Genomic DNA, 72,089 nt, shown 5'->3' with positions numbered 1-72,089 from the left:
CCAGATACCTCTCCAAGGAGACACAGACATGGTTTGAGGTACGGTTATCCACTTCATCACCAGCAGCTTCTACTTATTTCATGCATGTAGAGTGACTCTACCACAAACCCTCCACATCTTAATCCCCTGAATCTGTGACAGCATTATATTAAATGACAAGGGAAGATTTATGTTGCAGATTGAATTAAGGTTGTTAATAATCTGATCTTAAAATAGATTATCTTGAATTTTCTGGATGGGCCTAATATAATATCAGGTTCCTGATAAGTAGAAAAGGGAGGCAGGAGAACCACAGAGATAGAAGCATGAGACAGATTTGATGTAATGCACACTTTGAAGGTGGAAGATGACACCTATGAGCCAAGGAATGCTGTAGCCTCCAGGACTTGGAAAAGGCAGAAACAGATTCTCCTCTAGAGCCTCCAGAGGGAATGTAGCTCTGCCGACCTTCTGATTTTCAGCTAGTGAGACCCATGTAGGACTTCTGACCTCCAAAGATAATAACATAATCAATTTGTGTTATTTTATACCATTCAGTTTATGGCAATTTGTTATAGAAGCAATAGGAAACTAATGTGTATTGCCATGTAAAACAATGTTATGATTAGATGTACTGCCTTTGGTAGGACAAGTCTACCTGTAAAATGGTCACACAATAGATATAAGAGGGGAAGCAGCAGCTTCGCACTCAGAAAGCTAGAACAACTTGAGCAATGCTAATATATATTTTTAATATTAATCTTCATTAAAATAATTTGATCAAATAAGACACTTGTGTAAAGTACCAAACAGTAGTTTTTATCAATAAATATTATCTGTGTTTAGTTTGTTTTTATCACTAGTTATTATTCTTTTTTTTTAATTTTTTTTAAAGATTTATTTATTTATTTATACAAGCACTAGGTACAGTCAGAAGCACGGGAGGGTGAGAGAATTCACCAGAGTCAGAGCAGGGAGCAGAACAGGCAGAAGGACCGAAGTACACTGCTGAGGGGAGCAGAGGGTGGCAGGAGAGGTCTGCGCGCCAAGGGACCCTCCGGGGAGCAGCCAGGGCTCGAACCAGTGCTGCAGGGGCCGCGGGCAGCTTCACAACCCAGCGCTCAACCGCTGCGCCACCGGGGAGGCCCACTAGTTATTATTCTTTAGTACCTATAGCACTTGTATAACTTCTCTCTAACAACTTTGCAAGGTCAATATTACCTTCATCTTAGACACAGAGAAAATGAACATTTAAGAAGATAAAGAAATTTACCAAAATCTACCCATATCCTAATTCAATTTGGAAACTACTGTATTATTCCTAAATATGATTCTAGGAAAAGTTAAAATTCACTTGACTGTGCCAATTTTAGCATGTTTGTTTTAAGAAATATGAGTCACATATTTACCCGATTTCAAAGTATTCAAACTATCAAGTGGACCTATTTTCTGAATCATCAAAAAGAGATCACAGAAGTGAAAACCCACAAATTTGCCTTCTGGTCTCAGCACTAAACCCACCTCACTAAAATCTTGGACAAGTCTCTGAATCTGAATTTCCTTCTCTGGAAAAATAAACAAGGGAATTAAAACTACACTATGGTCTCTCACAGCACTTACATTCACACTTTAAGATAAGTAACTTCCTCAAGGTACTAGTGCCAGAAGTATCAGTAATTTACTTATAATGAAATCCAGCACTCACTTCTCCATTCCATTTCTCTAAACTGCTTCCCTGCTTCCATCATGCTTACACTTTCAGCCTTGGTCTTCAGGGTAGTAGATGATGATTTTTCTTTCCCCTTCCACATCCCCACTGATTTCCTTTCTAACTTTTCATGTGTCATATCCCTCCTCAGTCTTTGGAATGATTGTGATTTCTACATCCCTACTCTGGGAGAAGAAATTAAGAATTTAAAACTAGGGACTCAATATATGTTGGTAAAGTTTTTGTGCTAGGAATAAAAATATCTAGTAGATATTTTCAACAGACAAATTTTTGAAAACCATATTTTTATAAAGAAAAATATTGAGATTTATACCTCTTTAAGCCCTTATTCTCTTCTTGTATTTCACTGTCTTGTGGACATAAACTAAAACATACATACACGCACACAGATCCAAAGACCATCTTTATTAAAACCCTATCGTTTCCAGAAAAGAATACTTTGTGTGATGTGAATCATTGACTTTTAGGGTCCCTTCGCTGTATTTTATTAATGTCTATCATCAACATATGATATAACAAAAATTACATTTGTTTATCATCAATAAAAATTCCCCCAGTTTTACAGCCCTAGAGCAAAATATCAAAATGGTCAGCAAAAGAAAATGCTGAAATATCAAAATTATCCTTCATTGCCTAAGGAGTTCTTTGTTCCCATCAGATGTCAATTCCATCCTACACAAAACTCTTACAAAGACACCTTTTTATACAAACATAGAATATCAAAATAAAAATGTATATCTGCAGAAAAGATGATCATATTTTATACTATACATTGCAATTTTAATTAAAGTTGGCATTTTTCTGCTGCTATGATTTAAAAGATTAACTAAGTCGGACAAGGTCTCAGATCTTTAACTACACCCAACCTGTTTGCAATTTTTGGCACTCTGCACATTAGGTGTGTTATGAAGATGACAATGTGCCAGTCATCCAAGCTGTCAAATGCCTGCTAAAGTCTGTTCAGAGCCAAACTCATTTGCACTCGGATGAACACCTCCCAAGAAGCAATCACTGAAATACCTACAGTTTCAGGTGTCACTCATAGCTAATAAAACAAACTTTAAATCAAGTCCAGGATGATATTTTTCCCAAAGTGCTGAAGTAAGTCCATATAATAAACCAAAGTAAGAATTATGGGAGTTATTTTTACCATAATTACAATATAGCAAACATTCATAGATTAAAACATTGGGGCTGGACATGAATGAAATTATAGTTTGAATATTTTTCTGATACAATTTAAATAACAATATTTTGAAAGACAATATAAAAAATATCTCCTCCACTCGATCAATTTCCACACACTTTTAGTGGCAATTTATATGAGTACAAATTTCTAACAAATAGTTCAAAGATATGCATTATCATGTTTAATGTTTCCATAATTAGATGAGCTAATCACAGAGACAGGGCTTACCCAGGTTAAGAAAGGGGGTGAGGGTAGTTAAAGAGTTTTCCAGGCAGGGGAATTTCATGTGCAAGGTATGAAGTGACAGAAAGTATGAAGATCTTTTCCAGAACAGTTAATAAAGGAAGTCACTGGCACTTGGCAATTTAATCTTAACAATCTGGGTTCCTCCAAGCAGCCACGAAGGTGACGTGCAATGGTGTGTTTTCTTGCTGAGCTATGACTGTGTCTGAGTGACTGTGGGTTTTAAGAAATCTCTTTACCGGGCCTCCCCGGTGGCGCAGCGGTTGAGCGCTGGGTTGCGAAGCTGCGCGGGGCCTCTGCGGCGCCGGTTCGATCCCCGGCTGCTCCCTGGCCACCTGAGGAGGGTCCCACATGGCGTGCAGACTTCTCCTGCCGCCCGCTGCTCCCCTCAGCAGTGTACCTCAGTCCTTCTGCCTGCTCTGCTCCCCGCTCTAGCTCTGGTGAATTCTCTCACCCTCCCGCGCTTCTGACTGTACCCAGTGCATGTATAAACAAAACAAACAAACAAACCAGCAAACAAATAAATAAAGCATGCCTCTAAAAAAAAAAAAAGAAATCTCTTTACCAATGAGTGTGCTAAAAATTGTCTTTCAAGCAGCAATCCTCATTAGGGATTTGTGTAGCTATTTATATTTTCAATTTTACAGTGCTGTAATTTTATGGGGGAACATGATACTATTGATATTTTGAAACATGGGGGTCCATGGTGGTCTTTAGGAATGGTGAAGGTTAAGAGCAGCACTCATAGCAGGAATCTAGAGAACTTAAATAAGGGACCAGGAAAATGAATATAAGAAAGTGAAAATCAAAATCAACAGAAAACTATGAACCAGAGACACTTTTTGGGGGGTGGGGGGGCGGGAGGGGAAGGATTGGGGTCAGAATGGGGCGTTTGCAATTGTATGGGGGAATATAAAAATAAAATTTATTATTTAAAAAAAAATAAAATAAATAAATTAAAAAAAAAAAGAGCAGCTGCTATGAAGAATGGGAGAAAAGAATAGTTCTTGGTAAGAATTGCCAAACATCACTGTTGGTCAATATGAGGTAAGAGCAAGAATTGATTCTGAATTCCAGATTTTGACCTGCCTTTATAAGCTCCCAAGGTAAGAATTTCACATTTGCCCGATACTGTACAAAGAAAAAAAGAGATGAGATGACATTTTAAATATACTAAGCCAGCATGCTGCATTTCTTCTATAAAACAGCCACCATGGCTAAAGTCACTGAACTGAATGTAAAGTAGTGAACATGAAGTTGGGAGGGAATACACAGTGGGTTCTCAGGAAGCTATAAGCACCAGCTCTAGTACACCACATCACCAGGAGTGAACAGCATTTCAAGAAGAAAGAAGATGTGATCTTAAAAAGCTATAACCATATAGAAATGGAGATGAAAGTGAAGGTTGAAATCAATATTATATTCAGAATATGATCACATATTCAGGAAGACAAACTATCATACAAGGAGCTTTTGCGGATAGTAGACACACGTTAGCCCCTCATTGTTTTTTTTTTTAAGATTTATTTATTTATTCATACAAGCACTGGGTATAGTCAGAAGCATGAGAGGGCGAGAGAATCCACTAGAGTCAGAGTGGAGAGCAGAGCTGGCAGACTGACGAAATACACTGCTGAGGGGAGCAGCGGACATGGCAGGAGAGGTCTGTCACGCCATGTGGGACCCTCGCCGGCTGGCCGGGTTCAAACCCACGCTGCAGAGGCTGCGGACAGCTTCACAGCGCTGTGCTCAACCCCCTGTGCAACCAGGGGAGGCCCATTAGTCAGACCTCTTATTCCCTCTCCTGTAAGATTATATCTACTTGTCTCTACCATGTGACCTTCAGAGCCACTCTGCACTGTCTCCATGGGCAGACTTGACCATGTAACTTTTTTTTAAAGATACTGCCTTTTTTTTTTTAAGATTTATTTATTTATTTATACAAGCACTGGGTACAGTCAGAAGCGTGGAAGGGTGAGAGAATTCACCAGAGCCAGAGCGGGAAGCACAACAGGCAGAAGGACCTAAATACACTGCTGAGGGAAGCAGTGGGTGGAAGGAAAGGTCTGCATGCCAAGTGGGAGGATCGAACCAGCGCTGCAGAGGCTGTAGCCAGCCTCGCAACCTAGTGCTCAACCTCTGCGCCACTGGGAAGGCCCGCCTCTCATTGTTTTAAGGAATATATGGATTAAGTACAGTGTTATCAGGATTGTGCATAGAATTTGGAACTGACACTTAAATTTCCAAATCAAGTACTAAAAGGCTCCGACCTTCCATGTCAAGTTGCTAAATAAAAATACATGTTGACATAAGGGAAGGAAAGAGAAGAAACCTTTTAACATTTTCTTAGAGGAAACCTCCTTCTCAATCCATGAAATAGCAAAACAAAGGTATAATTGAATGATATCACGTCTGTCCCATTTGAGTAATTAATAGAAAAAAATTAGCCAAAAAATCAAAATTGTGTGTTTATGTTTGTTTATCATGAAGTTCAATGTGCTTGCATGAAGAAAGGAAGGAAGGAAGGAAGGAAGGAAGGAAGGAAGGAAGGAAGGAAGGAAGGAAGGAAGGAAGGAAGGAAGGAAGGAAGGAAGGAAGGAAGGAAGGAAGGAAGGAAGGAAGGAAGGAAGGAAGGAAGGAAGGAAGGAAGGAAGGAAGGAAGGAAGGAAGGAAGGAAGGAAGGAAGGAAGGAAGGAAGGAAGGAAGGAAGGAAGGAAGGAAGGAAGGAAGGAAGGAAGGAAGGAAGGAAGGAAGGAAGGAACCAGCACATGAAGCACCAACATATGAATTTCAATGTGCTTGGATGTTAAAAAATAAATAAATAAATAGAAAGCACCACCACTCCTTCAGATCTTTTTGACAGGAAGGAATAAAAAACTCCTTAAACAGTAAGGAAATTATATAAGTTAAGATCCTATCAAGAAATAAACAAATAACACACTCAAGTTAAAACAATTGTAATTTGAAGAGAAGGAACCTCAGAGGATCATGCAGAAATCTAGGGCTAGAGACAAGAAAGTTGTAACTCTTCCTAGACCCTAGTAGAAAAAGGAATAAAGGGTAAAGGAAATGAAATAATAGAGAACTGACCAGCAAATGTGATTTTGGGAGGCTGCGATAAGCAAAGTGTGTCCTGTCTATAAAAACCTATGGGAAAGTTTTCAGGATCCAGGGGGGCGGGAGGAACAAACCAAAAAGCAAAATAGAAAAGGAATCCATCTAGGGCTCACTACATAGAAGCTGATGTGATACAGAGCTTGAGGGGTAGCACCATGGCATTACTGTAACAAAAGGCACATCATAATTTGTGGAAAGAAATAGCTGTGTGAACATTCAAAACCATGCACCACAAACCTTTGAGTCCCAAGGGTCTTCTCTAATTTTACCAAACCAAAAATAGTAACATTAAAAACTGAGACAGATGTGTTATTTCTGGGAGGTCTCCAAATAACTTTTGATCTGCTGCTTTAAATTCACAAGGAAGAAATAGTGTGATATAACCACTGCCAGGAACACAATAAGCCTCATTTTGACATCATTAGAAGCAAAATTTATAAAATAAGAACAAAAGGCAGCAGTGACATAGTGCTTCCTTTGAAAATAGATTAAAGAAAATCCATAATAATAATCAGGATGATATAAGTTACCAACAGACACAGCTTTAGAAATGCTGTATTCAAAAGTAAATGTAAATTTCCTGGTTTTGATCATTACACTGAGTTTATCTATGAATATGTCCTTGTTTTTAAAAATTCACACTGAAATAATTAGAGCTAAAAGAGCATATGTTTACAACTTCCTCTCAGATTGTTCAAAAATAAAATTTGTAGATAGATACATAGATAGATGGATGATAAGGCAACCATGGCAAAATGTTAACATTTAAGGAATCTGGGTGATAAATATATGGGGAAAATTTGCACTATTTTGTTTTTTGCCGTAAGCCTGAAATCATTTCAAAGTAAAATATTAACATATAATGTATAAAATTTCAAGGGATAAATTCTTAGAGAATGAATACCTCTTTTTTTTTATAAGACTGAGTTGAAAGTTTCTTTTTTATATTTTTCTTTTCTTTTTTCTTTTTATTTTGTTCTTTTTCTTTTTTCTTTTTTTTAATTTTATTTTTATATTCCCCATACAATTGCAACCCCCTTATTTTGACGCCAATCCCTCCTTTCCCCCCCTCCCCCATAGTGTGTCTCTGGTTCATAGTTGTTTGTTGATTTTGATTTTTTCTTTCTTATAGTTTGAATACTTCTTAATGAGGAAATGACAGCTACAGAAGAAATTATTGACGGTGGCATTGTTGGGGCAAAGGTAGATAATGAAAATTATTTATCATCAACTAGTTATTGAATATTCTGCACCTTACCAAAAGTAGGCATTTTTCAGTTCACTGAAAGCACATCACCATTTTACATGTGAAAGACACACTTAGTACATATATGACACACTATGATGTAGAGTCTACTCTACCTGACCATCTAATGAACTAAGCCACTGAAGAAAGTGAAAGAGCAATTGAAATAACTGAGATGATGGTACCAGATTTGTAAATGGATTCAGGTATAAGTCATCAATGAACATGAACAGAGAAGATTAAAAGCAAACTACATGATAATATATTTGTCATTGAAGGCCAAGTTATATAGTTGCTTTTCTCTTCTGATAAAAACGTAATACTTAGGCATGAAAAAGGCATGAAATATACATATATATTCAATAATAAAATAGAAAACAGTGATTCCTTTATGATCCAAAATAATTATTTACTACAAAAATTTAAAACCATATGCTCTCAGTCATGTACTGAACATTAACAAATTTTTGAAGGCCATCTGATATGTATCAGGCACAGCTTTGGGGGTTGGGGATAGGACAAAATCCATAATTCTTTGTGCTTACATTGTAGTGAAGGTAACAAAAAATAAACAATATAAAAAAGTAAAGCATAGTGTCATTGAAAGTTTTAAGGTAATATAAAATGAAGAGTAGAAGAAATGAAAAATGTTCAGAGAGGGGGAGTGAAATTTTGAGACAGAGTTGCCAGGGAAGTAGTCAAGAAAAAAGCCTTTTGAATAAAGCCGTGAAGTAAATGGGAAAATAAGCTATGAGACACCTCAAGGAAAAGCATTCCAGAGGGGGAACACCTAATGCAGGCTGACAAACAGCAGCTGGTCCTTTGGTTGGAGCAGAGAGAAGCAAAAGAAAGATAGCAGATGAGGTGAGAAAAATATCTAGAATTAGATCATATGAAGCCTTACAAAAGTAATAACTGGGGTTTTCTAATTTGAGTGAGATAGAAAGTATAATATAATCTGTCATATATTTTTCAGGACCTCCCTGGCTTCTGTAATGATCTGTAGGGGAGCAAAGTCAAAAGCAGGAAAAAAAAAAAAAAAGGTAAGGAATTTTAGCAATAATCAAAGTATGAGGTGATGGTCTAGATCAGAGTGGTAACAATCATGTCAATTCAATTTTTTTTAATATCGCAGCAGTCTTTGCTTTGAACAGACTGCATAAATGTGAATATATCCATGCACACCATAAACATGCATCTTAATAAATAATAATCAACTTTATCAATCATTGTGAAAAATTACAATTATTCCACAACTTTAGAACTTTTTCTCAAAACATTAAAAACTCTTGTCCATTATATAGGGAAAAGAAAAAGTAGTAGAACTGTATTTATTTAGGACAACATAACTTAAAACATTAGAAGCACTAAGAATTAGTATTTCTTTATTAAAAAAAAAAAACTTATCTAGAGTTATTTAAACAGAGCTTGCCTTTTTCTTCTTGGGTAACTTGCAGTAACAAGCAAGCATCTTTCCTATAATTTGTGGAATCATAGTCCTTTCTAAATTTGGGTAAGCTTCCAACATTTTATCTTTTGCATCTTCCACATCTTGAAATACTTCTGAGAGTTCATATACTGTGAAGTCATAATGTCCCTGAGCATCTTTATCCTTTATGTCACAACCATCTTCCTCATTTATGTTGGTACTTTGAACCTTAACCAAGCATCTGTGGCTACAAATCTAGGGTCTCTTGAAGTATAGTTGTGTCAAACTCCCAAAAGACATGCATGTCTTTATCATTCCATTTACATTCTATCTGAATTTCACTTCCATCATTATCACCTTGCATTTCTTTGGCTGAATTTTCATCTTTGTGGGACAATTCTTACTTCTGATTATTCATTTTTGCAAAATGTTATGTGGGTTTATCACTAAGAGACAAGGAAGTAACATAATTACAAACATGTTGCTGTTTGGGCATGAACTTAGCATCAAATGTTCAGTGATCAATCGTCCACAGACTTTATAAGAAGTGATATAATTGGTTACTAAATATGAAGTGCATCTTTTATTTATATATTATGTATGTGGACTGAAGAGTTGGAAGAGAAGTTTGTACTGTGTATAATTACTCATAGTTAATATACTGAGGTAGTTGAAATTTGAGCTATGTTGGTGAATTGGGCATTATTTAAATGATAGTAACTGAAATCCTTGTCTCTCAGACCCACAAAATAAGGACTGGCTGTACTTTGAAGGCAGAGATGGAATTTTTTTTTGGGGGGTGGGGCAGGGAAGGGATGTGGGAAATGAAAAAGTCTTTCCTTAGCACACATGTCTCAGATGCAATTTTAATTTTGTTAATAATTTTCATTATCTAGTTGCTGACTGTCCCTCCTGACAGCCAGCTCTACCAGGGCAAGGATCACACTTGTTTTTGTTTACTATGACACAATTGAGAACTGCACTTTTTTAAATAGCATTTAAGCCTTACAGCAACCTTATGATGGAGGTATCACAAATCTCATTTTGCAGATAAGAAAACTGAAGCTCAGAGAAGTTAAGTGACAGACCTGGATTCAACTTCACATCTTCTGAATTCAAGGTGAGTATTTTTTCCTTTGAAACACTTTGTCCTCCAAAATAGAGCTAAGCAACACAGCACCATGTTTTCTTTGCCTAGTGAATTACCTTGTGGAATTTATAGAAACAAGCAAGCAGAAATAAAACTAGCATGACTTCCTTGTCAGTGTAAGTGTCTTATAAGTGTCTACTTAAATCCTGGTCTTAACCTCCATAACAAAGACTTATAAAACATTTAAGGACTTCTTTGTAATCACAACAGCAGCACCTACTTCACCTTCTCCCCATTTCTAATTGATAAAATACTTATGAAAACCCATAAAAAAAAAAACAGGCAACTACAATGACTGAAGGCAAAATAATATCCCTCAGTTTCAGAGAAATTTCTACTACCTATAAACAGTAAGAAAGAACTGAGAAATTTATTCCAGAAATGCTTAAAACCTAAATTATGAATCAAAGTATTAAAGACAGATACTTGGCAGGTAGCAAAAGTTTTGACTCTCATCTCTGACCACACCTAACTCAAATGTGTCTCATTGAATTTATCAGAAACTCACCTCTCTTCCCATTCAAAATTGCCTTCTAATTCAGCACATCTCTCCTCCTTCACTGCTTCTAAAGCTTCTCTTTTTCCAGTTACATTCAGGTGCCATTTCTCTCAGGATGCAACACTACAAGGAATCAACAGGTGAGTGTAACTTGAGGCAGACTTTCTGATCCCAATATAATGACCAAACAGACTAGTGGCTTGGCTGCTTTAACATCTAAAGTAGTCTGCCCTTACAGCCCGCGTCCTGGACCTGAGGGCTTTGGAACTGAGACCCTGGGCACAAAATTCAGGGCTTGGGTTCTCCACGACGGTGGGGCACAAGGCAGACACAGACCCAAAGCCATTGAGGTTTACCCTACCATTCCCGCTCTGTTCCCTGTCCCACGGGGTGGGGGTGGGGCGAAAAACAGCCCCCCAAGGACAATAGGAGAGATCTCTGGCGCCACCTAGCGACCATAAAAAGGCACTAACACCCCATAGAACAGGGAAATTACTGCTTGAAAAGGGCAGAAGGCTCCCGGAGGAGACAGTGGCCAGCTGGGAAGTTAGCCCACGCCAGGCCCCTTCCCACCAGCAGTCTGAGCCCACAGAGGGAACAGGCACCCACGGCTGGGGCAGACCGGGTGTGCAGAAGAGTGTGCCTGAGACCGGAAGCACAGGGACTGAGTCCGGCGTCGCCATTTTAGAACAGGGGCATTTCTTCAGTAAAGACTGCCTGAAACCAGCAGAAAGCTCCCTCAGAAGCCAGAGATGGCTCCTGGAGGAGCCAGAGGGGAGCAGAGAAGTTCACCCAAGATGCTGGCCAGTCCAAGCAACACAGTGTCCCAATGCATACAACAAATTAGAAAACGGACAGTAGGGAGTAGAAGAACCACACGCAACCTAACAACTCCTCAGGAAAGAAGCACACCACAAAAAGAAAACCACCCTCCAGATTACAACGACAGTAACTTGGAAGAACTTCTGAGACTTCCAGAAAGAGAATTTAAAATTGCTGTGATTAAAAAACTGACAGAAGTCATAAAGGAAAACAATGATATGAGAAAAATAATCAACGATCAGAAGAATGAAATTGAGTCCGTAAAGAGGGAAGCAAAAGAAACGCAGGAGATCAAAGAATTAATGGAGGAACTAAAGAACTCTGGGAAAAGCAATGAAAGCAGAATAGATGAAATGGAAGAACAAATAAGTACTCATGAAGAAACAGAAATAAAAAGAACCAAAACAGAAAAGGAAAGAGAAGAATGAAGAAAGACTTCGGGAACTATCTGACTCCATGAGGAGAGGAAGTATAAGAGTTATAGGAATTCCAGAAGGAGAGGAGAGAGATGTAGGAACAGAGAAAATATTCCAGGAGATAATTGAAGAGAACTTCCCAAATGTGAAGAAGGAGCTGAAAATTGATATACAAGAAGCAAGAAAAACACCAAACATCCACGACGAAAGGAAAAATACAGCAAGACACATAATAGTAAAGCTCCCAAGAATCCAGGACAAGGAAAAAATAATGAAGCTGACAAGAGGGAAGAAACAGATAACATTCAAAGGAAAACCAATCAGGCTGACATCGGACTTCTCTGAAGAAACACTACAGGCAAGGAGAGAGTGGAGGGACATAGTCAACAGACTCCAAGAAAACAGATGCCAACCAAGAATACTCTATCCCGCAAAGCTCTCCTTCCTATGAAGAAAGAATAAGGACCTTCCCAGACAAAGAGAAACTCTGGAATTTCATTATGACTAAACCCCCACTCCAAAAAATACTACAAGGAATCCTAAAGCCAGAAACTCAGAGGGACGAATAACAACGAAAGAAGGCCAAAAAAAAAAAGTTATTAAAAGAATAAATAAATAAAATCAAAGGAAAGACAAACACAATGGCAAATACAAATGCTAACATATCAATATTAACTCTAACTGTAAATGGATTAAACTCTTCAATAAAAAGACACAGAGTTGCAGCCTGGATTAAGAAACAAAACCCAACCTTTTGCTGTCTCCAGGAAACACATTTAGCTACAAAAGATAAAAATAGGCTCAAAGTTAAAGGATGGAAAACAATCCTACAAGCAAATGGACCAAAAAAGAAAGCAGGAACAGCTATACTTATATCAGATAAAACAGACTTCAAATTCAAAAAAATAAAAAGAAACCCCAATGGCCACTACATTATGATCAAGGGGACAATACTTCAAGAAGAAATAACACTCATTAACATATACTCACCAAACGAAGGAGCACCAAAATATATCAGACAACTGTTGTCCTCTCTGAAAACAGACATCAGAGAAAACACATACATGGTGGGAGACTTCAACACACCACTATCAACAATGGATAGATCAACAAGACAAAAAATAAGTAAAGAAACTAAAGCTTTAAATAAGGACCTAGAGCATTTGGGCTTAACAGACATCTATAGAACACTAAACCCCCAAAAAACGGAGTACACATTTTTCTCAAGCACACATGGATCATTCTCCAGGATTGATCACATACTGGGGCACAAGACAAACATCAACAGATACACAAAGATTGAAATCATACCAACCATCTTTTCTGAACATGAAGGCATCAAACTAGAAATAAACCATAAAAAGAAGGCAAGGAACTTTCCTACCTCATGGAGATTAAAAACCACACTACTGGAAGACCACTGGACTAATGAGGAGATCAAAGAAGAAATTAAAAAATTCTTTGAATTGAATGACAAGGAGGACACCAATATCCAAAATGTATGGGATGCAGCAAAAGCAGTAATAAGAGGAAAATATATAGCAATAGAAGCTCACATCAAGAAACAAGAAAGAACTCAAAGAAACAACCTAATCTCGAAGCTCAAAGATCTAGAAAAAGAACAACAAAAAAAAAACCCAAAACCAGTAGAAGAAAAGAAATAAAAAAAACCAAAGCAGAAATAAATGAAATTGAAACTAAAAATACAATCCAAAAGATCAATGAAACCAAGAGCTGGTTCTTTGGAAAAATCAATAAAATAGACAAACCCCTAGCCAGGCTCACAAAGGAAAAAAGGGAGAAAGCACAAATAAACAGGATCACAAATGAAAGAGGAGAAATCACAACGGACACAGCAGAAATCAAAAGAATAATCAGTAACTACTATGAACAGTTATATGGAAACAAGTTCAACAATCTAGAGGAGATGGACAAATTCCTACAACTCTACAATCACCCAAAGCTAGATAAAGAAGAAATAGAACACCTAAACAGACCAATTACAAGCAGCGAAATTGAAATGGTAATCAAAAACCTCCCCAAAAACAAAAGCCCAGGACCTGATGGATTTACAAATGAATTCTACCAAACATTCAGAGATGAATTAGTGCCTATCCTTCACAAACTCTTCCAAAAAATTGAGAAGGAAGGGACAATACCAAACACGTTCTATGAAGCCAACATTACACTAATACCAAAACCAAACAAAGACAACACAAAAAAGGAAAACTACAGGCCAATCTCCCTAATGAACACTGATGCAAAAATCCTCAATAAAATTTTAGCTATCAGAATACAACAATGTATCCGTAAGATAATTCACCACGACCAAGTAGGGTTCATTCCAGGGACACAAGGATGGTTTAACATCCGAAAATCAATCAACGTTATCCAACACATCAACAAAAAGAAATATAAAAACCATATGATAATATCAATAGATGCTGAGAAAGCTTTCGACAAAGTGCAACACCCATTCATGATAAAAGCCCTTGAAATTCTTGGGATACAAGGAACATACCTCAACATCATAAAGGCCATCTATGATAAGCCAACAGCCAGTATCATCCTCAATGGTGAAAAGCTGAAAGCAATTCCATTAAGATCTGGAACAAGACAAGGATGTCCACTCTCACCACTGCTTTTCAATATAATACTGGAAGTCCTAGCCAGAGCAATGAGACAAGAGAAAGACATCCAAGGAATCCAAATAGGAAAAGAAGAAGTCAAACTATCACTATTTGCAGATGATATGATAATATACATAGAGAACCCCAAAAACTCCATAGAAAAACTATTTCAACTCATCAATCAGTTCAGTAAAGTGGCAGGATACAAAATCAACACTCAAAAGTCAGTAGCCTTCCTATACACCAACAATAAATCTGAAGAAGAAGAAATCAAAAAAACCATCCCTTTTATTATTGAAACAAAAAAATCAAATATTGGGTAATAAATCTAACAAAAGAGGTAAAGGACCTATACAAAGAAAACTATAAAACACTGTTAAAAGAAATAGAAGAAGACACAAAGAAATGGAAAGACATCCCCTGCTCATGGATTGGAAGAATAAACTTTATTAAAATGGCCATCTACCAAAAGCAATATACAGATTCAGTGCTATTCCAATCAAAATTTCAATGTCATTCTTCAAAGAAATAGAACAATTATTGATGAAATTCATATGGAATCACAAAAAACCCCGAATAGCCAAAGCTCTCCTGAAAAAAAAAGAAGGGAATGGAGGCATCACACTCCCAGACTTCAAACTCTACTACAAAGCCATAATCATCAAAACTGCATGGTATTGGAACAAGAACAGACATACAGACCAATGGAATCAAATAGAAAATCCAGAAATAAACCCACAGATTTATGGTCAACTAATCTTTGACAAAGGAGCAAAGACTATGCATTGGAGCAAAGAAAGTTTGTTCAATAAATGGTGCTGGGAAAACTGGGTCACTACATGCCAAAGAATGAAGCTTGACCACTACCTCACACCATACACAAAAACCAACTCAAAATGGATTAAAGAACTAGACATAAGCCCTGAAACCATAAAATACATAGAAGGAAATATAGGCAAAACACTACGTGATTTGCACATCAAAGACATCTTTACAGACACATCACCCAAAGCAGTGATAGTGAAGGCAAAGATAAACAGCTGGGACTACATCAAATTAAAGAGCTTCTGCACAGCAAAAGAGACAATAACAAAAACAAAGAGAAACCCCCCAACTGGGAGAACATTTTTGCGCACAACACTAATGATAAATGATCACAAAAATGATCACAATGATCACTAATGATCACAAAAATCTGCAAAGAGCTGATGAGACTCAACAACAACAAAGAAAATAATCCAGTCAAAAAATGGGCAGAAGAGCTAAAAAGAAACTTCTCTGAAGAAATGCAAATGGCCAACAGGCATATGAAAAAATGTTCAACATCACTTGTAATCAGGGAAATGCAAATGAAAACTACCATGAGATAACTTCTTACACCGGTGAGAATGGCACATATTAAAAAAACTAGCAACAACAAATGTTGGCGAGGGTGTGGAGAAAAAGGAACTCTTCTGCACTGTTGGTGGGAGTGCAAACTGGTCCAACCACTATGGAGAGCTGTGTGGAGATTTCTGGACCTACTAAACATAGAGCTTCCATATGATCCAGCAATTCCACTCCTAGGTATTTACCCAAAGGACACCGAAACATCAATTCCAAAGAACACCTGCACCCCTATGTTTATAGCAGCACTGTTTACAATAGCTAAGCTTTGGAAACAACCCAAATGCCCAAAAATAGATGACTGGATCAATAAGATATGGTACATATACACCATGGAATATTACTCAGCATTCAAAAAAGATAAACACATGCAATTTGCAGCAACATGGATGGCGCTGGAAGTGATCATGCTCAGCGAAATAAGCCAAAAAGAAAAAGAAAAATACCGGATGGTCTCACTCATAGCAGGAATCTAGAAAACTTAAATAAGGGACCAGGTAAATGAATAACTATAAGAAAGTGAAAATCAGAATCAACAAAAAACTATGAAACAGAGACACTTTTGGGGGGATGGGGTGTGGGAGGGGAGGGATTGGGATCAAATGGGGGGGTTGCAATTGTATGGGGAATATAAAAATAAAGTTTTAAAAAAAAATTAATTAAAAAAAAGAAATGAAAACAAAAATAAATAAATAAATAAATAAAGTAGTCTGCCCTAATGTGACATCATTGCTTTGTTACTAGCACATTATTATTTTAATAAGATGCTTAGCATATATAACCAAGGTAATTAAGGAAGACTTTCAACTTTTTCATTTTGATATAATATGAATTTCTAACAAACATATTACTTTTAGAATGAAAAATTGTTGGCGCCTTGCCTCATGGCATCAGGATACTTCCCCCTTCCGGGATTAGCGTGCTCCTTCCGGTCCAGTGCACATGACGATCTCCAGCGCACCAAATAAGGTCATGTGTGTAATCATTGGCTAGGCACTGTTGGCCTGCTTCTTCCGCTTTTCCCCAGCTATAAAGCCCCGCTGAAACCAAAAATAAATGAGACATGCTTTAGCTGAACAGAGAGTGTACGTGTCTCCCTCCATGGTGTACCCCTGTTCTTTCAGGTCGCTGCTCTCCCCCCGAGAACCTTGTTGACCAGTCCGCGGGCTCGGGCAAAAAATAATCTTAGGTGTTATAACTGAGTTAGCTTCTAACGATGTATAAATCATTACTATACAATAACCTAAAGTATCCAATTAAAAGTATGTATAATATTAAGTATAAAAGAATAGAAAAATTACTTGAGGATATTCTGCATAGTCCGTAGCTAAGAATATAAGACTACATACTGTACCATAAAAAACCCTTCTCTTGGGGCCTCCCTGGTGGCACAAGGGATTAAGACGCAGCATTATGAAGCTATCCACAGCCACTACAGCACAAATTCAATCCCCGGCCAGGGAGGTGACCCACATGGTGCAGCAGAACTCTCCTGTCTCGCCCACTGCTAACCTCAGCTCTTGTATGCATAAATAAATAAATCCTTTAAAAACCTTCTCTTCTCTTATTGTCACTTCATAATAAATATCAAATAAAAATTAAAACTTTATATGCCAAAATCAAACTCCTGACTAAAGACAAAAGACGCTACTTTCCCCTTGGTAGACATGTTTCTATTTCTATAATCAATAGGGGAGAAAGTAAGAAATGCATTTCTGAATTGCTCAAACTTCTCTGAGAATTGTAATCAAGAAACTTATCAATGGTTCCTTTAAATTTTCCAGTGGAAAAATGGTATCATCATTAAGCTAACAAATCCATGTGTTATTGAAAATAATGAGATTTGATATGCATACCATGAAGAATACAATTAATTTCTCAGGGAATGAGCACACACTTGACACAGAATTGTTCTGATAAAAAGCCTGTGATAGAACAGATATGATTCTAGGTTCTATACAGTTTTCTTTCTGGATGTTCCCTACCACCCACCTCATCCTCAGCATGTGCACCAACCCCAGTCCATCCCAAATCTCCCTCATCTTCAGATTTAACCTCCTCAAGTTTATGAATTTCTCAGGAATGGGGCACTCTGGTCTAGGGTAAGGAGTTGTTTCCTTGTTTATACAACATTGAAGAAGACTTAGTAGTCAACAGTTCTGTGTCACTTATGCAGGTAAAAATAGTAATCTAAAACAGGTCTCTAATTTTGTTCCTTTCATTAAAATAGCAATAAAGGAATTTTGCTTCTAAGAACATAAATTCCCAAGTTAGAATACAAGGGCTACAATTTCAACAATATTTTGACAAAGATAACTTATTTAGAAGACCAGTAAAAGATTAAAACTAATCTGGCAAGAGAGGAAAGGCTGATGTGTGTACAGTATCTCACACAGTCTAAGGTATTAAATAACTAAGAACTTCTAGAAATGGGGTGATGGTATTAGAAAAACTGGTTAAGAACAATTTCAGAAGTGTCACGAGACCAGATCCTCTCTTCCACTCTGCAAAGTTGAACAAATTCTCCCCCATCACCAGACAGAAAGCTAGTAGTACATTCTTTTGAGACTCAATATGACGATCTTAAATAAAAGTGAGCTACCATAATTCCTGGATGATTGAGAAAACCTTGTAACAGGAAAATTAAGATTAAGCAAAGAGAAAGAAAAAAAAAACAGGAGGAAACAAAAATCTTGCAAGGAAAAGAAAACTTGGTAAAAACTTAATAATCCTTGAAACAGAAAACAATAAGATATTATAAAAAGGAACTTTCAAAAAACAAAAGAAAGTTTGGTTTTAAAAAATGGGAGCATAATTTTTTTAAAAATTCAATAGATCTATTTGGACATAAAATCTGAGGGGGAAAAGTAGGTAATTTCCTAGAAAGAAAAGAGAAAATGGAATAAATTGAAAATAGGAGGAAAACAATAAGAAAGCTTGTGTGCTTGGTTTAAATTCTCCCTTATTTTCATTATGAAGTGTAGGTATTTTAACAAGTAAAATTGTACTAAAAACCCTGTAATTTAAAAGTTAGCAGTATGGTGATGGTTCCCAAGTGTTATAGTGGTGGGGAACTATGGGGATTATACCTGAGGGGTGCAACCAACTGCTGTACAAAAATGAACAATGATATAATAAAATAGAAGTTAGCAGTTCCCCTACCCACTTTTTCTAACTTCCTACTTGGTGATTTCAGCAGCAATCACTTTCACTCTTTCCTCTGCCTTTTTGACATTTAACTAAACTTTATATGTTTAAAGAATATGTATATTTTGCTATATTTAGATATGTCAATTTTAAACATAATCTAAGTATCATGGTAGTTGCGTATTTTACTGTCTTATATTTCTATCCTCTCTGCTTTCCCTGCTCCATGATTCTAAGGTAGCTATATTCATTTCAGATTAAATCAATATTCAGTTATGTCTATGTAAATATTACTCACAGCTGAGCACTGTATTATGATTATATTCCCTTTCTACATGTTTGATGAAACTAATTACTACCATCTTATTTTTATTGAGGTAAAATTTACACACCATAATATGCACCCATCATTACAAGTCAAAGTACAATTCAATGGATTTTTGTAAATTTATAGTTATGCAACTATCACCACAATCTAGCTTTGGAACATTTCCATCACCCCCTAAAAAAAATTCCTTTGCATCTGTTTGCAGTCAATCCCTGCTTCCACTTCCAGCCCCAGGCAAACACTCATCTGTTTCTGTCTCTCTAAATTTGCCTTTTCTGGAAACTTTATATAAATGCAATCATGCAATATGTACTCTTTTGTGTCTGGCTTCTCTCACTTAGCATAATATTTTGAGATTCATTGTGTTGTGGCATGTATCTGTAGTTTACTCCTTTTTATTGTTAAATAGTATTCTATTTTATGGATGTACAACACTTTGTTAATCCACTCATTAGCTGATGGATATTTGTATTGTTTCCATTTTTTGACTACTATAAATAATGCTACTGTTAATATATTTGTACGGGTCTTTGTATGGACATACACTTTTATTTCCCTTTAATAGAGACCTATGCATAATATTGCCAAGTTCTATAGTACGTTTATGTTTAACTTTTTTGTGTGTATGTTTTTATTTTATTTTTTTAAAGATTTATTTATTTATGCATACAAGAACTGGAGTACAAGCCAGAGTTGGTGGGGGTGGCGGTGAGAGGACTCACCAGAGACAGAGCGGGGAACAGACCAGGCAGATTGACTGAAATACACTGCTGAGGGGGACAGCGGATGAGTCAGGAGAAGTCGGCTGCACCACCAGGGAGGCCTGTATGCTTTTATTTGTATTGAAATATAACTGGTAGGTTGCTATATGCTTATCCTCTAGCTTTAGTTCACACTTCTATCACATTACATAATTATTATTTCTTTTTTTGTGATGGGAACAAGTATACTCTAGTATCTTAGCAAGTTGAACATGCTATTTTTAACTTTTCAGAAACTGCCAACCTAACTCTCTCACTTTATATTCATACAAGCAATGTATAGGAGTTCCACTTACTCCATCCGCATCTACACTTGAGATTGTCGCTCCTTTTGTTGAGTCATTTCAGTGGCTTTAGAGCTGTACTCATTTTAATTTATATTGCCTCAATGACCATTTTGAGTATGCATTCATGAGCTTATTAGCCCATGATCTTTTCAAGGAAATTTCTGTGCAAATGTGCTGCTCGCTGTATTCATTTTTTATTATTTTGTCAAGAGATTACCGCAAATGTGGCTGCTTAAAACAACACAAATCTATTTTCACAATGTCTGTAGATGAGACATGCAGTTGGGCTCAGCTGAATCTTCTGCTTAGAATCTCACAAGACTGAAATTATCAGTAGGACATGTTCCTTCCTGGACACACCAAGAAATAATCTCTTGAAGCTCCCTCAGGTTATTGACCAAATTCATTTCCTTGTGATTGTAGGATGGGTCTCTGTCTCCTTGCTAGCTGTCATGTTGCAAATCCCCTTCTTCAAAAAAAGTATAAAACTTGACAATATTTTATACAAAGATATAAAATTTTAAAAATACAAAATTTCTTCCTATTTTTCACATGATACTCTTTAACCATGGGGAGTTGTTTCCCTCTCACACTTCAAATTTCTCTGACTCCATCTTCTACTTCTACCTCTCTCTAAAAAACACATAGATATCAAACTTCCCCAGCATTATTTGTAGGAAAGATTCTCCTGCCACTTAACTGCTTTGGCATTTTTGTTGGAAAGCAAATGACCATAAATGCAAGAGTTCGTTCTAGACTCTCAGTTCTGTTTCACTGATCCATAGGCCAGTCCTGACCCTGGCCTAGTTTCTTTGTATTTTCGAAAACATTTGGAAGCAGTTTGTTAATTTATAGCAAAATAAAGTTTGTTTGCTTGTTTGTTTGTTTTTGGGGGGGTCTTGTTCTCCAAATCAAGTCAGATCCTTCAGCAATAAAACTGCTGGCTTTTTGATTAGCAAGGTACAAATACCAACTATAAGCAGAAAACCAGATGGAACAGTTAAAGGCATGAATCTTGCAGACTTCCACTACTATTACCTGAAGTTCAGCAGAAATATATTTTAAATGAAAAATACTTTTCATTGTTTGATTTCCAGGGTCCTGAATTTTTTTTCAAAAAAGTGTCAAGTTTTATACCTTTTTTTGAAAAAGGGATTTGTCAGCCATCTTACCTTGTCATAATTAGAAATCTCTGCACCAGTATCCCAAACACCTCTGTGTTTTCATTTCTTTAGCTCTTCCATTATATTTACTGATAATTTATTGCTGCTAGCACCTTCAAAATAGTTAAAAAATAAAGTTTATTTACTGAACAAAACTTCAATCAGACAAAATATCTGGGTACCTAAGGTGCAGATGGAGTGTCTATAGTGGTTAGTCACACATTTATTTTTGCTTCAGTTTTGAAGACAGGAGTTATACACATAATACTGGAGCTCACTGTGTTCTCCACTGGACTACACTGGCTCCAAGAGGCCAACTGTGAAGACTATATCTTGAACATGAATGCCAGTGACAGATTTATTATCTTTTCAAGAGGGTTCAAGAACTTTGTCAAGAACTGAAGGTAAAATATTAAGTTCTTTTTTTTTAAATATATTTTATTTTATATTATTTTTTATTTTTTTTATAAATTTTATTGTTATATTCCCCATACAATTGCAGCCCCCCCATTCTGACCCCAATCGCTCCCCTCCCGCCCCCGCCCCCCTAAAAGTGTCTCTGGTTCATAGTTTTTTGTTGATTTTGATTTTCACTTTCTTATATTCATTTTCCTGGTCCCTTATTTAAGTTTTCTAGATTCCTGCTATGAGTGAGACCATCCGGTATTTTTCTTTTTCTTTTTGGCTTATTTCGCTGAGCATGATCCCTTCCAGCGCCATCCATGTTGCTGCAAATTGCATGTGTTTATCTTTTTTGAATGCTGAGTAATATTCCATGGTATATATGTACCACATCTTCTTGATCCAGTCATCTATTTTTAGGCATTTGGGTTGTTTCCAAAGCTTAGCTATTGTAAACAGTGCTGCTATAAACATAGGGGTGCAGGTGTTCTTTGGAATTGATGTTTCTGTGTCCTTTGGGTAAATACCTAGGAGTGGAATTGCTGGATCATATGGAAGCTCTATGTTTAGTAGGTCCAGAAATCTCCACACAGCTTTCCACAGTGGTTGGACCAGTTTGCACTCCCAACAAACAGTGCAGAAGAGTTCCTTTTTCTCCACACCCTCGCCAACATTTGTTGTTGCTAGTTTTTTTAATATGTGCCATTCTCACTGGTGTAAGATGGTATCTCATGGTAGTTTTGATTTGCATTTCCCTGATGACAAGTGATGTTGAACATTTTTTCATATGCCTGTTGGCCATTTGCATTTCCTCTTCAGAGAAGTTTCTTTTTAGCTCTTCTGCCCATTTTTTGACTGGATAATTTTCTTTGTTGTTGTTGAGTCTCATCAGCTCTTTGCAGATTTTTGTGATCAGTCCTTTATCATTAGTGTTGGGTGCAAAAATGTTCTCCCAGTTGGTGGGGTTTCTCTTTGTTTTTGCTATTGTCTCTTTTGCTGTGCAGAAGCTCTTTAATTTGATGTAGTCCCAGCTGTTTATCTTTGCCTTCACTATCACTGCTTTGGGTGATGTGTCTGTAAAGATGTCTTTGATGTGCAAATCACGTAGTGTTTTGCCTATATTTCCTTCTATATATTTTATGGTTTCAGGTCTTATGTCTAGTTCTTTAATCCATTTTGAGTTGATTTTTGTGTATGGTGTGAGGTAGTGGTCAAGCTTCATTCTTTTGCATGTAGCGACCCAGTTTTCCCAGCACCATTTATTGAACAAACTTTCTTTGCTCCAATGCATAGTCTTTGCTCCTTTGTCAAAGATTAGTTGACCATAAATCTGTGGTTTTATTTCTGGATTTTCTATTCGATTCCATTGGTCTGTATGTCTGTTCTTGTTCCAATACCATGCAGTTTTGATGATTATGGCTTTGTAGTAGAGTTTGAAGTCTGGGAGTGTGATGCCTCCATTCCCTTCTTTTTTTTTCAGGAGAGCTTTGGCTATTCGGGGTTTTTTGTGATTCCATATGAATTTCATCAATAATTGTTCTATTTCTTTGAAGAATGACATTGAAATTTTGATTGGAATAGCATTGAATCTGTATATTGCTTTTGGAAGGATGGCCATTTTAATAATGTTTATTCTTCCAATCCATGAGCAGGGGATGTCTCTCCATTTCTTTGTGTCTTCTTCTATTTCTTTTAACAGTGTTTTATAGTTTTCTTTGTATAGGTCCTTTACCTCTTTTGTTAGATTTATTCCCAAATTAAAATATTAAGTTCTTAATTATACAAAAGTTCATTAGATTTCAAAAAATCTTTAAATGCTCTTTTGAAAGCTGGGTACATTTTGAGTGGTGGTTGATAGAATATTTGCTTAGGTTTACATTTTAAAGCAAAGAACACCCCCAGAAATATTTTAAAGGGAGATTTATTTTGTCCTGGTTTAGGGGGAAGATAATTTAGGTACATATAATAATAAAGTAAACCATCCCTTTAAGTCAATAGTCAGCGTATTGTGGCTATGAAGTCTTAGCCAATCTGAAAAATGAACTGAGCTCATGACTCCCAAATATTTACAAACTACTTGGCCAAGCAACAAGATGGACAACGAAGGGAGCCTGCATGGCCTCCACACCTGAGTCAAGTGGTTTTCTCTACTCAACCTAATTACATAATGTACCTCTTCCTTAAAATACTTTTTATGATTGTAACTATATTTTAATGGTCTTTTTGATGTGTCAAAAGGGTTATAATCCCAGTTAATCAAACACTAATATGGATTTTGTTATAAAAGTGTTTTGTTATTTTTTAAAATCACAAAATAAAGAAAAATCTAATCATTTTCTCCAGTAAGTTGGGGAAAACTATTATAATGTTCTAAGGAAAGAAAGAGGCATAAAGAAATGATGTTCATGTTTATAGGATAGTGAATTAGAAAACTGTAAGAGAAAACTGATAAAGCTATTGTTTAGTTCTTTGAGAAAAGTATAATAATTATAATGCTTTGATAAATCTAATAAAAGATAGTGGCAAATATGGACATCATTTTCATCTTTGTATATCTTGTTAACTCTATACTAATAAATTTGCTAATCTCAATGACATGGAAGAATTAAATATCTGAATTAACTTTACAAAAAATTTAACTTATCATGAAATAATCTATCCAAGGATTACAAAATCAAGTAAACAATGGACATTTGATTTTATTTTATGAATAAATTATTTAACCTTCTGAGAAATTAATACAGTAAATTCTCATTAAATGTCATTGATAACTTCTTGGAAAATACACTTTAAGTGAAACAGTACATACTGAAAGCAGGTACTTAAATGGAGTCATTTCCTTCAACATTAGAAGGCTAATTTTCTTCTCATTAGAACAATATGACACTGAATAAAACAACATTATTGGAGGGATCTGCTGAATATCCCATGTCCCGCACACTATTCTCCAACATAACAAATGGTGGAAGACATCTCAGTGTGCCAAAATAAAGAATTAGGCTGGTGAATAAGAAGTTTAGAATTTTCCTAGATAGGCAACCTTAGATGACCACTTGAAAACTCAGTTTCCTCACCTATAAAATGAAATAGTTAAGATGCAGAGTTCATAAAATTTCTACGAAATTTAAGGAGGATAATTCATGTAAATCTCAATTGAGTAGACTCCTGGGAACAAAATGCATACTAAGTTCTAGCTTTTATTAAGAGCTAGAACAGCTATGATATAAAAGTTTTTAAATACAATCTCCAAAGTCAACAACACGCCAATATAGCTAGTGAGAAATGATATAAAAATACAAATAAAATACATGCAGTTAAATTCAATAAACTATAAATAATAATTGGGCATAAATACAAGGAAGATCTAGCATTCAGACAAGTGCTGATGCTACATCAATACACCAAATAAGAAAAAATATTATCACATTTAAAAATCCTATGCCTGATATCCTTTTATTGCTGCGGAAGGAAAGTAAAACATCTCTTAATATGATAAACCAACAACAGCATAATGATGAAACACCAGAAAGACTGCCACTGAAATCACAAAGAATAGACAAATGCCTGCCATATCCAGCCTCTAGTTTTGTTTAGGGTAGCAATATACCTGGCTAAAAAAAAAAAACCTACATTTCTAAGTTGTTATTATAGGTAAATATGGCCACATGGCATAGTTCTAACTAAAAACCTAGGTGGACCTTAGGGGAAGAAATGGGGGAGTGGGTGGTAGGGAGTGGGAGAGGAAAAGAGGTGCAAGTGCACCCTGCTGCTCTTCTTCCTGGAAGGAACAGGGAACAGCAGAAACCATCACTGAACCTTAAAGCTGAAGCCACAATCTAACAATTAAGGAACAGCAAAAGTCAAAGGGCATATGGTCCCAGCTCTCATACAACCTAGACCCATATCAAGCTCTAGACAGACCATCCATTCCTTACCTATATGTTACTCCATAGTCTTTTAAACCAGTCATTCTGAATGTGGTCTTTAGACCAGCAGGATCACTATCACCTGGGAACTTGTTAGAAATCCAAATTCTTGGACACTATCCTATGCCTAGTAAATCAAAAATCCTGGAAAAAAAAAAAAAAAGCCCAGAAATTTGGGTTTTAACAAGCCCTCCAGGGAATTCTGTTGCTTGTTTAAAAACCTGAGAAGCTCTGCTTTAAGCCACTGTATTTTAGGTTTTTCTAAAAACCAAATGCAATTTTAACAATAAAAAAAAACTTGCTAATGAGCACAATCAAATTTAAAAGACAAATGACACATTTATATAATTTTTTGAAAATATAACAAAAGATTGACATTCCTCCTAAATGAATAGTAGCATAAAAAAAAATTAAGAGCAAATGAAAATGCTATTGACACAATGTAGCATATAAAAGCAATTCACACATGTTAATATATAATATACAATACATATAATATATACCTATGTCTATATCCAAAAGGAAATAGTCCAATATTAACAGTTGTTATCTCTGAATTATAACATTTGATTAAATCTTATTTAAAATTTTTTTTCTGTGACATACAAATTTTCTACAATATGGATTGCTTGTGAAATCAGAAAAAAATACAAATAAAATTTCATACGCCGGAGATACAACTAATAGGCATACGAATAGATGCCATGTGAGAAATGAAGGCTTTCGAAATGGGCATTCAAGCAACTTTACATAAAATTTCAGAATAAATAAAATTTGCAATTATTTTCATAATCACTCTACTATACTAGGTATGTTCCGTGAAATGGCTATTCCCAGTTTCCCGAAACCAAATTTCACTTTTAACTTCACCACACTCTTAACTTCACAGACTTCTGTCTGGGAGACCATAATGCGTTAAGGAGTATATCCAGACAGTGAATAGTTGGGCAACATGAGAATGAGTGAATTTAGGAACTACCCCTATCCTTCATCTCATTCTCTCTCTGGCTATCTGGTTTTCTATCCTGATTTATTCTCTGTCCCTTTTCAAATGTAATGCTCCAGTATAAATCACTATTCATTCTATCCTCTTGTCTTTCCATCTTTAAGTTTCACCTTTCTGACTTTATAGTATTCATAGCCAGCCTACGGTTGCAAATGATGAGCAAGAATATAGTTTTGACACAAATGTTGGTGACCTAGTCCTTTACATTAATGAGAAAGTGGAACAACAATATATGTAAGGGCTTCTTTATTGAATGAGAGAATTGTTTTTTGAATACTGGGTGAATATTTCCTTAATTTGTTGTGCAAGTCACATCATATTGTTATAATCAAGGCTTATTTTTATGTTTCATGTTCATGAACTGAGTTCAAACTGATCATAAGACATCAGGACTAGATTCTGTGCAAGTGGGGACAACAACTAAAGATAATTATTTACTGAGCACTTATTCTGTGCCAGATGACTTGCTAAATTGTATGCATACATTGTCTCTTTAATGCTCAAAACAACCTTGGGTGGCAAAGATTATTATTTCCATTTATAGCCAGAAAACAGAGACAGAGCAATTAGGAAATTTGCCGAAGATCATACAGACAGCAAGTGATAAACTAGGATGTAGTTCAACTAAGTACCAACTAAACTAGGATGTAGATCAACTAAGAGTTATACCACTTCCTTCTCAAGTCTGGAGATCCAGGACCTTTAAGAACCTATAAATAAAAACTGAATGATGTTCATTCATTCTTCAATATTCCTCATTAATTCATTAGCCAAATGTTCCTGGTATATAGCTGTTTTTAACTGATATTATTAATAGCATCCCTTTTCATTATCAGAAATATCCTAGTTTTGTTGTCAAATTATATGGTCTCTCTACATATAGAAGACTCTGTTCTGTGTGTAAGCAGGAATTGAGGCAAGCTGTGTCTCCGCCCCATTCCACTGAGCCCAGGAGAGTAGCAGGAGCATCTACCCTGCTCTCCTCCTCACTAGAGGGAGTCTGCACAGTCATGTCTTCAGGGAACCTACACATTCACATGGATGTGTAAAAGGGAAAAAGAATATTCCAAACACAATTCCAGTAATTTGAATGTGGAGTTGTTCCCTTTAACCTGTGAAATTGCTTTCATTGAATCCCACGACCTAAACATCATCATTTTAAATGAGTGATTTCCCCAGACCTGACTTCCTATGAAAACCTAATCCTGACAGCCCTTGATGTGTTTCTGAACAACTCTCTCCACACTAAGGTGGAAAAGTACAAGTCTTCACTCCCAGTGGATACCTACAAAATGGGCAGCCCCTCAATATTTTCAAGATTACCCTATGGTCCCGGAATGTGAGATATGCTACACTCAGTTTACAGTATTATTCTTGGATTATTAAAAATAACTCTAGAGAGGAAAAAGACATGGGTATAAAACAAAATTTAGAAAATATTCAGTGGAAACAGAAAAACTATTGTGAGGAAACAAACAAAAGTAAAGGCATTTTATTAATTTAATTTGATTATTAGTTGTTAACTATCATTAAAACATATGTAAATGAAAGGGCCTCTTGTACCTGTATCAAACAAAACTTAAGCTTAAAGAAATATAAACACAAATAACCTATTTTTAAATCTGGAGCATTATATCTTCTCTTTCTCTGCAAATGAATGATGTCTTAAGAAACTTTGTATTTCGCATTAGTAGCAAATATCTTCACTACTTTAAATACATTCTATGTAGCCTTAATTCAATTCAGATCTTCAAACACAAGCCAGTTCTTTTGATACCAATGAAGAAAACAATCTATAGGATATATTACAGTAATGTCTTTGTTTCTTTCCCACCAGGAAAACTCCTTTTTTTTTCCTGGTCTTAAACTGAACTTATTACTGCTTTTCTTATAAGGGTCAAGAAAAATCCACAAAATATCAGCCAAAACAGAAGACCCATTTCTCTCATCTATATTGCCTGAGTAGTAACATAGGTCAGCATGCTTGTATGTGCCTGTATATGTATGTATGTGTGTATGTATGTATGTATGTATGTGTGTGTGTGTATGTAGTACAAGTGTTACATTGCTACTTTTCCTAGATTTTTTTGGCTCGTGCTGATATTGTTTTAATTCTTCAAGTAAAAATGTTACCAGGAAAAAAACCTAGAAATTATCACTGGGTCAGAACCTCTTAGTTTCTGGATTAGACCACCTGCCACCACATACGCAAACAAGAAGACTTGGGTTCAGCAGAGTAAAAACTATATTCTAAAAACTAGCATGGTAGAGGGAGAGGGAGAAAGGCCAGTTACTGATTGATGGTACAAGGTGGAGTTGCAGTTGCAGGAGTCAGAAAGGTGTGGCAGAGGCATGCTGCTGCTGAGGTTGGACTTCCCACACACAAACTGGGGTTGGGGATTAAGGGTCTACCAGATGGCAGGCTGGAGAGGCAGTTGTTATCTGCAGCAGCTCTGATGAAAAACAGGGCAAGCCTATCCCTTTCCCAACAGCATCTTTGCTCTGGATATTAGGGCCAGAGTTTGGACCAAGGCAGTACACAGGCTTTGTCTCTTCCTGCTTGGGCAGTATCAAGATGTCAGGGAGCTGGGCCTCCTCAGTGGCGCAGCAGTTGAGAGCTAGGTTGTGAAGCTGCCAGCAGCCTCTGCAGCGCTGGTTCGATCCCCGGCCACCAGGTGAGGGTCCCACATGGTGCACAGACCTCTCCTGACGCCCGCTGCTCCCCTCAGCAGTGTATTTCGTCAGTCTGCCTGCTCTGCTCTCCACTCTGACTCTGGTGAATTCTCTCACCCACCAGCGCTTCTGACTGTACCCAGTGCTTGTATAAATAAATAAAATAAATCTTTTAAAAAATTTTTTAAAAAATGATGTCAGGGAGCAGAGTTTGGCCTTTCATCAGCATCAGGCCTCTTCAACATTAATGCAACTGGGAAACTAATTCTGATAAATATACACCTTAGCACAAGGAATGCCTCATAATGATATTAAGTGGCAATCCAACGAGTATTTAGGAAATAAAGGATAATAGATATTGTCATAAAACTTACTGTTTTAATTAGCTAAGCAAACTACTGTGGCATAATTCTTTTTGCAATTATTGTGTTCATATTGGAGTAGAATAAATATCAGCATTCCCTTACAAATATGGTCTTAATGAAAAATTAAGGACCATCTTTTGCTAAGTAGGGGCTAAAGATTTACTTTTTGTTTTGGCATTCATGAGAAAAGAAAAACTACATATGAGATTATTCAAAATCTTCCATTCTTCATGTAAACTGTTCCAGTCCTAATGGAAAGTATTATAGAGTTTTCTCAAAAGTCTAAAAATGGATCCACCACATTACCCAGAAATTCTACCAGAAGAACACAAATATACTAATTTGAAGGGAAATTTGCATCCCCATGTTCATTGTAGTACTATTCACAAAAGCAAAACAATGGAAACAACCTAAGTGCCCCAAAACTGAACTACGTTGGTCAAGATGTGGTAAATGTACATAATGAAATACTACTCAGCAATCAAAAAGATAAACTCATGCCATTTATGAGAACATGGAGCTGGAAGAGATTTAATCAGAAGGAGAAAGACAAATATCGGATGATGTCATTCATATGTGGAATAGAGAAATCAAACGAAGCATCAGAGAAAGCCAAACTCAAAAAAGCCCTTGAAACCTGACTACAAAACCTGAGACATTGGGGTTGGGAGAGAGAGGGGGGAGAAAGCACAGAATATGGAGGGGGCACAATGGACTATGGTGGTGAGTTATGGGTGCTTTGATGGTGGGAGTGCTATGGTAACATTACAAGAAAGGGAAGTTCTCATCCTGCTGAAATAGAAACAACAATGTAAACCAAGTCTACCTCAATTTAAAAAAAATCTTCCAATTTTAGTAACAGTTTCTAAAGTATGTGAGCATTTCTTTTTATTAATATTAGGAAAATTTTCGTAACTTTTCCTACACCTTACCTTAAAACATTTTAGAACACAATGTAGAAGGGGATATGAAATGACTTCCACAAATCACTGAATAATAGGCATTGGTTGCAAACCTTTGCTATAGTTAGCAATGCACCAAGAATCCAGCATATAATACTGGCCCTGCCATTTAGGAAATGGGTGGGAAAATTACTTCCATGGACCATATATCATCAGGCAAGTTATAAAAATTTAAAGAAGACTATTTTTTACTGAAAAATAAAGAAATCTGTAATAGTGTTAGGGGGAGTTTAGGAGCATTTTAAGTTAAATTCATGGTGACAGAGTGAATGATCTAGATCCTACTACTTGAAAAATAATCAAGGGCAATTTTTAAATCAGGTCATCTTCCTGGTATTTAGAAAAGCAAAAATATACAGATTATGATTAGATTCCATTAAAGTCAGTGAAAATAGTTATTAACTCCATGTAAGACGTTTTTGGTCTGCTAAGATTTTTATCTCTAAATTTTCACTTAGGACAGGAGAGGGAAACAGTTTTCCAAATTATCCCTGAAACACACAGTCATTATCCCTGTGCGGATTTAGGGTGTATACTTAGTACTACAGGGTGATAGATACGTATTGCAAATCTTGTTTATTCCTGAAATTCTATGTAAGATTTATCATATGCCCATTCTTAGTAGTTAAATCCTTCATTTCTCTCATGGTATCTATTCTTAGGTAGAAATTGGTAGAAATTGGAATCTCTATATTGGCAGATGGAGGTACAACTTGTACTGCCCAGTAGCACTGTCATTTGCCATTGAACGCTCACCAAGTTCATAGGTTCATGATGGCACAGTTAGAAACCTCTCTAACATTCTCAGTAGCTCAGGTGTAGGACCTGAGAAAGAAGAGATCGGACTGACCCAAATGTTTGAGGCTACCAAGGAAGTGCATTTGCAGACTGTGAGGAAGTTGAAGAAACTGGTAAAACAGAGGTTGAAATGTTATACTGAAACATAGGCTGGAAAGACAAATACTTTCCATACTTTCTAAACTTTTATATATTTAAAAAATAGTGATCAAAAAACAAAAAGGTGATTTTCAAGTTACAGTGCCTACAATGATTTGTCTCAAATTCAAATGATTCATTAAAATATTTTAGCTCCCACCTCTACCTTTAAATGGGATTCTGATATATTCTATTTTGAACTTTTCAAAGTAATTTTAAAAAATTGAACTTATTATAAGTCTAATTTAATGCTTAAAATTGTTCAGACCTTTTAAACATAATTAGGTGTGATTTTGCCAAAGTTAACAGTAACCAGCTTGTCCTATGGATGGTTTGCAAGTAGTATTTAAAATAAAAGCATTTTGCAGTTAGCATTTTTGTATTCCTAATTTGTGCATCCTAATAAAAACTGAGAAACAATAGACTATAACCTTTGATCCCAAGCTTTGCTACAGTTCAGTTTTTGTGGATATAAGGAATACAGACTCACTGGCATTGCTAGTTCAAGGAATGGAAGCTTACTGTAAGGGCTTTCACTTAAAGAGAAAGGACTAGATTTACAGTAGAACTAACCTTATGGACATTGGAGGTGAGTGGATGTTCAGTTACCAAGTACCTGGAATCTATGTTTATTCTAATGCTCTTTTGCCGGTATAACACTGCTGCTTCTTTCTGTATCACCATGAGCAGGCATTCTCATAAGTTTCTGGTCCTCCTCCCTATGGTTTTCACAAGACCCTGTAACATATTCTTACTTCATTTCTCCAGAGAAATATTTTTTTTCTCCAAGAAAAATACACTTTTCTGTAACAGTAATAAGTGAAAAGTCAACCTAAGAATTTGTTTCTAAAGTCAAGTCACCCATGCAACAGGTGATGAAGTTCCCTTGAAGAAAGATAGGCATAATAGGTAAATTTAATTACAATCGCTAGTACACCAGGTAAATGGGCCCTCTATTTCCTCCTTTCTTTCTCTCTCTCTCTCTCTCTCTTTCTCTCTCTCTCTCTCTCTCTCTCACACACACACACACACACACAATCTTACCTTTGTATTTTGGAAAACTTTCTATATCAACATGGATAACTTTCTCATTCTTTTCACAGTTGCACAATTGTCCATTGTATGACTTTACTACAATGTATTTAGTCCCTGTTGCAGCACAGAAGAAATCATTCTAACCATTCTGCTCAGACAGGAAGAGTAAGCAAATCACCATCAGATAGGTTAGCAAAGGGAAAACAATCAATTTAATAACAAGCCTATGGAGAATTCAAATGGTTATAAATTCTAAAGAACAACTGAGTAAGCCAGGAATATTTATTTTGAAGCATAGCAGACAGAGAGGAGGAGACTCCAAATGACAGACAAGAAGGGGTTGACCTCACCCCTATGCCAAGAGTAAAGATGAGATTCTTAGATTGAGATAAGTTTACTGATAAACCTAGAACTCAAAGAGACCCCAAACTACATTCCTCTAGATCATAAAAGGGAGTATTACATACATGTTGGCTTGGTCTGTGGTTTCATCTCTGGCTTACTTCCTTGATAGCCCTATTTGTCAGTCTTTTTAACTTTAATTATTTGGATGGGAGTAATGGAGTATCACATTATGGATTTAATTTTCACTATCATCATTACAAGCAGGTTGAGAATCTTTCTACAAGGTTTGCTGATCATTCTGATTTTCTCTTTTGGAGAACCTGCTACAGTACCTGACTCAATTTTTCTTATGTGTAGGCAATTATTTTCTTAGTTGTTTCTATCAGTTCTTCATTTATTTTGTATATGGGCCTTACTTTATTTTTTTTTAAATTGATTTATTTTCGGGCCTGCCCTGGTGGCGCAGGAGGTTGAGCGCAGCACTGTGAAGCTGTCCGCAGCCTCTGCAGTGTGGGTTTGATCCAGGCTGGCTGGCAAGAATCCCACATGGTGCGGCAGACCTCTCCTGTCTCACCCACTGCTCCCCTCAGCAGTGTATTTCATCAGTCTGCCTGTTCTGTTCCCCTCTCTGTCTCTGGCGAATCCTCTCACCCTCCCGCGCATCTAGCCTGTGCCCTGGTTCTTGTGTAAAATGAATAAATAAATCTTAAATAAATAAAGATTTATTTATTTTTATACAAGAGCTGGGGTACAGGCCAGAGGCGAGGGAGGGTTAGAGGATTCACCAGACACACAGCAGGGAGCAGAACAAGCAGAGGACCGAAATACACCAGTGAGGGGAGCTGAGGGGAGCAGCAGGTGAGACAGGAGAGGTGTGCTTCGCCATGTGGGATTCTCGGTGGCCTGCCGGGATCGAACCGGCACTGTAGAGGCTGCGGACAGCTTCACAGTGAGGCGCTCAACCCGCTGAGCCAGAGGGGAGGCCCCTATGGGATACCTCTCCCTGTATGTGTCTTGCCTTTCAATCACTCCAGTGTTGTCTTTGGACAGACAGATGAACTCAAGTTATTAATTTAATGCAGTCAGATTTATAATTATTTTCTTTATGGTTGGTGACCTTTTGATTCAATTTAAAATTCATTCTTTGTCATGATGACAATTTATGTCATTTTCTAGAATGTTAATTATTTTACTCTTCACAATTAAATATATGATCAATTTGCACTTATTTTGAATGGTTTGCTATAAACGTTACATTTTTTATGTGATATCAAAGTAATCAAACACTATTATCAAGAACTACTTTTCCCACTGCTCAGGAGGATGATCTTTGTCTTACATCAAGTGTAATTTTTTTTTTTTTTATAAATTTTATTGTTATATTCCCCATACAATTGCAGCCCCCCATTCTGACCCCAATCCCTCCCCTCCAGCCCCCGCCCCCCTAAAAGTGTCTCTGGTTCATAGTTTTTTGTTGATTTTGATTTTCACTTTCTTATAGTTATTCATTTTCCTGGTCCCTTATTTAAGTTTTCTAGATTCCTGCTATGAGTGAGACCATCCGGTATTTTTCTTTTATCAAGTGTAATTTTTAAGGTCTGTTTCTGAACTGCCTACTCTGCTTTTATCATTGATTTTTTTCACCATTGCCTCACTGTCTTAATTATCATAACTTTTTAAGTCTTGACACTTGATAGATATCCAGTTCATTATTCTTAAAGATATCTTCAAGAATCTCTGATATTTTCAAACTTTTATATTTCCATACACATTTTAAAATAAACGTGTTATGTTACACACACATCCCCCCTGCCTACTGCAATTTTGAATGGATTTACATTGAACCTATAGATCGAGTTATGGAAGAACAGACATTGTAAAGATATTGATCCTTGCACCCCATCAACATAGTATTGTTAGGGGTAAATGACGTCCTGAGTTAATCCCATACAGGCTTTGTGGACCCCACCCCCACTCCAGACTGAAGCCATCAAGACATTGGGAAAGACAAATCCCATCACCACCAAGGGAGGGTGGCTGGGATCTGAGGGTGGAGTTGGGCAGCCAGGTTGGATATAAAAACCAAACACGTGGGCCTTGGGCTGGCTGGCTGGCTCATGATAGCTCGCCTCCTGGCTTCACCACTCCTGGCTGGCGGCCAACTCTGAGAGCGCCACTTTGGGATTCCTGATCAGCGGATTGGGTAGGACTCATTTAAAACTTTGTCTCCCACTTTTCTCCCAGAGCTGTACATTCCCTCATTTCCCCTTCCCTTGTAAATAAACCTTTTATTAACCTTTCACGTGTGCCTGCAGTAGAGCATTGATAAGTCCTTTTAAGCACGCGGGTGAGGACCCACAGTCAGGCACCCCGTTTTGTATCGGGGTTGCTCTACAACAGTATGATCCACTTATTTAAGACTTTGATTTATTTAGGACTTTTGTGTACAATCTTTGGTTACATTTACTCCTATTTTTTTGATCTCATATGCAATTATAAATCGAATTTCTTTAAAATGCCAACGTTGTTACTATTGACACACGACACTATCTTTGAATATTGTCCTTGTGGCAGCAATTCTGTTAAATCAATTTATAAATTTAACGATTTTCCTAATTTTTGGATTACCTTATGTGCATATCATTTATGCAAATATTTCTTCCCTTTTAGTCTCCACCTCTATTTCCCCTTCTTGAAAACACTAAAACCCACAATAATTTGAAGGTGAATGTGTAATGCTCTTTGTAAATTCTTTAAAAGATGTCAGTGGATTTAATCTTTCCACCTCGCGAGCTGTCCCTTCAGCCTACTAAAGCCAGATCATGGCCCCTACAGCCAACCCTTCCCAATTCCGAGTCTGATAGCAGCAGAGCAGGCACCAGAGCCGGCTGCGGAAGCGCACGCCTCCCCCCGACGCCCCGCCCCCAGGCCGGACACAGCCAATCAGCAGGCGCCTCTGACGAGCGCGCTACCAGCCAAAATGGCGGCGCCCGTTGGCGTGGGGTCCCGTCCGTAGTCCCGTTGCCTTAAGAACCCCGTTCCAAAATGTGAAAGAGAAACGGCCGGTGGAGGGGGATCATAGGCAATGAGTCGGCGAAGGAAACATGGGGATAGCCCCGGCCTGAAGAGCACGCCGCGCAAAGCGGCTGAGGACTGCAGCTCGGTGGTCGAGCCAGGGAAGAGGCGGCTGAGGGCGGCCCGCGGCTCTGGGCTCCGCGGGGCCGGAGAGGGACCTCCCGTGCCCCAGCCGCAGCAAGAGCAGCCTCCGGCAGCCGCTACGTGCGGTAAAAGTAACCCCGAGGGTGAGATGTTGGCCGCGCGGCCTCCGCAGCTCAGCGCTGCAGCCCCACAGCCCAACTTGAACCGGGCGAGCCGGGAGAGCGGGTGGGGGTGGAGTCTCAAGTGTTTCCTGCCACTGGGCTGCGGGCTTCTTGAGTCCAAAAGGAGCCCCACACCACTCCCCCACGGCTCCAGCACGGCTCTGATAAAGTTTCAGCACCGTCGCGTGAGGCTATACCACCCGCTTTTCGCCCCTGCCACGGGAATAAGTCGTGGTTTTTACCTGTTTGAGGGGAGGCTGGCTAATAGCTAAGCTGCTCCTCCAGTCATCAGCATTAGCATGGCGAGGAAAAGTACCTGGCTGGCCTGCTACCTTCAGCTGTTCCCAGAGGAGTGATTTTCCCCCTTAAACTTTTTGCCCTGAGTTGCGTTAGCGAAGGGGCCACCAAAAAAGCTACCGCTGTCCTCAAAGCTTTGGTGGATAGCTCACCTTCTTATGAAGAAACCGGAAGTTCCTATTTCTTGTAGCCCCTGAAGCGGGAAACTAAGTACCCTTGAATATTTCATTCTGGTGAATTTTTGCTCTGCTGTTTGAAATTTCGTAAATCATGGTAGGACCTGGAACTCAGACAAACCTCATTCCTAGAGCGTGTTCTTGAAATAAAACTTGTTCTCTTACTTGTCTTTTGTTTACTCTCATAAAGCAATTTCGGAATAAACAAAGACAAATCTCTGCAGAAATGTAAAAGTGACACTATATAAAACTTACCCCACCAAGTGGATCACTAATGTTTTTTGGAGTAATTAGTGTAAGCTGGATAGATTTGCTTATGAGGGGCTAAACCTAGACTTTAATGTTTCTGTCGGGATACTTTGGATTTTGAAATCAATCTATAAATTAGGTGGTTCCCAAAGCCTCCCAACTTCCATGGCTAATGAATTTTCCTAACTAGGTTACACAGTATTTTACATTCATAGAGCTTGTAGATTATCTTAATGTAATTTGCGACATCAAATGTGTGAAGCATTACAAGAATTTTTATGTGAATCATTTTAATTGTGGTTAAAGTAATCATATCAGAAAAACTTACACTTGGACTATTAAAAAGTATATGGGGCATTACGAAGTAAAGTGATACTTTGAAATGCAACAATCATTATTTTAATTTTATTTTATATAGAAAGGTATGAAACCCCAGAGAGAGTGCTGAAAATGGACTTACTGTCATCTGCCTTCAGTTCTCCTAATGATCCAGATGGACTGAATGATATCTTTTGGGATCAAAATTCTCCAATGACAAAACAGTTAGGTAATTTGTTGTTAACTTGTTTTACCTTGGTAAATATTTGAAATGAATGTAGATACTTGTAACTATAGAATCTTGGTTGAGTTATAATATCAGGAATAGCAGATTGGGGGAGACTTAACGTATTATGATAGGTGTGTGATGCCAGAGTACATAGTGATCTAAGCTGTGCTAATTAAAATTGTTTTAACAGTGGCCTTTATTTTTAAAAATTAAGGGGTTTTTTTGGTTTGCAATTTATAGAACTCTCTTTGTTTTTTTAGGTAAAGGAAGAAAAAAACAGATTTACATCACAGATAGTGATGAAATCTCACATATTGTTAACCGTATTGCTCCTCAGGTAAATATCACTAACATTATAGTTTATTTTAAAATAATGAAAAATATGCCACTTAATCCTTGTGTAATTCATTTCACAAACATGAAAAAATTTTGGTGTCTTTTACAGTTCTCTTTTCCAAAATGGAGCAGCAAAGATTACTTTTACTTTTTCAACTACGGAAATGCATGCTTTGAAAAAAAAGGAACATTAAAATTATTAATATATGTTTTCCTAAACATAGAGTGATGATTGTTGACTAGAGCTTTGTTTCCTTTTTTAATGTTGTTTAACAATATATGACATCATTTTTCACATTATTATAATAATAGAATCAATTGATAATTCAAACTGTTAAGTTTTTTTTTGTGGTTAGTATTGCTTACTGTCTCTAGCCCATCTTTTCCCCAGTGAAGCTGCTCTTAATACTTATTGACTGATAAGATAATCAAAAAACACTTAATAAAGTGGAAAGAACACTGGGTTTGGAGTTAATTCTCAGTCAGCCTCCTTTATTGGGTCACCCTAAGCAATTCAGTTAAGCTCTCTGAACTTCAATTCATTTAACCATAAACTAGAATTATAATTTTTCTTGTTCTCTTCATTGGACTATTATGATTAAATTAGATGAAAATTCTTTGTAAACTATAAAACACTATAAGTTTAAGGTTATATTAAAGTTAATAATGATAGTTAAATTATTGTGAGAACCATCTTCAAAATTTCTTATTTCAGTTGTTTTATTGAATGAAATGAATATGTTTAAGCATCCTCTATTCTGAACCTTTTGGCTTTCCTCTCCTTTTCTTATTCAACAGTATTAAAATTCAGAAAATATCCAAATTTTGCTTAGTTTCTCTTCTATGAGAAGTACTCTGTGGAAAATTCTCTGTTGGAAGAAAATCACTATCTGTTGACCATAAATAGTACATGGCACTGGTCCAAACTAGTTACACGGAATCGCCATTATCCAGGTGGAGGAGAAGACAGGAAATAAAGTTCTTCTTATTGGCTATAAAATATCCAAAATTACAACCAGCACAGTCAAAACAACTCTGTTGCTACTAGCTCTGCATTCCATGTTTGGCATGTCATAGAAATTCATTTTACATATGGTTCATTAGTTAAATAGCATTTATGCCATAATACTGCTTACTTCATAAGTTAACAATAGATCTTCATTAATTGCGGGTTTCACATGAAAGAAGCATAATAAAATGTGTTTGGGCTAGCCAGTCTAAATAGTGATAAAAAGATAGTTGAGTAAATTATTGGACTCTTTACCTAAGTGGGCTAGAAATAATAGTTCACATAAAGAAATGGCAGCAGTGTGCAAGTGGTAACTTGTGTAAAAGAAAAAATATGGTGAAATTAGTTGCTTTTAAATGTTACCCTTTTCAAGTGAGCACTTTTAAAGCAATGTAAATCTTTGGTAGTATCAGGGTCTTTTAAGAGCAGTCATGTTCTCAGAATGACATGTTAATGCTGTTTATTTTTAGATGAGTTACCCTCAAATAATTGCTTAAGTTACTTTAATATCTTTAGAGGTAGCATTTTTTAAAAGCAGTATTCCCTTTCATTTTAATTGGAGAGTCATTTTCTTTCTTTAGGGCTATGTTTTATAAAATGTTATTTGAAGATGGTATATATTTTGCCATCATGTTGTTACAGTGTTGCAAGTTGTATTTTTTAGGATGAAATGAAATAATGTTTTTTAGATAACTTATACAGCAGTTGGATTGTAGTTGGGAATCAATAAATTATGTAATTATGTATGAAGAAGATTTTTAAATACAGCGTAAACATATACAAATATATAGTGAACCCATAAATATGTTGACTATATAATGTCATTTTTATTGTCTAAAAACTGAATACATTTTAAAATTACTTGATAAATGGATTGAAAATCTATAATTAAATCATTAAGGATGTTATTGTCCCTAGATTGTTGTTGAATATTGAATCAAAGTGAAATAACTGATTTTGTTGACTATTTTGCAAAGCTAAAAGTTACTAGCTTCAAGTGGACATCTAAGAAAACTGCTTGATGATTAATTGGAAATTTAAATCACCAAGCTTCTACCAAAACCTTTTACCTAGGTTTAGGGATCTATTACCTAACCTTCTAATAAATAAATGTGACTGGTGTCTTCTTTGTGCCTGGCATTTTGCTTAATTATCATGAATAGTCTTTGCTTTCAAATAACATAATTTGGGCCTCCCCGGTGGCGCAGCGGTAGAGCGCTGGGTTGCGAAGCTGCCCGCGGCCTCTGCGGCGCCGGTTCAATCCCCGGCTGTTCCCCGGCCACCGGAGGAGGGTCCCACATGGCGCGCAGACCTCTCCTGCCGCCCGCTGCTCCCCTCAGCAGTGTACTTCGGTCCTTCTGCCTGCTCTGCTCCCTGCTCTGGCTCTAGTGAATTCTCTCACCCTCCTGCGCTTCTGACTGTACCCAGTGCATGTATAAACAAAAACAAACAAACAAGCAAACAAATAAAGAAAAACATGCCTCTACTAAAAAAAAAAAAAAAAAACAAATAACATAATTTACTATTAAGAATATTTTTACTTTGTACAATATTTATATTCCTTTTGGGTAGTTAACTCGTATGATTGTTGGCTTGTTTTGAACTACTGCAAGAACTCCTTTGCTCAATTTTTGGTGTAGTCATCTGGCTAAAATGCATAGCAAAAATACTCTGCACTAAAATGCCTCTCTCCTAGCCTTAATACTGGTTAAACTTCCTTTGTCTGCTTTTTCTACTTTTCTTCTTAACTTTGCCTTGTTCTTAGCATCATATTCTTATCTCTCTCTCAGTACTGACCTAAATTCTATTTAAGTGTTCTCAATTCAGATTATCATGCATTGCAGAACTTTAGATAAAAATTATAATGAGCATATAAGGAAAATTTGAAATGTTAGTTTACACAAAAGAATTCATTAGGTATCTTTAGTCTTTAGACTTATGATTTCTGCTACATAGTTTATTTCTGATACTAATGTTTATTTTTATGACTGCCTTAATGACAACTGAAAAGACAATTTTCTTTTGATAAAAACATGTTGTTACTGTTAAATATGCATTTGTTAATTTTTAAAACTTAAATGTTCTGTTTTTAAATGAGAAATCTTCAATTCACAATGTTTTCTAAAACATAAGTAGATCACTTTTTGCAACTTATTAGTGCCATCCTTTAGCTACTCATTGTCTTAGAGGTTTTTTTTCTTAGTACCTGGTACCTTACCAAAATATACTCCTTTAGAAAAATAATTGAGGCTAATTAAAACTAACTTCCTTCCCTCCCCCCTCCCTCCCTCCCATCCCCCCCTTCTTCCCCTCGGTCCCCCCCACCCTCCCCTCCCTCCCCACCCTCCCCTTCTTCCCCTCCTCCCTTCCTCCCTCCCTCCTGAGTGGCGGTTAGGCCAAGGGCAGAATGGGAGTATTTTCACCCCTGTTTTTTTTCCCTTTTCTGTCAAAGGAAGAAAAACCAACAGCTAACTCCATGCTGGGAATGTGGATTGGTGAAACAGCTATTCCTTGTACCCCTAGTGTAGCAAAGGGAAAATCAAGAGCAAAAATCAGCTGTACAAAGTAAGTTTAAATTTTTCAGACATTCTGAGATACATTGAAGTAAATATGTTAATAATATTCTGATTTATGATATCCACGTGGTTATAAATTATTTCCCATAGTTTTGATGTAAACATTGTGTATTATAATAGAACTGTTACAATTTCAAGTTTAAACAGTAAAATGTGATAAAAAATTGAATATTCCTGAGTCTTAGAACTTAGTCATTAATATTTAATATTTGTTTAATAGGTTAAAAACACAAAATCGAGAAGAAGAACTTATGAAACTGGCAAAACAATTTGATAAAAACATGGAAGAGCTAGATGTAATTCAGGAGCAGCACAGGAGAAATCATGATTTTATCCAAACAATTTCTGAAGCAAAAAATTTAAATAATTATGAAGATAATGTACAAATGCAGTTATATGAAATAGGTCCTGAAGTAGATAATGCTATACTAAAGAAGAAACCAACTAAAGAAAACACCAAGATACCTGTGGTGAATGATCAGAATAGTAGTCAGAAGCCATTTGACCAGAATGCTGAAGCAGCCTTTAATGCCATTTTTGATGGTTCTACTCAGAAATGCAGTGGAAAGTTAAGCCAGGATGTGTCACATACTTCTTTGAACACCAGTAATACTATCTTTGGAAAGAAAAGTGTTTTGAAAAAGGAAAATATTGCTAATGAAACTCTGGTCACTGAAAAGCTGGCAAATAAAACCCCAGGATCACTTTCTCATCAAATAGATACTCCCATAATACAATCATGTGTGACTTCCTACACTAAGAAGGAAGAAGCTTTTAATAAACATATTGATGGATTTACTACCAGTGATTTTGAGGACAATTGGGAAAACTTACTAGCTAATGAACCTATTGCTTTGCGAAACATCAAAGTGCCTGAACTTTCCCCTGTGTCTGAAACATCCCAGATTGCTGATCAAAAGGGAATTTGTACCTTTAACAATAAAAATGATAAAAGTAAGTCAATACTGACTGATATAAATCTCGATGCCAGGTTAAGAGATCCAAAAAATTTACAAGATGTTTCTTTACAGACACGTAACAGTGAATTAACATGTGATGGAAAATACAGACTTTCACCAAATCCAAATGATAAACCAACCATATTACATTCCACTGGAAATAAAATGAAATTTGAGAAATCTTTCAATAAAATGATTGTTCAAGACAAGTTTCAAGATTGTACAATTGCATCTAATCTAACGAAAGTAAAGGAAGATACACACACTAAATTTATTTCTAATGTAAATGCTTCTAAGAACTCTACTCTAAACACAAGATATTCTCATGATCAAAATAATAAGACGAGTGTTAGTCAGTCTTTTAAAGCAACTGCTATTAAAGATCCTTTTGACTCTGCAACTTTGAACAACATAACTAGTGTTCAGAACCCAAATCAGAGTAATACATCCAAGTTAGGCTCTTTCTTTGATGATTGGAACGATCCATCATTTGCCAATGAAATTATTAAAGCATGTCATCAATTAGAGAATAATTGGGAAGCAGATGATGTAGATGATGATTTATTATACCAAGCATGTGATGATATTGAAAAACTAACTCAGCAACAAGACATTAAGAAGGACAGCAAGATGTCAGAAGGTATACTTGAGAGCCTTAACAGTTGCAAACATGAAGCCAGAAATAGGTTTACTATATCTAAACAAGGAAGTCAGTTGGTGCAATCGCAGCATTTGAATCTGAGCAGCATTTCAGTGCAAACATCTTCCTTGACAAATAGCCCTCAAATAAATAAATCAGTGAAGACAGAGAAAAGGGAAGTTTGTGGAAATTCTCCAAGTTTTTTAGGTGCTACAACAAATTTGACTATATACCCTAATAACTCAACTTGTCAAGCAAATAATTTGCACATGTCTTGGAATAACACTGGTGTTCCAATAAAAGCGAATAGTTCCAAATTGGTTCTTACAAGAAGTTCGAGTTTGAGTTCAGATCACATGCGTACAGAAATGGCTTCTAATAAGAAGAATTTGAATATTCAGAATCTGTCTTGTCAGACCATAACAGATGAAGCTCAGAGCGACCTTAATAGGCCAGTTGGATTTTCTAAGTATACCTTTACAAGAATGAAGAATTCTCAACTTCTTTCTCAGTTTAATCAAAACTGTAGAACAGGAAGTATTTCTGATACCAAAATTGCACAGGGTTTAGAGAAAAATAAAATTGTCAACCCATTATGTGGGGATGCTATTAAACAGCAATCTTCGGTGAAACTTTCTGAATCTTCGAAACAACCATCAAAAGGTATGTATGAAATGCTCTTCTTTAAAAAGTTTCATTCTGAAAAGTAGGTAAAACTAGTAATTGTATTCAATTTGCATGAGATAAGAAAAAACTGAACTTTAACTAGAATTCTGAAAAGAGATGTTTACAGATATGCTGTACTATACAAGTGTTAGTGGTTCAAAAGACTTCATCACTGTCTTTTTCAACACTTACAGTGACTAGCATATAGTAGGCACTCATATTTGATGAAGGATTTTTTTAGTTCCTGGAAAATTGCTGTTTTGGATATGTATTGCTTTGTGAGATTTATTAAATACCTCATTTTAAAATCTGAATAATCTTACTCTTATATGTAGGATAACATTGAGGTAAACAGTATTGTGTTAGTTGTGAAGGTTAGAATTGTAATTATTCAACATAAACTGTCATCTTTCATTCTTCCAGTTTCTCTTTTCCCCAATTTGTTTTGCTATGAGTAAGTTCCATTGTTTCTACCTCGAAAAATATATCTCAAATCGTCCATTTAAGAATTTCTTACTCTATGACTACCAACCTTATCTAAGCCAACATCTTTTGTTCAGACTACTGCTATTCTTTCACCAGTCTACTTTCAATATTCATCTTCAAATAGAATAATCTCTTTTAAAAAAATAAGCAAATATGTCATTCCTGTGTTAATTCAACTTTAAATGACTGCCCATCAGATTTCAAATAAAATCCAAACTTAAAACTGTGGTCTAAAAGGCTCTTGATTATCTCTCATGAACCTGCCTGCACTCTTTTATTTACCCTTACCTGTGAAGTTTCAGTTGCAACAGCTGTCCTTCATTCCCTCAAACAGAACACCTTATTTCCTAGTTCAGAAGCTAGGTATGTCTTTGGTTTTTTTCAATGAATACTTAGACCTACTACAGCATCACTCACATAGAAGATGTTTAATATTTAAATGAACATGCAATATAATGTAAAAAGTTTGTTTTCCATTAATAACTATACTTTTTAAAAAGGGAGTGTATCTGGCATAACTTGTGGTTTTTAATTCCTAGTGCTTTCTCACAACCTCAAATCTTTGCACTTGCTCTTCCTACCCCACAAATATGGCTCCCACACGTGAATACTTCATATCTTCCTGGCCATTTTCCATTTGTCAACACAATGATATAGTGGATATAGATGTCAAATTATAATGCTATATAGGTGAAATGTTATAAATCAATGTTACTTCAATAAAAAGTTAAACACAGTGTGTTTCTAACCACATAGTTTGATCTAGATTCTTTTTCTGAAGTTTCTCTAATACCCATCACTAACTTCTGTTAACAACATCTACCGTGTTAGCTTATAATTGCAGTTTCCCTCACTTGGACTAAAATTAGGAATCGTATTTATTATATAAATCCATAGTATTTTAGTTTCTTTTCACATTGGATTGTTACTATTTTCATTGTCTGGATTCTAGGCTATGCATTTGTTAGAATTACTGTTACAACTTTCCTACTAAAGTTATCCTCCCCCCCCCTTTTTTAATTTATAAGAGTATATGTTAGTTGCTTTAAAAGAAAGAAAACAATATAAAATAATTTGAAGTAGAAAGTTGTTCTCTTTTTACCCTTTCCCACAATGATTTCCCAGGGAAGCCACTATTAACAATTTAGTATGTATAATGTTACATTTTCTTTGCATAAAAAAATGTGTATATACCTGTAGATGAAATTATATAGCCACTATTTGACAGTTTCCCACCACTTAATATACTGCAGCAATCTTTTCCTGTTAGTACATATAGATTTGCTTCAGTCCTTTTTAAGGACTGTATAGGGTACCATAGTTTAGTTTCTACTGATGGACATTTAGTTAGGTTACAATTTTTGCATTAGAAACATTCCTTCCGTGAATATCCTTACATAAATTTCTGAAAGCTCAGGTGGCTGTATCTGTTAATTATTCAAAAATTGATAAGAAAATGTTTTGAATTTTGGTGCACATGCCATATCTTCCTACACCAATTTAAGTTCTTACTAACACTAACAGTGAATATTTCTCTATATTATATCCAAAAATAGAAATTTTGAAACTTAAAAAATTATCAACCTGTAATAATTTTAAGTTTTTAAACTTATATTTAACTAAGTGTAATTAACTGAACTCCCAGCATGGATTTATTTGCATATAGTAATAAATTCATTAAGAACTAAATCTTTCTAAATTATTTGATTTTTCCCGAAACTTTTATCTAGTATCCTTTGTACATTTTGTATAGATGCCATTAAGTTTACTTTATCAATTTTTCCTTTTTGTTTACTGATAGTGCCTAATCTTACAGTTAATATTTGTTTATATCCTCTATTGTTTCTATTTCTTTTTAATTTGGTATGTAGCAAAGTACTCCTCTGAAAATAAAAACATTCTTAACTACCTCATTGCTTTAAGACACCATTTGGCAAACAGTGGCCTGTTAAAATCCAGTTTATAGGTAACATGCTAAAATGTTTTCAGAATGTTTTAAATGATTGAAAGAATGGAAAAGAATGTTTTGTGACTTTTGAAAATTTTATGGAATTCAACTTTAATTAGCTATAAATAAAGTGTAATACTGCTACATCATTTATATATGTATTATCCATGACAGTTTTTATGCTACGGTAGCAGAGGTGAGCAGATACTGAAGAGATTTTATGACCCTGAAAGGTTAACATTTATTCTCTGGCCCTTATCAGAAAAAAAAATTGTTGATCCCTGTTTAAGGGTAAAGTGTAAGAGCTATTTTTGCTTTGAACCTTGCAGTAGTTTGAGATTTTGCTATGTATTCTTATTGCAGGTTGAGTTAAAGGAAGGGCTGATGGGAGAAATGAATGACTAAATCAAATTTTCACAGTGTGACTTTATTATATCATTTGAAATTATTTTCCTGAATATCACCAAGCCAGCCATAAGGCCAATTTTAGAGAACTCTTTTCTTTTCCATGTTCATGGATTTATCAACCCATTTTCCTTTGAAACTTTTGGTCAATTAAGTGTAAACAATTAAGTGTGTGTGTTCTGAGTTTCTTGTGTGTCTAAGCTTTGAGACTAAAATATTAGATAGTCAAACTATTGTAAATTATCTTGTAGTATATTTTTGTTAGCAAAAATAGCTACAGTCTATGATAATTAGGTTAGGAAATAGAAGTTATCAGAATCATCTGGGGAATTGATTCAAAATATGTGTCTCTTACCCTGAACACCTTCTCCCATTTCTGATCTTACCAAAAAAGGAAGGGGAGGCAGATGATATGTTTTTGACAAATGTCTTTGTTAATTAAAAAAAGAAATATAACAAATTCCAAACTTTTGTCTAAATGTTAACATACTTTTCTGCCAGCTACAAATTCTTATTTTATTCTATGAAAGGCAGATTTTACATAGTTTTGCCAATACAAGATCACTAAAATGTGTATTGGTGTAATAGTCTTAATTTTAAAATATCATTTTAATGAGAAAACTAGGTTTACTACTTTTAAAATTTGATTCTCCTTAGCCCTATGTAGATAATCTAGCATGTTAGCTCAAAGTGACATAACTTGGAATTAAATTCATTTTATTAGAACTCGGTAATTTGGCAGTGGTAAAACTGGGTATGTTATTAGACTAAAACATTTTTGGAACAGACAAAACCAAACTAAAACAATCCCTAGAAACTTGACTACAGAACTGAGGCTACCAGAAAGGGAGGGTGGGGTTGGAGGGCTAAGTGTAGAGGGGTCTTACAGGAACCTTGATAGTGCTTCTGGTGTGGTAACATACATTTGGAGATGTACCAACCTATACTTCTCACTCGCATGGTGTTCTCAAAAAACAGTGCAATTTTTAAAAACAGAACTTTTCTATTTTCAGTTATTTAAATTAAAACACGTTATTTCATAATAGGTTTGTCTGACATATTTCACAAGACTATATCAGAATGCTTCATGTTTTATAAATATTAAAAAGACACTCAGATTGAAGATTTTATTGTTCTCATTTAATTGATTATATTTTGACTACTCTGTTATTAAAGTTTACACAGCATTTAAAGTCCCACTTTGTTTTTAAAATACACTGTTGTAGGTTTTATGTAGTTAGATGTCACTGTCCAGAAGAATTTGCTAGATTATCAGAATGCACAGCTTTTAAAATCAAATGAATTTTATCATACTGTGAAAAGAGAGTATCAAATAAGGACAGATCAATCATTGCTTGATTTTCTTTTGACACAGAGCATTGTATCTATACTTGGGACTCTATATTTAATAGTTGAGTGTGATTTGATAGCCAAACCAATGTGGCAAATATGGGTGATTTAAAATTAAAACTCATTCAGAATGACTATAACTTATAGGACTAATACCTATATTTTATTTAATTTGTAGAGGAAGAAGAGAAAAATAGAAAGTATTCTCCTGAAGAAATTCAGAAAAAAAGACAAGAAGCACTGGTTCGAAGAATGGCAAAAACACAGGCATCATCTGTAAAAGGAGCTCCCACTTGATTCCTTTACTGAAATATTAGTTGGAAGACTTAACAAAGACAGTTGATAACTATCTATGATAGGAAATATTTCTTTCTTGATTTCTCTGTGAGAAATTGAATGCTGCTATAAGCATGGACTTGTTTATTTAATAAATCAGTGTTTGCAATGATCAGTGAAACCTTTCCTTGGATATATATGTGAAAGTAATTACATATAAATTTACAAAGTTCAGGAAAGCTAGCAATTATATACCTAGAATACAGAGGAAAGTAGTTATATTTTTAAATACTATGATTGGAGAAGATCATCCAAAACCAGGTGACCTACTTAATTTTTTATTGTAATAAACCTGTTCTGAGTATGAGCTTCAGTTACTAAGTTTAACAGCCATTTTTATATTTTATTTTCAATAACTTTCTTTAGATTTTTATACATATCTGAATTTTACTTAATACTTCCATATGCTTAGGAACATGGTTGGTAGGAAATAAAGGACTTCAGTTTATTTATAAAGTACTACTCAATTCCTAGTATGAAATAGATTTGAATTTGAATTTTCTAAAACACGTGTTTGGAAGCTTTCTACCATTTTTAGTAAAATGCTTAGAAGTCCAGAGAAAAGAAAGTGGATTGACTATATAAGTTATGTAACATTAACATTTAGAGCTCTTAGAAACTTCAGATACCAAAAGAAAAAGAGAAACATCAGATATCTTGTTCAGCATTTTTATTATATAGATTTAAAAAAAGTGAATACTGTTATTTTGAAAGTCACAGGCAAGTTAAAAGTGGGATTAAAATTATTTGTATAATTAGACAATTATACTATTTGCTTCAGAGTATTAATTAGTATGTAAAACAACTTGTTTGTGGGAGTATTAATTATTTTGTAATATCAAAAGTTAAAACACATTAAGGACTGTTTAATAATAATGTTCATCGTTTCTTGTATTAAAAATTCATTCCAGGATTAAAAATGAGAATTTTTTTTTTTTTCAGTTTTTCTATTAGCTTTGTAATTTTTCTCTTGACTGACTCACTGAGTTTACTAATCTGTTATTTCCCCGCACCCCCTTTTTTGCCTGTTTGGACTTACTAAGCCAGAAAAAGAAATTTAAGCAGAAGTCATAAGGCAGTAAAGATGGTCTGTTCATCACAGATGACTTTTGATGACCTGAGAAAGCTTCTAGATGTGACTTACTTATCATAGTATTCACCACTATTAATGTGTCTTAGGGTACCCAATATAGCAAATATTCTAGAAAGAAAGCACATTGTATTTTTATTTATACAATGGGGTAACAGATATTAGTAACTATTAGTATCTAATAATTATATAATAAATAGTTATAGGTGAATTTTCTATATCAGAGAAATAAAGAACTGAGAATTTTTATCATTAAGTGGCTTCATATAATGTACTTTGACAAATCTACTTTTGCTAAGGTCTTTCCTGTCCACTATTTACTTCCTCTAGAGTGCCTTTCAGCTACTCTGATTCTAAATCAAAATTTAGTGAGAAAAAATAACATTGTTTATATTTCTGCCAAATCTATAATATCGTCCTTTATAACTGGATTCTCACGTTTCTGCATTTTATTTGTTGTAATTTATTATTAGGATTGAAGTATATGAAGAAAGTCCAATCTCTCCCAGATGTGTAGTTGGGAAAAGGAGAAGTATTGTAATAGTTTTTTTCAGATCTTGTGGATATTCTTTGACATGACACAGAAACTAAGGTACTTGTAGTTTCTTAAAAGCCAGTTGTAACTTCTATTTCTATCCAACATAGCAAAAACAGGGACTGCATGTACCCTTCCAGATGAAACAACCAAACAAAAAACTACATGGAAAAGTGGTTTTCAAGCCAATAGATTTAAGAAAATGAGGAAAATAACCCCTGAGAATTTGGACACAAGCAAATGGTCTTGCACTTTTCCAATTTAATGCTTTGAAAAAGCATCCAGACTGATTCCAGGGAGAAGAGAAGAGAGAAGAACCCAGTGGACATCCTGAGTGAAGCAGTGGAGCTGAGAACCTAGGGAAAACTTGACAGAGTTCACAGGACACAGTACTAGTGAGGAGAGAACATTAACTCCAGAGATCTATTATATATTACGTTCAGTACCAGCTAGCACTTGTAAGTGAGGAAGCTGAGGCTGCAGGAAGCCATCTGAAAGGACAAGAGGAAATATTGTCAGGGACTCATATGGGTCTAGTAAAAGTGCCTGATCTCAGCAGCCACAGGTCACTAGGTAACACTTGCCTCAGTAGCAGAGAATATTTAGTACTTGCCTGCACTGCTCTGATCCAACCCAACAAAGCATAAAACAAGATCCAAAAAGATCAAACCATTTCCAAGGAACATAACTGCATCTCAGAACAAAGTTCAAAAATACTGAAAAACAAATCACAATGGCTGTCATTTGATTAGGATCACTAGGCATGGAAAAAAGTGAGAAAACACAACTAATAAAGAGAGTAACCAACCGATTGAAATCAACCTAGATTTGACATGTTACCTAGATGATGATATTAAAGCAATTTTAACCATCATGTGTGTTCAAAAGTTATAGAAAGATGTAAAACAAAAAGGCAAAAAGCAAATTTCTAGGCATGAAAACTAATGCCTAAAGGGGGAAATACACTAGATGTATTTGATGGCAAATGAAATATTGCAGAAGAAAAGTATAGTGATTAATGAACTTGACCTATCCATAGAAGTTATCCAAAATGAAAAGGAGAAAGAAAAAGAATTTGAAAAAATTAGAAGATCAGTAAAGTGAATTGTGGAACAACTTTGGCCTGGTAGTATCACTAGTCCCTGAAGGAAGGAGAGTCGAAGAGTACAAACAAAAAATACTTGAATAATTCCCTAAAAAATTCCAAAACTTATAACTACTAACACACAGATCAAATTCAGTGAACCCTAAGCACAAAGACAAGGAAAACTAACAAGTCACATAATAACCAGTGATAAATTCTTAAAGCAGACAATGGAAAAAGAATAGAGGAACAAAGATAAAGATAACAGAAGTCTCATCATAAACAATATATGAGAAGATAATGGAGAAACATCTTTAAAATAATGAAAAGAAAAATATCTAGAATTCCATACCCAGCAAAAATATCTTAAGAGTAGAGATGATACAAAGTTTCCAGATGTACAAAACCTGAAAGACTTTACCTGATGCAGGCAGGCAGTTATTGATAGTAGATGAAAATGTGGAATGATGAAGACCAAAATGGACAGGTTGATATATTTGTTTTTTTGTTTGGTCTCCTTAAAAAATAACTGACCACTTAAAAAACAGTGTTGTTGGGTTTGTAAACATATGCAAAAATAAAATGCATGACAATTGTATGAAGACCAGCAGGAAAATGAAAGTAGACAGTCCTTTCTGACATGCATGAGGTTTAGCAATATAACACTAACCCATTATTTTAACTTAAAACCTAGCTAGGAAAACTTCTACTCCTAGTTTTATCACTAATTGCCTAAATAAATTTATTTGGATATCTGTTTACTTGCTGTGAAAATGAAAGAGGTTAAATTAGATATCTCAAGTTTCTATGATTCTAAGGGCTATAGGTTCATCTGAGTAGGAGATACACATATTCAGTAGGGTTTATGTTTGTGTCTATTGTTAGCATACACTGAAAATCATAATGCCTCAATATTAAAATTTTTACTAGGATATTTTAATATATAACTTCATATAATTTCCTAGGAAGATTATAATATAAAATATTTAGACTATATAATGTATGACTTATTCATAGGAATTGTGAACTATTTTTGCAAAAATACTTTTTGTTGAAATAATCATTTCCTATTTAACTTTTGTATACATGTATGTTTCTACCAAAAAAATGATTACAGGTACATACTTTATGTTAGAAATATTAGAAATAACCATATAATTTATTGCCATATTTGAAGTAGTAATAACCCATGAACTTTGAAGTACTTTTACAAGTACTTATTTTTGTTGAATAAAGTACTTGTATCATTTTAATTAGTTACTGTATGTAAGAAATTAAAAATTTTTTAAACTTAACAACTTTAGTCTTTTACCCAGTAAAAAAAAGAGGTTACTCAAACATTGTAAATCATTTAAAATGCATTCTACATTAAATTATGACATTTTGTTTTATTATTGGTTAATTTATTAGTTTTTGCTTATGCCCTTATTTTGTTTTAAGTTGATGTTATAATTCTTGATGTGAATACCATAGTCACTGATTTAATTCAGTGTAATGTAATTCCCCCTTTATACAAACTAAGTCCATTTAGGTATGTAGAGTTTTAATTATTTTGCAGTGGAAGTTTTTTAAATTTTCTATCTTTCAACTATTCTATGTTATCAAAATTGTCTTCTTTCAAAAAATGAATAAAAATATAATTTTGTAGCAAGTTATTGTAGCTGTAAAGATGTTTTTATATATCTTTATATTTGATTTGTCATTATATAATCTTATTTGAATTATATTGTCTTAACCCAGCTTTTTTTTCTGATAAAGTATATAGGAAATAAATGTGAAAGTTGACATTCTAAAAATTTAATGGCCATTCAACTTAAAAATAGGTTGTTTCCAAACTTTTAAATTACCAAAACTCACAAATGAAAGCCCATTCATATTCAACTGTCCACTCAGTTTTATAAAATATAGGTAAAATATGTTAAAATATTCATATATCTGCACAAGCACTATTGTATGAGAATGGCAATGGTGATGCTAACAAAACAGAAATATTAGCTTTCCTAAGGTACAAAAGTGTAATTCTGATGACTGTGGCATACAAAAAGAGGTGACAAAAGGCTACCAATGTGTTGGATATAAAATTTGGGGCTTAATGCAAATAGATTTGTTTCCAATATAGTTAAATGAAACAAACATTTTACTTTATTGTTTAAATCATTTTATTATTACCCAAACTTTAGTAAAAGCTTGATCCCAGTACTAAAATGATGTCTTAGAGACAGTCTACCTGTCACTGTGTTTCTATGTCTTTTCTCTGTTGATTTCTTCTTCAGCCACATACTAGCCACATCTATCCACATATTAATGAGAAAAATGGATCCTAGCATTTCAAATACAACTCAATTTCAGTTTGTTTGTCTGGTTTTTGTCTATTTAAGAGACATTCCATTATATCTCTGACTTCTCACTATATAAGTCACAATTGTTTCCTTTTAGTTTTCTTAACCAGTGAAATATTTAGACCTAAAATATACAATAAGTTAAGTAACATGATAGCTATGTTTAATTGTAACAAGCTATATTTCAACTATTTGGGGGGAAATTTCCCTGCAGGATGAAGATTTAAAATCTCTACTTTCATACATTTTAAATACTTTATATCAATGGTGAAATTCTATTGCATGACTCAGATTTTCATTCACCTGTTGAATGGACAATTGAGGCACTTTTTTTTTGTGAACCTGCTTGCAGGCTATAGTTTTATTTTGACTATCTTGTTATCTTATGAAGCAGTGTTTGGACAAGTATGTAAATAATTTGTTGCATTTTGTTATATTTTATAAAATTCAGTGAGAAAAAGTGAAATTGCTAAACTATGATTTTAGAGGAAGTATATAAAGTCCCTTTATAGAAATTAAATTCTCTATAACTTTCAGCCAAAAGAATTTAGCTTAATATGAAAAGAAATTGAGACAGTTTGCATGAAATCAATATTAAATTAGGATACAAAATATATGTTAAGTCCCATTCATTTTCAGAAATGAGCTAGAAACTTGGTTAAGCTTTTTAGCATGGGATGGGGAAAGATCTTCTGGATCACTTTTTTATGTTGTGCTATGGAAAATGTTCTGGATCAGTTCTCTTTTTTTTTTATTTATTTTTATTTATACCAGAACTGGAGTACAGGCCAGAGGCACGGGAGGGTGAGAGAATTCACCAGAGACAGAGCGGGGAGCAGAACAGGCAGACGAAAAGCCCGGAGCAGCAGGCGAGGCAGGAAAGGTCTGCTGGGCCATGTGGGTATCTTCCTGGCCAGGCCAGGAATCAAACTGGCACTGCAGAGACTGCGGACAGCTTCACAGCACTGTGCTCAACCCACTGTGCCACTAGGGAGGCCCTGGATCAGTTCTCTTTTTGTCTATTATTATGCACTATTAAATTCCTCTAAAATTCTGCATCATTTCATCTATTAGTCAGCAAGACTGTAGGGTAAGGAAAAATGTCAGGCTTTTCTGCCCTCCTGCCATCAGGATAGATGATGGATCCTTGAGGTCCTGAATGCATGTCTGATGGCGGGCACCTGGAGTAGGGTGTGGGAATAGGTAGATGGGATTCACCTGGGCTAAGACTGGGCTTTTAAGGGCGGCGTCACGGGGACGCCAGTAGAAGCTGAGAGAGAAGCCAAGAGAGAAGCAAGAGAAGCAGAAGCAGACCGAATGCCAGAGAGCCCAGACAGAGTGAAGATTTGCTGGGGGCTTGGAGGACTGCCAGCCTCCCGGCCCCCCAGCACTCCTGCCTGCCATGTACCCGCTAAATCCCAATAAAAGATCTGCAAAAAGCCACTGAGGACACTGACTCCTCCTTTACCCGGTCTGCTGGATCAGAAAACCTGCTCCATGTCCATTCCTGGACTCTACAAAGACCAATGAAAACCAGAATTCCTATTATGTGTTTTTACCTTTTACAGTTTATTTTTAACAGTTATACTTTTAGTCTATTTTGTTGAATATGGAGAAATATTTCAGAAATACTCCAGGGTGCAAAGATATTGAAAAATGTTTAATTCTATCCTGGTCAATTTCAGTGCACATAGTTACAAATTTTATGCTGTAAGATGTTAATTAGGCCTGGTCTAAGTTGCACATAAGTACTTTACCAAAAAAAAAAAAAAAAGTAAAGGCTATTATCACATTTGAGAATCATTGTCCCAAACTTTAGCTTCTGACTTGAACTAGTTAACATTTTCAAAAAGAGTCTGCTACTTCAGAAGCATCTTAAGAGGTAAATGAGCTCACTACTTATTTCTTTAATTTAGAGGATGGGAATTAGTGTGGCAAAAGAACTAAAGCAAACGCCATTAAACAGGCAATTGAAAACAGCTGATTTTTCTAATTGGGCAGTAAAGAATCTCTTTTCCTTGCAACATCTCTGGCCACAGAAACCATGTCTTTGAAAAACTCTTTTGTATCAGACGGGCTCTTTTTACTTCACCCTTTCCAGGACTAAGGATTATGGTTGGGGCAAAGGGGGAGGTTGCGGGTGGGGGGGCTTTGGAAGCAGAAGTGAAGGGGGATTGAAAAACATCATGAACAATGTACGGGGGAAGATTTAATGACCTACAGTGAAGAATTCTTTTTCTCCTAACAGATCCTATTTTTCACACTATAAGCTATAAATTTTAATTGCGTCTATTGAAATAATTTTATGACTTGTAGTTGCATACAAGTCATTTCAGTTGATTATCATGATTCTTAGGCAATTTTTAATTGGTTACATTTATGTGACATCATAATTACACATTTTGGAAAAAGCAGTTTCGCATACTTCTATTTTTGACATTGTATGAAGTAAAAACTATATATGTGAGTGAAGGATACTCCTCCCCAAGATGTTTAGAACAGTCCTTCCCAAGACATGTCACTTTAGCACATGGATTATTTTGAGCTGAGGTTATTTGAGGTTCTGCAGATTCTCAAGAAACTTATCCACTTTCTTAACTACCTAGGAATGTGGAAATTGGTGATGTTGCCCAGAATTAGGATTTTTACTAGAAATAACTCCCCTATCCAAAAAACCCTATCAATATGAAGGACAAACATCTAATTACAGAGCATGGGTCTTCATCATAAATCACCCTCTCTTCGTCATGTGTGAGTCCCTAAACTTTCTCCTTGAAATCCCAGCTCCCTACCTGTTGTCAACTCAGAATACATATCCTCTTTTATTGCCCCATTGGTTTCAGAATCCATATACATGTCGATTCTCCATATATACATATTTTTTTTACTAATCTATCTGATGCTAATTTGATTGCTCAGCCAGCCCAAGCAGAACCCAGAGGAATAGGAGGAAATTTGCTCTCTGCCATACATGAATAGAACAAAGCTCACTAATGGGCTGATCGTTACTTAATCAGTGTCCCAATATTTTAATTAAGAGAACTATTTTAAAAATAGTGAGTGCTTTGATAGATTTATAGAATAATGAACAAAAAAATCATAATTCAAAATAGATTCCACTTAATCATATGACCAACATAAGACATTCTAAGCCACTGACTGCCCAGGGGAATTACCTGAGAAGCATATACATGAATATCTGTCCATTTGGGGATACCACTTGGACATCAGTATTTTTTAAATCTTCTCAGACAATTTTTTTCTTTTTTTTTAATTTTTTTATTCCCCATACAATTGCAACCCTGATTTTGACCCCGATTTTAATGAATATCCAATGTTGAGAACCAAACTAGACTCAACCACTCATGTGGACCCATTTCAAATATGTACTAAGCCCAAAATTGCTAAAATTTAGATAGGGATTATGGAGTATATTGAGTCTTAAGATACTAAAGAACTTACATTGTACTGGAAAGAATTATTAAAACTGAAGAAAATCAAAAATTTCAAAAAAAGCATTAATGAGAGCTAAGTGTGATAGAGAATTTGGTTTAAAGGTGTTCTGATCCTTGTATCCCAAGAATTTCAAGGGCTTTTATCATGAATGGGTGTTGCACTTTGTCAAAAGCTTTCTCAGCATCTATTGATATTATCATATGGTTTTTATATTTCTTTTTGTTGATGTGTTGGATAACGTTGATTGATTTTCGGATGTTAAACCATCCTTGTGTCCCTGGAATGAATCCTACTTGGTCGTGGTGAATTATCTTATGGATACATTGTTGGATTCTGATAGCTAAAATTTTATTGAGGATTTTTGCATCAGTGTTCATTAGGGAGATCTGGAACAAGACAAGGATGTCCACTCTCACCACTGCTTTTCAATATAATACTGGAAGTCCTAGCCAGAGCAATAAGACAAGAGAAAGACATCCAAGGAATCCAAATAGGAAAAGAAGAAATCAAGCTATCACTATTTGCAGATGATATGATAATATACATAGAGAACCCCAAAAACTCCACAGAAAAACTAATTCAACTCATCAATCAGTTCAGTAAAGTGGCAGGATACAAAATCAACATGCAAAAGTCAGTAGCCTTCCTATACACAAACAATAAATCTGAAGAAGAAGAAATCAAAAAAACCATCCCTTTTTTTATTGAAACAAAAAAATCAAATATTTGGGAATAAATCTAACAAAAGAGGTAAAGGACCTATACAAAGAAAACTATAAAACACTGTTAAAAGAAATAGAAGAAGATACAAAGAAATGGAAAGACATCCCCTGCTCATGGATTGGAAGAATAAACATTATTAAAATGGCCATCCTTCCAAAAGCAATATACAGATTCAATGCTATTCCAATCAAAATTTCAATGTCATTCTTCAAAGAAATAGAACAATTATTGATGAAATTCATATGGAATCACAAAAAACCCCGAATAGCCAAAGCTCTCCTGAAAAAAAAAGAAGGGAATGGAGGCATCACACTCCCAGACTTCAAACTCTACTACAAAGCCATAATCATCAAAACTGCATGGTATTGGAACAAGAACAGACATACAGACCAATGGAATCGAATAGAAAATCCAGAAATAAACCCACAGATTTATGGTCAACTAATCTTTGACAAAGGAGCAAAGACTATGCATTGGAGCAAAGAAAGTTTGTTCAATAAATGGTGCTGGGAAAACTGGGTCGCTACATGCAAAAGAATGAAGCTTGACCACTACCTCACACCATACACAAAAATCAACTCAAAATGGATTAAAGAACTAGACATAAGACCTGAAACCATAAAATATATAGAAGGAAATATAGGTGAAACACTACGTGATTTGCACATCAAAGACATCTTTACAGACACATCACCCAAAGCAGTGATAGTGAAGGCAAAGATAAACAGCTGGGACTACATCAAATTAAAGAGCTTCTGCACAGCAAAAGAGACAATAGCAAAAACAAAGAGAAACCCCACCAACTGGGAGAACATTTTTGCACCCAACACTAATGATAAAGGACTGATCACAAAAATCTGCAAAGAGCTGATGAGACTCAACAACAACAAAGAAAATTATCCAGTCAAAAAATGGGCAGAAGAGCTAAAAAGAAACTTCTCTAAAGAGGAAATGCAAATGGCCAACAGGCATATAAAAAAATGTTCAACATCACTTGTCATCAGGGAAATGCAAATCAAAACTACCATGAGATACCATCTCACACCAGTGAGAATGGCACATATTAAAAAAACTAGCAACAACAAATGTTGGCGAGGGTGTGGAGAAAAAGGAACTCTTCTGCACTGTTGGTGGGAGTGCAAACTGGTCCAACCACTGTGGAGAGCTGTGTGGAGATTTCTGGACCTACTAAACATAGAGCTTCCATATGATCCAGCAATTCCACTCCTAGGTATCTACACAAAGGACACAGAAACATCAATTCCAAAGAACACCTGCACCCCTATGTTTATAGCAGCACTGTTTACAATAGCTAAGCTTTGGAAACAACCCAAATGCCCAAAAATAGATGACTAGATCAAGAAGATGTGGTACATATATACCATGGAATATTACTCAGCATTCAAAAAAGATAAACACATGCAATTTGCAGCAACATGGATGGCGCTGGAAGGGATCATGCTCAGCGAAATAAGCCAAAAAGAAAAAGAAAAATACCGGATGGTCTCACTCATAGCAGGAATCTAGAAAACTTAAATAAGGGACCAGGAAAATGAATATAAGAAAGTGAAAATCAAAATCAACAAAAAACTATGAACCAGAGACACTTTTAGGGGGGCGGGGGCGGGAGGGGAGGGATTGGGGTCAGAATGGGGGGGGCTGCAATTGTATGGGGAATATAAAAATAAAATTTATTATTTATAAAAAAAATTAAAATAAAGGTGTTCTGAGAAGAGCTCTAGAAAAAGAAATTTTCTAGAAAAAAAATTTTCTAGAAATTGGGACTCTGCCAGGGTTTCTAAGTAAGGTAGTTCTGGTAGCCAGCTTCTAAGGTGACTCCCAAGAAGTCTCATTTCTATCATTCATATCCTTGTAATTTTCATCTTTGTGGTTTTCATCTTGTCCTTCCTCTCTGCTTCTCTCTCTTCAATAACTCTAAAGGAAACCAGTTGTGAGGACACTTGTGCAGCTTATGGAGAGGCCCATGTGGTAAGGAATTGGAGACCTGGGCTAAGACAACAACCATGTGGATGAGCTTACAAATGGAGTCTTCAGTGTGCCAGTCAAGTCCTGAGATGATTACAGTAGCATCATCTGACAGCTTGATGTCACCTCTTAAGAGAAATTAAGTCAGAATAATTCAGATCAGAAATAGAAGATAAAGTATTGGGAAGAACACAATTTTTAAAAAAATTGAAGTTAAACTTAAGTGGCCTGTTGTGTTATTCTGGCTGGACTGGGGACACAGGTCATTTGCCCAGGAAGTATGTATGTGTTGGGGTGTAGGGTTTAGGGGGAATATAAATATTGAAATATTTACTAAACAGTCAATGTAAGAGGGATTGAGAAGCCAGTGGACCTTTGTTTTCTTTCTCCTCTCAAAATTTTGGAAACTTTTTTAAAAAACTTAGTAATTCAAATGCAGAGGGGAAAATATTTCGTTCATAAGAAAATATTTTGTTGTTCATAAGAAAAAAATCAGATCACTGTTCTGTATAAAGAAAGATGAGCACCACTCTTGTAAAAACGTAAGTGGGCAAAGGATTTGAGCAGATTTGGTATTTGAGATGAAATTTATCCATCACTAGTAAACATTGACACTAGTAAACAAATATGTATAGTGTGGACCAATAGCCTAACTTTGAATCTAAAGGCATCTATCTAAATGTATTACAAAGAGATAACAATATCCCTTTCATTACTAAGACTTGATTTATAATATTGATTTCAAATATTTTTACTAAAACTTATCACATTAACAAACATTGAGTACCTTATGTATTTTTCACACACATTCCTATAAAGCATACATACACTGTATTAAAAGTCCAAAGCAGCAGTTTTTAACTTTTTCATGATGTTGTAATAGGAGCAGGAAAGAATTTTATGAATGAAAATTCACCTAGTTTAAGTACTCGAAACTCCTTTTAGTTTTTGGAATGTTTTTCTAAAGAATATTGCTTTAGGCAAGTCTGCTTTTAGAATAAATCGGATCAAGTTCAATTTTATCAGTCTTTTACTTTTGGTTCACTGTTTATTTTGCAAGTAAAACTGAAAATCAACAGTTGGGTTTAAGGTGAACGTTAAGGAAATTATGCCCACACTGCAGGGTCTATATGAACCACCTTTCGGGAGTAATTTACTTGCTATTTTCTATTTTCTACATTTCTTCAGAAAAGCAGTTGGGGATCTTGCATACTAAATTAAAATTTTTTTTTTCATTTTTAAACAATCCACATTTAGTATGAAAATTAGAAAAATAGGAGTTATTGTTAAATGCACATTGCAATGCCACCAAGCAAAACACAACACTTTTACATTTCTCTTTTCTTCTGACATTTTTTCTTTTGTATATACTGGGTGGTGGTATATAGCCACAATTTTTATCTTATTCCACTCCCTAATTTGGGTTCATCATTCCATTCATTTAACAAATACTCATCAAGCAAAATATCATACATTATTGTTTTATTTTACATATGTAACTTTAATGGCTGAACAAGATCTATTTACCATTGTTCATTTAACTAGTTTTCTATTATTACTTAGTATCCTGTTATTCTTTTCAACCGTGAAGTTTTTTTCTTTTGAAAATAGTCTGTTTAAAACCAATGGAATCAAATAGAAAATCCAGAAATAAACCCACAGATTTATGGTCAACTAATCTTTGACAAAGGAGTAAAGAATATGCATTGGAGCAAAGAAAGTTTGTTCAATAAATGGTGCTGGGAAAACTGGGTCGCTACATGCAAAAGAATGAAGCTTGACCACTACCTCACACCATACACAAAAACCAACTCAAAATGGATTAAAGAACTAGACATAAGACCTGAAACTATAAAATACATAGAAGGAAATATAGGTGAAACACTACGTGATATGCACCTCAAAGACATCTTTACCAACACATCACCCAAAGCAGTGATAGTGAAGGCAAAGATAAACAGCTGGGACTACATCAAATTAAAGAGCTTCTGCACAGCAAAAGGGACAGTAACAAAAACAAAGAGAAACCCCACCGACTGGGAGAACATTTTTGCACACAACACTAATGATAAAGGACTGATCACGAAAATCTATAAAGAGCTGATGAGACTCAACAAAAACAAAGAAAATAATCCAGTCAAAAAATGGGCAGAAGAGCTAAAAAGAAACTTCTCTGAAGAAGAAATGCAAATGGCCAACAGGCATATGAAAAAATGTTCAACATCACTTGTAATCAGGGAAATGCAAATCAAAACTACCATGAGATAACTTCTTACACCAGTGAGAATGGCACATATTAAAAAAACTAGCAACAACAAATGTTAGCGAGGGTGTAGAGAAAAAGGAACTCTCCTGCACTGTTGGTGGGAGTGCAAACTGGTCCAATCACTATGGAGAGCTGTGTGGACATTTCTTGACCTACTAAACATAGAGCTTCCATATGATCCAGCAATTCCACTCCTAGGTATTTATCCAAAGGACACAGAAACATCAATTCCAAAGAGCACCTGCACCCTTATGTTTATAGCAGCACTGTTTACAATCGCTAGGCTATGGAAATAACCCAAATGCCCAAAAATAGATGACTGGATCAAGATAATGTGGTACATATACATTATGGAATATTACTCAGCATTCAAAAAAGATAAGCACATGCAATTTGCAGCAACATGGATGGTGCTGGAATGGATCATGCTCAGCGAAATAAGCCAGAAAGAAAAAGAAAAATGCCAGATGGTCTCATTCATGGCAGGAATATAGAAAACTTAAATAAGGGATCAGGAAAAAGAAAAACTATAAGAAAGTGAAAATCAAAATCAACAAACAACTATGAACCAGAGGTGAGGGCGGGGAGGGGAGGGATTGGGGTCAAAATAAGGGGGTCGCAATTGTATGGGGAATATAAAAATAAAAAAATTATATAAAAAATAAAAAAAAATAAAATTCAATTTATGGAAAAAACTTCCCTTTTTCCCTGTGTACAAAGAGAAGAGTGCTATATACAGTATTTTCAATCTTCTATACCTTGTTTTTTTCTTTTATCTTAACAATATGGAGCTAAACCCTTATCTGCAAATGCTTCTAGGTAGTCTACTATGTGTGTTCATCATATACTTAATCAGTTCTCTCTTTGTTAGCATGCAAGTGAGGGATACTCAGGAATCCCAAACTGTTAAGAGGTGCATGCTCTAAAATGGGGTCCAGCCATCCATTGCACAAATGCATAGGAAGCATGCTTTAGGTGTGAAAGGCCTTAATAGAATTAGCATGCATAGAGAGAGAAGAAATAACATTCATAATAATTGTTTCCCGATAAAACCACACAAATTACCTATATCCTGGTGGTCAAATGCCCAACTAAGCAGGTTGAAGCAGGGCTGCTGAAGCCTAAACGATTGCACAAATCTAAGGTGGACAACTATAAGAAAGAATTTTGGCAGGTCCCAGAAAACTATGATAGGAGAGAACGAAAATGCAAAATCAAAGTACAAATCAAGATAATGGCTTCCATTCTCGGCCAAGAATAGCTATCTTGTGTGTCTCTTACCCATGTGTCTCTTCCAAACACCTCTATCAAGTGTCTGTACATGTTTCTCTTCCATGTCCCTGGGTACAAGTTGAAACTGGAAAAACAAGGGAGTGGGCTACCTGCCTCCCTTGTTATATAGATTCATCTGTCTACTCAGCCCTAGTTCCCCGTAGCTACCCCACTCAGGAAGTCAAGTTCATGGTAAACTGAGACCTGTAATCCAAGGCAGCTATACCTAAGTGAGGGTGGGGAAAATAGTCCCTGTCCTTTATGGAGATGTATCAGCCACAGAATGACATAAACCTCCATTATTTATGTTTTTTACTAGTTCTCTGGTGGATTTCTATATCTAGTTAAGCAGCATTAAGCAGGATCCTGGCTTTTCACTTTAGTTGAAAGTCAAATTAAGGAAGTATCCATCCATTATTATGTTAATTAGTTTAAAGATCAAGAATGAATGTACTTTGAGTATCTATGAAAATGAATGCATTTTAACCTTTAATCTATTAATTGGTAGGAGTATATTAACACATTTCTTAACATTTCTTAGAATCAAACCATTTCTGTATTCCTAGGATGAATGTAGCTAAACAGAGTTCCAATCATAGTATATATATATATATATATATATATATATATATATATACATAATTTGTATCCTTTATTTTCATTTTAAACAAAATAAAAAATCTTTTATCATTTTCTTTTAAATTCTTTGTAGATATTATTTTGTTGACTGCATAATTTTCCATCTAGCATATATGTCATCTTTTTTTCATAGTTTTTATTTTTTGGTATCTAATTTAGTTCTATTTTAAGCTATTTTATACAATGAGGAATCAAACTTTTTTTGATATATGTAACATAGCTCAGATGTAAGCCTCAGTCTTCTGATCTTACAGGTTTTAATATTTAAATTCAAATAATGTGGGTCTCCATCTCGCTATGGTAGAAAATCCAGTGTATACCTGACTGTATATCTTTGAATATCCTCTGATACCTGTTTCTTATAATCACATTCAATTCAGAATTTTGGCTTCTGCTAAATTTTGTTCCTATTCATCTCTGACCTCTTGCGGAAGCTCCCGTTTCTCTCTTTTGTTGACTCAACATAGATCAGAATCCCCTTTTAAATTCTCCAAACCACAATTCAAACAAGACAGGTATCAAAGATAGTTATCCCTATGTGTAACAGACTTCTACTGTTGATTTGTTGAACAGCTGTGCTGAGTTATAGTATAACAGATAAGATTAATACAAAGCATTCATGTTCTTAAAAGTCATTTGGCTTTTTGTGTTACTGGGAATTTCTCATTTTTGTGACTTTTCATTGAATGTTATCTTCTTCCTTCTCCTTTCATTTCGGAATTGTCCAGGCATGAGATGTTCCCCTCTTACACCTGTCACTGAAAATTAAAAATTCTTCCCACCTTAATATGTAGAGCAAGTCAATGCTCTCTTTTCTTATCCTGTCTCACAAATGGCCAGGTGCTAAGGTCTGTCTTGCCACAACTAAATTATCATTTTTCCCCCCCAAATCAAATGGAATCTCTCTCCTGAGAATTGTCCTGAGGGATTTTACCAACAACCCCCTGGCTCCATCCCATCCTCTCCAGGAGTACTGATCAGTTTAGAACATAATCCTAAATCTTTATGAGTCAGATAATGCAGCACTAGTACTTGTGGGGATCACCCCTGTATTTTTTTAAGCCTTCTGATAATGTGGTAATTACCTTTCTTATTGTTGACTGAAGAATTAGATTGTTGAGATTCTAACATGAATGTATCTGTCAGCAGCATTGATTCATCATCACTGAATGCCAAGGTTTTCTCTGATTTGTAAAATGGGAGTATTAATTGATCATTGTCTTTCATCTCCTGACTCTCCTTTGTTTTTAATTCCCTCTGTATTCTTGTTTATCATTCCTATGCCTGTTTTATTCTTTAAGAGAAACATCAGGGTATAGGGGGTGGGAGTTGGGAATGCTGAACATAGTAAAAACAGCATACTGTAAAGAATGCATTTATTCTTTCCTTGAGGCTCTAATTTTGTTTAGAAATCTATTTTGTTTAGAAATCTCCTGAAGAGTGGTAATGGGTTAGGACTCTTTCTCCCTTTTGTCCAATAAACCTGTCAGCTAAGCAACCCTTAGTGCCTTCCACTGGCCTCCCAGGACTATTTCTAACTAGATTATTTTTATCCTCTTTATATTCAAGGGATGGAATTTATATTCAGAGGGTTAAATGTAAAGATTATGGTACTTTTGTAATGTGTACAATTACAAATATTAAATTGAGTACATGGCAGTGAATGTTCTCTATCTACAAATACTAATACTCAAAGTTCAGAATCTGTGTGGTGATTTGTCTCCAAGTTCACAGAGCTTGCATGAATAGCACAAATAAGACTTTCCTTCAATTTATTTTTTGAATAGGTCTTTAGATCTTATTTTCCTCCCTTTCTGACTAATAATCACCAGTGCCATCATTATCATCCTGGTCCTTGTCACCTCTCACCACTCTGCCCTCTTGTCTCTTTAGCACATTCCCTTCCTACTGTCTCTCTCCTGCTGAGAGCCACATGTACAAGAAATGCCACAGAGAGCCCTGAGAAAGGTCAAGGGCAGAGGGGGTGTTAGGACTGGCCAGGTGGCGAGAATTGAAGTCATAGAAGCAGACACTATCACAGGAAGTGTGAAGAAAGGAGGAGGGTTGTGAGCCAAGGATGTGTGCATCACTGAATGTGGAGTGGGGAAAGCCCTGGACATATCAGAAAAGGAAAAATCCAAGAAGGTAGCAATAATTGGGAATAATAGTGTATTTAACAATACACTCAGATTCATGCCAGCACAATGTTCCCAATCCTAATTAGTAAGAGGGGGGATCTACATCCAAGGCACTCACCTCTGAAAATAGGCACTTGATATTCATAATAATTTGTATGTGACAATCTCTTATTTATATTAATTGGATACAGAGGTGTATTAAATGCAAACATAATCCTCAAACTGCATTTCCATGTAATAATTCTAATCCATCTGCATTGCCTTTTTTCCAGCACAAGTGAAAAAATAATAAAAACTGTCAGCATTTCTCTTGTTCTTTCATGTCTTGAATAAGGATTAAAAACTGCAGTGAACTAATCACCATTTGAACCAACACGAGGACAAAAGAGATGCTTGTAATAAGGATCTTGGCAGCTCAAAATGGAATGATACATTTCTGAAGTAGGTTTATTCAATGCCTCCCCAAGGTGGCTCTGGATTCAGGATTTTACATTTAAATTCTGGTTCCACCTCTTACATTCATGGCCTAAGAACTCGAGAAAGTTCACCTCAGCGAGGCTTGCTATCCTCATTTCTGAGACAGAAATAATAATAGGACCTATTTCACAGGGATATTGTGAAAATAAATTATACATATACATTTAAATACATATAAATTATACTGGCACACAGTAAGCACTGAATAAATATAAGCCATTCCTATAAAACAGATGGCAAGAAATAAAAACTACTTACCACAATATACTCAGATGTCCAAGCAAAAACTCTGGGGGGTATCCACATCTCTACCCTTCCTCTTATTAACTCATTAAATCTTTGACAAAGTCCTGTCTTACTTTCAACAGAAGTTCAAGATCCAAGACCTTTTCCCCACCTTCGCTGTGACCACTGGAGCCCAAATACTACCTTCTTTCTCTTAGCAGACAGCCTCTGCCTCCTGATAGGGTCTCCTGCCCCTATCCTCGTTCCTCTCCAGTCCAAACTGTAACCAGAGTGAGCCCATGAAGCTACAAATTCTAATAAGCAAGAACACTTACTCTGTTTCCTTTCATTCCTGATTGAATCCAAACCCCAAAGGAAGCCTCAAGGCTTCATTTGGCTCCTGTCTCCCTTTCTAGCTTTATCATAGACCATGATCCTCTTTACTCACTGAAGTTCATGGGACCACTCTCGGTGCCTTATCCACATCATGTCCTTTCTCCAAACACTTGCTCTTTTCCCAGCCTGCACTGCTCTTTCTCCACTGGCTTCTTATTACAGCTCAGGACTCAGTTCAAATATCACCTTCCAGAGAAGCCTTCTCTATCTCTCCTATTTAAGGCGGCTACCCCCAGTGGTTGCTATCTCACCACCTGGCTTATTTTCTCCATGGCATCTATCACAACCTGGAATTATAATCTATATTTTTGTTGCAATGATTTTTCCACAGCTCCCACTAGAATGTCAATCATAAGTACAGAGGTAGTTCTTATTTATTGCTCTGTCTCTAAGACTTGGCACTTGGCAGATTATTATTATTTGCTAAAACCTTAAATTAAGTGGCAGTGTTTATGTGTAAACAATGCACCCTTAAAATATGGGTGTATGTATGCATGAGAATATGTGTAACAATGGTTGTATTTCTATGAGTATGCGTGAGGGTGCACTATTCCTTATAGATATGCATGAGAGGGTATGAATGGGTATATATGAATTTGTGTGAGGTGTGCCTGTGAGTTTGTGGATGAGTGAGGGTGTGTTCTGCCTGTGAATGTGTAAGAGAATGTGTCCGTGTGAGTGTGTGAATATGTGTGTAGTTGAAGAACTTTAGAGAAACCTGATGTCTCTGATTTGATTTGAATCAAATGCTTTAATTAAATACTTAACAAAGTTTAATCAAGTACTTTAATTAAAATAATCCCATGATGACAAATTATAGTGTTATAACAAACGAATATTTTACAGACCTCTATCTTAAGAGATTGACCTCATGAAGCTAATCACTAAAATGCCATATGCTGAGAAAGAACTTGTGGAATTTTTGATAAATCCTATGGGAACCCAATGCTTTTTCTATTTGCTTTTTTCAAGGAGACAATCTGGGATCTGTAGGGATTTGTTGGATAAATGCATAGCTTCTCGGCCTAATGCCCATGCCATTCCTATTGCCTGACATATTCTTTTTTTTTTTTTTTAAAGATTTATTTATTTATTCATACAAGCGCTGGGTACAGTCAGAAGCACGGGAGGGTGAGAGAATTCACCAGAGCCAGAGCGGGGAACAAAACAGGCAGACCGACGAAATACACTGCTGAGCAGCAGGCATGGCAGGAGAGGTCTGTCACGCCATGTGGGACACTCGCCCGCTGCCGGGGAGGGAACCTGCGCTGCAGAGGCTGCGGGCAGCTTCGCAGCCCAGGGCTCAACTGCTGCACCACCAGGGGAGGTCCTGGCATATTCTTGCTTATCTGGGGTCAACTAATTTCTCAGATCTCCACTGAAATGTTTGTTCCTCAGGAACTCTGCCAATCCACTCCGCCAACCCCAGGTAGGAGAAATTCACCATTATTTGCTCCCAAAGAACCTCACACTTCTTTTGGGGTGTATGCACATAATATTTACAATTATGATATTTAGGGATTTGCTGTATCCTTCTTTAAGTTTTAGGACCTCCTTTCAGTTTTAGACCTCCCCTTTGCTGTTTATTGCCACATTCCAGCATCTAACATAACATCTTACATAATGTAAATGTTCAATAAATGCTTATGGAATATATAAAAAAGGAAAGCTATGTCCACATATATCTATATATTTTTAAATATTTAAAAATATTTACTACATAAACACATCTAAGAAATGATTACATTTCATAAGGGCAAGAACTCATGGTGTGTGATATATACATACTCAATAAATAGACATCAGTCAATTGAACCTTGAACTCATATTATCTAATGTCTAGGAGCAATGACATTCTGAAGTCAGACCACCTCAGTGAAATCTACGTTCTGTCATTTACTAGCCATGTGACCCTAGGAAATTTACATGACTTTGCTGAGACTCCATTTGCTTCTCTATAAAATGAAATTTCTGACTGTATCTCCCTAAATGCAATGTTGTAAGAATAAAATAAAATAAACAGTTTGAATCAGAGTCAGCACACTGAATATTCAAAATACATGGAAAGGAAAAACAAAACTACCAGAAATTATATCCACTTACACATTTAACATTTCAATATTTTAGCATTCAAAAGCATACCGGGTCATTACTGTTCATATCGCCTTACTTACAGATGCAGAATAGTGAGACTTAAGTATATTCAGGTTTCACTGAATTATTTTCTAGATTCATTTTGGACTATATCAAGGGTTCTTTTTAATAGAACCTAGTCTGACTCTTGATTATCAAGGCTATTGTTGAAATACTCTGAAAAGTTGCCCTGATCAAACTTTTGTGTGAAATGAGCATTTACTTTAGTTATTGTTCATCTTCATTCTGGGTTTATGGAGTTTGAGCTCCTTCCCTGCTTCTGTTCTCTTTTACTAGATGTTGAAATCACTGTAATAAAGTTGCAAACAGCTTAAGTGAGAGAAGGAGCAGACACCTGAGGGGTCCCATACATGTGGCATCTGAAGGTTCTTTGAGGGTTGATTCTGATCATAAATTATGGTAACAGCTAAAATGTGCTGTCTGACAGCAATTTGAATAGACTATTTAGGGTTCACCATTTTGTGTAATATTTTAATCTCAAGAATAAACAAAGGAAAAAAACTTCCCTGATATTAAAACTTATTTGGAAATACAGTCTACTTAGAGCCTAAATTCATACAGCAGTTCCAGACAACATAAGGAACTGGTAGAGATGTAACACATACATAAAAATGCAGAAATGTCTCTGCATTTGAATAAGTAGAGGCTGGAAGAATTTTGAGGTGCAAATTTCTTTTTTCTGCTTAAGTAAAGGGCTCATTCGGGGTCAATAGACCTGCAAATAAAGTAAGCTTTTAAAAGACATACCTTCATAATTGCCACTTTTCTCCCTCTGAAATTTTAATCAAGTTCATATTTGAATTGTTTATATTCCTCTTAATCACTTCTTTGAACACATTCTTTCCAATATTAACTAATGTCAGGTTACGGGTAAGAGATCACACTTAAATTTTGCTCATGCTTGCCTCTCTTGAGGATTTTACGCGTCCTTTTCTGTTTGTTATATATGTAGAACCCTTCAGGGTATCCACTGTTGCAATGCCTGTCATCTTGCTTCCCTCTGTGAGCTCATCACAGGCACACCTAGTTTCTGAGCTTTTCCTCTATAATTAATTTCCTTGAGTCACTGAATAACTTTATCTACCTACTGCCATAAATATCTCATTTTCTCTGATATCCTTATTTGCAACAAGTCAACCAGAATTGAGCACAACATGGCTGTTCCCTTCACTGGTGCTGAAATAATTTCTTCTGACTCATGCTCAGTGCACTGAGTGGTGATGGAGGCTGTCTGTGACTGTTTGCTTGTTTAAGCACTTGCACATTAGATTATTTAACTGTTTGTTTAATTGTACCTCACTGAGAGTTCTACTCTCTGTTAAACCTTGTTATCATTTGAGTGCTAGTCACTAAATATATCTTTCTCTTCATCTAAGTGGTGCAAGTCAAATAAAATCACAACCTTATTTTATTGCTTTTAAGATACATGTTCACGTTTCTGCAACCAGAATATGTTTTCTATTCCTTATGCACATTTTAATGTGGCATTTCCCTCCAAAAAGACTGTCACTAGATTGTTTGTCTTACAACAATGTTGTTAATATTTGTTTTGGGTTCTTAGAATACAAAAGATATTGTGAGTTAAAGGTAAATTAAACTTAGTTATTGGTTTGAGACACAAATAAGTTATTGCAACACCTGTTTTGACTTTACTCCTCAGATATTAAGATCTTTAGGGAAAAAATTGGGCTTTTTTGATTTTAGGTCTAAACTTTTATAGTCTGGCATTTTTGAGTTTTCCTCTTTAACTGGATCAGTATAGAAAGTAACCCTGGAGACCACCTCTGCTTTGCTGACATCTATCATCAACTTACCACTTACACACACTGTCTTTTAAACTTCTGGCCATTTTTTTCTTCCCTTTAAATTCTCTGTCCTGGAATGTATGGATCAATCTTATATGCGGCACTTTATCAAAAGCTTTATTCAGGTCAAGAGTGGAAAATGTATAAACCTTATTTTCTCTGTCTTGGTGTCTTCTCATAAATTTTCATAGAATTTTAACTGCTGAATCCCATTAGCTCCAAAAAGAGAGTGGATAAAATATCAAGTTTGAACATGACTATTCTGTTTGTTTAACTTTTAAAAAGCTAAATGTATCTTTATTAACTATAAATTTCTATATAAATTTACCAAAATGTGTACTGAATACAAACACATTTTCCATTTTCAGGTATCAAATGCAAGTTTGATAGATAGATGGAAAAATGGGTATGAGTATACATTTGCATCTATAAAAATGCATGAGAAATTTTACTGAAAATCCAAATAATTACCATTATATTCATTTATGTTAACAATTAGTTTCATTAAACAATTAGTTATGTGACTGTGGATATAGATCAATACAATTCACCTCTTTATTGTGTGCATAAATATAAACATGTGTAAAGTAAGGTATATACTTATAGACATACAAAATCCATCAAGTAAGGTATAATAGAAGCTGGGTTAAATTTTAACTGCCATTTTCATACTTTGTGAGACTGTCATTTAAATCTTATGCTCCTCAGTTTCCGCATTTTGAAGCAAATATGAAACAATAAAGCCTGCCTTATATATCACAGAAGGCTATACAGAGAATCATTTAAAAAGCTTTTTTAAACTATAAAATCCTTTACAAATATTGATATTTAATGTAAAATTTTTTCTCCTTACTTAGGAACAAAGTCTCATCTTCAAATAGCATATTTTGTCAATAATTTAGCTCGTTTTTTTCATTTATATCCAATATGTAATACAAAATGAATGAAACTTTCTCTTAAAAAATCATCTATTTTTACATATATTATTTATCAGTATATTATGTATGCATATATGAATTATTTATCAACATAT

At 35.6% G+C, this 72,089-nt stretch overlaps 1 protein-coding gene across 1 annotated transcript; it reads left to right on the top strand.

Annotated features, from left to right (window-relative positions):
* Positions 1–36,256: 36,256 nt before the first annotated feature.
* Positions 36,257–48,432, top strand: ETAA1 (ETAA1 activator of ATR kinase; the record flags this gene model as incomplete). Its single annotated transcript, XM_084235476.1, has 6 exons — positions 36,257–36,473; positions 37,632–37,760; positions 38,021–38,097; positions 41,558–41,670; positions 41,902–43,943; positions 48,314–48,432. The coding sequence occupies 6 exons, from the start codon at positions 36,257–36,259 to the stop codon at positions 48,430–48,432; spliced, it is 2,697 nt and encodes an 898-aa protein (XP_084091602.1).
* Positions 48,433–72,089: the final 23,657 nt, after the last annotated feature.

Source organism: Talpa europaea (genome assembly GCF_964194135.1).
Source record: "Talpa europaea genome assembly, chromosome: 6".
NCBI lineage: Eukaryota > Metazoa > Chordata > Mammalia > Eulipotyphla > Talpidae > Talpa > Talpa europaea.
The sequence above is the reverse complement of the archived record's forward strand: the minus strand, read 5'-3'. Positions and strand labels throughout refer to the sequence as shown.